Below are 72,089 nucleotides of genomic sequence, written 5' to 3'. Positions count from 1 at the left end.
TTTGGAGACATTTTTTCCCACCACCTCCCAGATGTCCCAACTCGACACAGGACATGGGTTTGTCTAGTTGTCTGTCTGCCCTGTCTCTCTCAGCCCTGCTCACCCTGGCCTTGATGTTTACACCTTAGCTACCTGTCTGACCAAAAGTTTTCACTGATAAAGTTAACTAGCAAACAACTACCAGATGAGACACCAATACACCTGTCAGTAAGACCTGGTTTAGAGGAAGATCCAGCAACAAAACAAGCTCTGTGAGAGGGAGACAGTGAACCTCCAGAGGGGTAGCGCCCATCCAGCCACAGATTGCTGTGGGAAGTCCCCCATCCAGCCAGCTCCAGTGGTCCCAGAGAGGCAGAGTGTAGGAGGGTAGCCCTGGAGAGACGCTTTGACTGTGCCCGGGACCGAGTTCTGAGCCAGATAAAGTGTCAGGGGAGAGGGTGCTGCTATGCCCCCCTACCACAAGGCCTCTCTGGAGGACCCCCCCCTGGTGCTTCTATCCCCTGTCCTACAGCGGCTACAGGATGGGGCCCCTCACCCCCACTTCCAGGGGCCAGGCTGCCACCCTTACTCGGCCCACTCCCTCCTACCTGCCCCGGGATATCTCTACGCTCCGGTTGGAGATCCTGGATGAAACAGAAGGCCGACTGCACCTCACTGTGAGTCTCTGTGGCTGTATAACCACTCGTATATTTACTACCGAGATACAGGGTTTGGTTGCCATTGTCTTTCTCTATAACATTGCTTTTAAAAGTGTTGCCTCTGAAAAGGGCGTACAGTATTTGCTACATTTTTTATCTCATTACTTTTGTAATGATACGTTTGTAATAGAGGTCGACCGATTATGATTTTTCAATGCCGATACCGATTACTGGAGGCCCCAAAAAAGCCAATACCGATTAATCAGACAATGTTTTTTATTTATTTATTTATTTGTAATAATGACAATTACAACAATACTGAATGAACACTTATTTTAACTTAATATAATACATCAATAAAATCTATTTAGCCTCAAATAAATAATGAAACATGTTTAATTCGGTTTAAATAATGCAAAAACAATGTGTTGGAGAAGAAAGTAAAAGTGCAATATGTGCCATGTAAGAAAGCTAACGTTTAAGTTCCTTGCTCAGAACATGAGAACATATGAAAGCTGGTGATTCCTTTTAACATGAGTCTTCAATATTCCCAGGTAAGAAGTTTTAGGTTGTAGTTATTATAGGAATTATAGGACTATTTCTCTCTATACGATTTGTATTTCATATACCTTTGACTATTGGATGTTCTTATAGGCACTTTAGTATTGCCAGTGTAACAGTATAGCTTCCGTCCCTCTCCTCGCTCCTACCTGGACTCGAACCAGGAACACATCGACAACAGCCACCCTCGAAGCAGCGTTACCCATGCAGAGCAAGGGGAACAACTACTCCAAGTCTCAGAGCGAGTGACGTTTGAAACGCTATTAGCGCGCACCCGCTAACTAGCTAGCCATTTCACATCGGTTACACCAGCCTGATCTTGGGAGTTGATAGGCTTGAAGTGATAAACAGCGCAATGCTTGAAGCACAGCGAAGAGCTGCTGGCAAAACGCACGAAAGTGCTGTTTGAATGAATGCTTACGAGCCTGCTGGTGCCTACCACTGCTCAGTCAGACTGCTCTATCAAATCTTAGACTTAATTATAACATAATAACACACAGAAATACGAGCCTTTGGTCATTAATATGGTCGAATCCGGAAACTATCATCTCGAAAACAAAACGTTTTTCTTTTCAGTGAAATACGGAACCGTTCCGTATTTTATCTAACGGGTGGCATCCCTAAGTCTAAATATTCCTGTTACATTGCACAACCTTCAATGTTATGTCATAATTACGTAAAATTCTGGCAAATTAGTTCGCGACGAGCTAGGCGGCCCAAACTGTTGCATATACCCTGACTCTGCGTGCAATGAACGCAAGAGAAATGACAATTTCACCTGGTTAATATTGCCTGCTAACCTGGATTTCTTTTAGCTAAATATGCAGGTTTAAAAATATATACTTCTGTGTATTGATTTTAAGAAAGGCATTGATGTTTATGGTTAGGTACAGTCGTGCAACGATTGTGATTTTTTCGCAAATGCACTTTTCTTAAATCATCCCCCGTTTGGCGAAGTCGGCCGTCTTTGTTAGGAAGAAATAGTCTTCACAGTTCGCAACGAGCCAGGCGGCCCAAACTGCTGCATATACCCTGACTCTGTTGCAAGAGAAGTGACACATTTTCCCTAGTTAAAAGAAATTCATGTTAGCAGGCAATATTAACTAAATATGCAGGTTTAAATATACACTGCTCCAAAAAATAAAGGGAACACTAAAATAACACATCCTAGATCTGAATGAATGAAATAATCTTATTAAATACTTTTTTCTTTACATAGTTGAATGTGCTGACAACAAAATCACACAAAAATAATCAATGGAAATCCAATTTATCAACCCATGGAGGTCTGGATTTGGAGTCACACTCAAAATTAAAGTGGAAAACCACACTACAGGCTGATCCAACTTTGATGTAATGTCCTTAAAACAAGTCAAAATGAGGCTCGGTAGTGTGTGTGGCCTCCACGTGCCTGTATGACCTCCCTACAACGCCTGCGCATGCTCCTGATGAGGTGGCGGATGGTCTCCTGAGGGATCTCCTCCCAGACCTGGACTAAAGCATCCGCCAACTCCTGGACAGTCTGTGGTGCAACGTGGCGTTGGTGGATGGAGCGAGACATGATGTCCCAGATGTGCTCAATTGGATTCAGGTCTGGGGAACGGGCAGGCCAGTCCATAGCATCAATGCCTTCCTCTTGCAGGAACTGCTGACACACTCCAGCCACATGAGGTCTAGCATTGTCTTGCATTAGGAGGAACCCAGGGCCAACCGCACCAGCATATGGTCTCACAAGGGGTCTGAGGATCTCATCTCGGTACCTAATGGCAGTCAGGCTACATCTGGCGAGCACATGGAGGGCTGTGCGGCCCCCCAAAGAAATGCCACCCCACACCATGACTGACCCACCGCCAAACCGGTCATGCTGGAGGATGTTGCAGGCAGCAGAACGTTCTCCACGGCGTCTCCAGACTCTGTCACGTCTGTCACATGTGCTCAGTGTGAACCTGCTTTCATCTGTGAAGAGCACAGGGCGCCAGTGGCGAATTTGCCAATCTTGGTGTTCTCTGGCAAATGCCAAACGTCCTGCACGGTGTTGGGCTGTAAGCACAACCCCCACCTGTGGACGTCGGGCCCTCATACCACCCTCATGGAGTCTGTTTCTGACCGTTTGAGCAGACACATGCACATTTGTGGCCTGCTGGAGATCATTTTGCAGGGCTCTGGCAGTGCTCCTCCTGCTCCTCCTTGCACAAAGGCGGAGGTAGCGGTCCTGCTGCTGGGTTGTTGCCCTCCTACGGCCTCCTCCACGTCTCCTGATGTACTGGCCTGTCTCCTGGTAGCGCCTCCATGCTCTGGACACTACGCTGACAGACACAGCAAACCTTCTTGCCACAGCTCGCATTGATGTGCCATCCTGGATGAGCTGCACTACCTGAGCCACTTGTGTGGGTTGTAGACTCCGTCTCATGCTACCACTAGAGTGAAAGCACCGCCAGCATTCAAAAGTGACCAAAACATCAGCCAGGAAGCATAGGAACTGAGAAGTGGTCTGTGGTCACCACCTGCAGAACCACTCCTTTATTGGGGGTGTCTTGCTAATTGCCTATAATTTCCACCTGTTGTCTATTCCATTTGCACAACAGCATGTGAAATGTATTGTCAATCAGTGTTGCTTCCTAAGTGGACAGTTTGATTTCACAGAAGTGTGATTGACTTGGAGTTACATTGTGTTGTTTAAGTGTTCCCTTTATTTTTTTGAGCAGTGTATATACTTGTGTATTGATTTTAAGAAAGGCATTGATGTTTAAGGTTGGAGCAACGTGTACCTAAGCGATTATATGTAACGCAGGACAGGCTAGATAAACTAGTAATATCATCAACCATGTGTAGTTAACTAGTGATTATGATTGATTGATTGTTTTTTATAAGGTAAGTTTAATGCTAGCTAGCAACTTACCTTGGCTTCTTACTGCATTCACGTAACAGGCAGGCTCCTCATGTAGTGCAATGCAAAGCAGGTGGTTAGAGCGTTGGACTAGTTAACCATAAAACACCTGTGTTTTGGGTGGGTAGTCGCACTTCGCTTCGCTCCACAGGTACATTTCATTACATTACAAAGGTTTGATTTGTTTGATCTGAGCAATTTTTTCTTAGCTAGCTACATAGCCGTCTTTGTATCAAAGATAATTGTGTAGTTTAGAGTAATTATCGAGGTTAGCTAGCTAGCCAGCTGTTTTCTTCCTCCTAACTTAGTCAACACTGCTAGCTAGCCAAATAGCCAACTTCTACCGACTAGCAGCACTGTAGAAACTATTACATTACAACGGAACGACTTGATTAGTGTAGGGCTAGCTAGCTACATAGCTGTCTTTGCTGTCTTTGTATCTAAGATAATTGTGTAGTTTAGAGTAATTATCGAGGTTAGCTAGCCAGCCGCGACGCCGTTGTCCAGACTCCAGACTTAGTCAACACACCTAGTCATCATCAAACCCACTGCTAGCTAGCCAACCTTTACTGACTAGCAGCACTGTAGAAACTATTACATTACAACGGAACGACTTGATTAGTGTAGTGCTAGCTAGCTACATAGCTGTCTTTGTATCTAAGATAATTGTGTAGTTTAGAGTAATTATCGAGGTTAGCTAGCCAGCCGCGACGCGACGCCGTTGTCCAGACTCCAGACTTAGTCAACACACCTAGTTATCATCAAACCCACTGCTAGCTAGCCAACCTTTACTGACTAGCAGCACTGTAGAAACTAATACATTACAACGGAACGATTTGACTAGTGCAGTGTTAGTTGACTTTGTCATAGTTTGATAATTGTGTAGTTTGGAGTAATTATCGAGGTTAGCTAGCCAGCTATTTTCGTCCCCCGCGACGAAAATAGGTTACCTAGCCAGCTACACGTTCAAACAAAGTCAACAACGCAGCCACTGCTAGCTAGCCTACTTCACCAGCCAGCAGTACTGTATCATCTTCGTCATTTTAGTCAATAAAATTTTTGCAACGTAAGCTTAACTTTCTGAACATTCGAGAAGTGTAGCCCACTTGTCTTTCCAATCTCCTTTGCATTAGCGTAGCCTCTTCTGTAGCCTGTCAACTATGTGTCTGTCTATCCCTGTTCTCTCACCTCTGCACAGGCCGCACAAACGCTTCACACCGCGTGGCCGCTGCCACTCTAACCTGGTGGTCCCAGCGCGCACGACCCACGTGGAGTTCCAGGTCTCCGGCAGCCTCTGGAACTGCCGGTCTGCGGCCAACAAGGCAGAGTTCATCTCAGCCTATGCTACCCTCCAGCACCTCGACTTCTTGGCACTGACAGAAACATGGATTACCACAGATAACACTGCTACTCCTACTGCTCTCTCCTCGTCTGCCCACGTGTTCTCGCATACCCCGAGAGCATCTGGCCAGCGGGGTGGTGGCACTGGAATCCTCATCTCTCCCAAGTGGACATTCTCTCTTTCTCCCCTGACCCATCTGTCTATCTCCTCATTTGAATTCCATGCTGTCACAGTTACCAGCCCTTTCAAGCTTAACATCCTTATCATTTATCGCCCTCCAGGTTCCCTTGGAGAGTTCATCAATGAGCTTGACGTCTTGATAAGTTCCTTTCCTGAGGATGGCTCACCTCTCACAGTTCTGGGTGACATTAACCTCCCCACGTCTACCTTTGACTCATTCCTCTCTGCCTCCTTCTTTCCACTCCTCTCCTCTTTTGACCTCACCCTCTCACCTTCCCCCCCTACTCACAAGGCAGGCAATACGCTTGACCTCATCTTTGCTAGATGCTGTTCGTCCACTAATCTCATTGCAACTCCCCTCCAAGTCTCCGACCACTATCTTGTATCCTTTTCCCTCTCGATCTCATCCAACACTTCTCACTCTGCCCCTACTCGGATGGTATTGCGCCGTCCCAACCTTCGCTCTCTCTCTCCCGCTACTCTCTCCTCTTCCATCCTATCATCTCTTCCCTCTGCTCAAACCTTCTCCAACCTATCCCCTGATTCTGCCTCCTCAACCCTCCTCTCCTCCCTTTCTGCATCCTTTGATTCTCTATGTCCCCTATCCTCCAGGCCGGCTCGGTCCTCCCCTCCTGCTCCGTGGCTCGACGACTCATTGCGAGCTCACAGAACAGGGCTCCGGGCAGCCGAGCGGAAATGGAGGAAAACTCGCCTCCCTGCGGACCTGGCGTCCTTTCACTCCCTCCTCTCTACATTTTCCTCTTCTGTCTCTGCTGATAAAGCCACTTTCTACCACTCTAAATTCCAAGCATCTGCCTCTAACCCTAGGAAGCTCTTTGCCACCTTCTCCTCCCTCCTGAATCCTCCTCCCCCTCCCCCCCCCCCCCCTCCTCCCTCTCTGCGGACGACTTCGTCAACCATTTTGAAAAGAAGGTTGACGACATCCGATCCTCGTTTGCTAAGTCAAACGACACCGCTGGTCCTGCTCACACTGCCCTACCCTGTGCTTTGACCTCTTTCTCCCCTCTCTCTCCAGATGAAATCTCACGTCTTGTGACGGCCGGCCGCCCAACAACCTGCCCGCTTGACCCTATCCCCTCCTCTCTTCTCCAGACCATTTCCGTAGACCTTCTCCCTTACCTCACCTTGCTCATCAACTCATCCTTGACCGCTGGCTACGTCCCTTCCGTCTTCAAGAGAGCGAGAGTTGCACCCCTTCTGAAAAAACCTACACTCGATCCCTCCGAAGTCAACAACTACAGACCAGTATCCCTTCTTTCTTTTCTCTCCAAAACTCTTGAACGTGCCGTCCTTGGCCAGCTCTCCTGCTATCTCTCTCAGAATTACCTTCTTGATCCAAATCAGTCAGGTTTCAAGACTGGTCATTCAACTGAGACTGCTCTTCTCTGTGTCACGGAGGCTCTCCGCACTGCTAAAGCTAACTCTCTCTCCTCTGCTCTCATCCTCCTAGACCTAACTGCTGCCTTTGATACGGTGAACCATCAGATCCTCCTCTCCACCCTCTCCGAGTTGGGCATCTCCGGCGCGGCCCACGCTTGGATTGCGTCCTACCTGACAGGTCGCTCCTACCAGGTGGCGTGGCGAGAATCTGTCTCCGCACCACGTGCTCTCACCACTGGTGTCCCCCAGGGCTCTGTTCTAGGCCCTCTCCTATTCTCGCTATACACCAAGTCACTTGGCTCTGTCATATCCTCACATGGTCTCTCCTATCATTGCTATGCAGATGACACACAATTAATCTTCTCCTTTCCCCTTTCTGATAACCAGGTGGCGAATCGCATCTCTGCATGTCTGGCAGACATATCAGTGTGGATGACGGATCACCACCTCAAGCTGAACCCCGGCAAGACGGAGCTGCTCTTCCTCCCGGGGAAGGACTGCCCGTTCCATGATCTCGCCATCACGGTTGACAACTCCATTGTGTCCTCCTCCCAGAGTGCTAAGAACCTTGGCGTGACCCTGGACAACACCCTGTCGTTCTCTACTAACATCAAGGCGGTGACCCGATCCTGTAGGTTCATGCTCTACAACATTCGCAGAGTACGACCCTGCCTCACACAGGAAGCGGCGCATGTCCTAATCCAGGCACTTGTCATCTCCCGTCTGGATTACTGCAACTCGCTGTTGGCTGGGCTCCCTGCCTGTGCCATTAAACCCCTACAACTCATCCAGAACGCCGCAGCCCATCTGGTGTTCAACCTTCCCAAGTTCTCTCACGTCACCCCGCTCCTCCGCTCTCTCCACTGGCTTCCTGTTGAAGCTCGCATCCGCTACAAGACCATGGTGCTTGCCTACGGAGCTGTGAGGGGAACGGCACCTCCGTACCTTCAGGCTCTGATCAGGCCCTACACCCAAACAAGGGCACTGTGCTCATCCACCTCTGGCCTGCTCGCCTCCCTACCTCTGAGGAAGCACAGTTCCCGCTCAGCCCAGTCAAAACTGTTCGCTGCTCTGGCACCCCAATGGTGGAACAAGCTCCCTCACGACGCCAGGACAGCGGAGTCAATCACCACCTTCCGGAGACACCTGAAACCCCACCTCTTTAAGGAATACCTAGGATAGGATAAAGTAATCCTTCTAACCCCCCCCCCCCTTAAAAGATTTAGATGCACTATTGTAAAGTGGTTGGTCCACTGGATATCATAAGGTGAATCCACCAATTTGTAAGTCGCTCTGGATAAGAGCGTCTGCTAAATGACTTAAATGTAAAATGTAAATGTAAATAAGGTTGCAAGATTGAATCCCCGAGCTGACAAGGTAAAAATCTGTAATTCTGCCCCTGAACAAGGGAGTTAACCCACCGTTCCTAGGCCGTCATTGAAAATAAGAATGTGTTCTTAACTGACTTGCCTAGTTAAATAAAGGTCTAAAAAAAACAACAACAACAAAAAAATCTGTCCAAAAATACCGATTTCCAATTGTTATGAAAACTTGAAATCGGCCCTAATTAATCGGCCATTCCGATTAATCGGTCGACCTCTAGTTTGTAATGTATCATGCTACTTAGCAGCTCTGGCCAGAATGTCGCCAGTCAATCTTTTTTTGTGTTCACATGGCGCAGTACTTCAACTGTATCAAGATACAGGTTTACGTGATTGAGCTGAGTTTGACCTCTCCTTCTCTCTGTAGAGGTGGTGCTGCAGCCTAGCCCTGCTCTGACCTGGGTGGCTGTGGGAGGAATCCTGGACCTGTACATCTTCCTGGGCCTGACCCTCAGAGTGTTGTCAGACAGTACCTCCTGAATATCCTTTTATTGTGTCCTATCCCAATGTTGCTATGGTGGGTCAGGCCACTGGTGGGTCACAACTAATTCATTTTGGGTAATAGCTAAGGAAAAGATATTGGCTGTCTGTGTCCCAATGTCCTAGTAGTCTGAACTTGCTGCCTCATCTCCTTTCCTTCATCTCCTTTCACTTATGTGAAAGAACTAGACTGGTGAAAGCAAATACATTTTCTACCATTAGGCACCATCCACCATATAGGCATTATCCACCATAATATGGTGTGGCTTGTTTGGTGTCTGCTGTGAAGTAATACCACAACAAGTCAACTACTTGATTGATGAAGGCATGTCATCCAGCAAAGACAGCAGCACAGTCATCAACTACATGCACCATTTCTTCACCAACTACGGAGTTGGGGAAACACGTGTGGACCTGAATTGTGATAACTGCAGTGGCCAAAAGAAGAACAAGTTTGTGCTCTGGTATTGTGCCTGGTGGACCATACACAAGCTCCACCACAGTCTGGACCTTCACTTCCTGATCACATGCCACAACAAGTTTTCCCGTGACTGGTGCTTCGGCCTCATCAAGCAGCGCTTCAGAAAGACCAGATTGAACACTTTGAGATTGCTGGTGTTGTGAAGGACAGCGCTGTGACAGGGGTCAACATCCCACAGCTGGTTGGACTGGCCAGCAACAACACCTGACTCCGTACTTCAGGCCGCTGCCACAGTTCAAGCAGTACCAGCACTTCAGGTGAATATCATTTCATTGCATTGTATGAGGTTATTCTTCTTATCTAAACTTGGGAGGTGAATTGATGTTTTCTACGTTTTTTGGGTTATTTTTTTACAGCTTCAATGCTCTGGAGTCTGGTGTTGTTGTAGCCAAGGAGCATTCAGACTCTGCTGCCGCGCAATGCTGACATCCTTCCTCCCATGGATGGTCTGCCTGTACAAGCACCACCTGGACACAGCTAGACAAACATATGTTTTTGAGAAGATCAGGGATTTTTGCTGACGAATAGGTTATGGGCATCACATGCTCTGCACCAAAGTCAAGGGCAGGACAGAAACAGGCTCTCCAAATAAATATAGATTCCCTTGTTCTTGTGTGGTTCAGACAGACCATCAGCACTATCTGCAGTGCCTCTATTCAAATGACTCTCCTGCTACTATTATTATTTTATCCTGCTGCTCAGCCTCTTTCCCCCTGATTGTATGCATATAACTACCTCATCTATCACTGATATTGTTATTCATATTGTTCTTGTACATACTGTATATTATTTTATTTATTTCGACACTTTCTGATATTGCTACTATGCAGGTAACCATTTGGCTGTACCGTTTACACCTTCTGTAGAGACCCATCCACTTGGCAAGATGTGGCTAGCGTTATAGCATTTCTTTCACATGACCCATCAATTAAGTGTGTCTGGGTAAGAGTCAATTCATATTTATAAAATATTTTTTATCTGGACACTTTCTGTTTACCTGGAATTGTTCATTATTGTAGGCTACTACTTTTACCACAAATCTGAATCTTTCGTTAAAGAGATGGATGGGGCTGGCTAAGAGGGGGCAAGCGAGGGGAACGGCTCTCCAGTAGGTACCAAACCATTCAAAGACCATTTTCTCAAAAGTGAGTTCACAAGTTTATCAACTTTCATAGCAGAATTACTTTCCCATTGTTCCTCAAACATGCAGTGTATGATATACCATGTTGTAGCTGTGAGTCTCTACTTTTATCCAATGTAAAAAAAAAAAACACAATTTCAAATTTTGCAACTTATGTCCAATTTGAGCAGGTTGGTTTGCGCTCACCTTTTGTGAATCTTCCGTCATAGCTAATGTTTACCCCGTCTTCCTCCCCCAGGGTACCCTATGATGCCTCCTTATTGCTCACTGGGGTTCCACCTGTGTTGCTGGGGTTACTGGTCCACCAACGCAACCCGAGAGGTGGTGCGACGCATGCACAACGCCAACTTCCCCCTGGTAAAGATGCTGGCGAAAACACTTATATTGTAGTACAGTATTATCACTTGGGTTGACAACTATTGGGTAATGCTAACATTGAATGAGCATCAACATTGGATTAGCAGATTAACATGGAGAAAACCCATTATAGTATTATCATGCTACAATGGGTTTTCTCCATGCTTATGCTAATTGGATGTTTGCGTTCTCAAGTACAGTATTATCATGCCACTGAGGGTTCACAACTCATGGAAAACACTCACTGCATTCTTTAGTTCAACTGCTTTTGTTTTTGGTCAGGACGTGCAGTGGAATGACCTGGATTACGCAGACAAGCGTCAGGTGTTCACCTTTGACCCCCAGCGCTTTGTGGACCAGCCAGACATGCTGAAGGAGTTCCATCAGAAGGGCATGAAGTACATTCTCATCCTGGTAAGAGAGAGGCCTCAACCCTCACAACATGCGGGACACATAGGCACACTAATAACTCATATTAGATTGAAATAGTGGATCAATGTCATTTTTGATTCTAAATAACAGTCTGCGTTGTGATTAAATTGTTGAAGGAGTGCAGTATTGGAACGTACAAGTCAAGGAAACTTTCCTTCTCAATCCACAAGATGGCAGAAAAAGCATTACTGTAATTTATTTTAGAAGCATCTTTCCTGTTTGTTCTCTTTCCCAGGACCCTGGAATCAGCAGCACCGGCCCCCCTGGTACTTACCCACCCTTTGATGAGGGTCAGCGGAGAGGGGTCTTCATCAGGAACTCTACAGGACAGACACTCATAGGGAAGGTCAGACCTAAAACTCTCACTTCTCTATCTGGAGACCCACTGTAAACTGGGCTACATATACTCTGAATAGTTTGGAAAGAACATATGTTTTATCTGCTTGATAACATTGTGTATGTCCATTGTGTATTCAAGTAATGTGTCCTCTGAAAAGCAAGGTAACACTAAACAAAACCCCCTCTTGAAGCTGTCTGTGTGTGTGTGTGCATGCAGGTGTGTGTGTTGTGTGGAAAGGTATGCATGTTCGGTGGCCTGTGGATTGTGAGTGTGTAGCAGATAGAAATGTCTCGTAGAGGGCTGAAATCATCCCCTATTCTATTGTATTATATTCTATATTTGCACTAACAAGCTTGCATCATCCAGGCTGTGTCAATGCTACTCAGCATCCAGCATACTCTTTCTCTTGTCCCTCTGTTCTCAGGATATGAATGAACCAGACAGTTTTGTGCAGGGCTGTGTGGAAGGGTGTCCTGACAGTGATTTGGATAGCCCCCCCTACGTGCCACGTGAGTGTACTGCAGCTGAGTAGTTTCCTGTCTATATAAAATCAGTTGAGAAATTTAGTGAATTCATTCATTCATTTCCATTCTGTCTCCATAGACACATACAGGGGTGGTTGGAGGACAGCTGAACACTGGTACACTCTGCATGTCAGCTCAACAGAACCAGTCCACTCACTACAACCTGCATAACCTCTATGGGCTGACGGAGGCTAGCGCCACCCACAGGTCAGACACAGCACTACAGGGATCAGTGTCGCACTTATCCTGAGACTGAGCACTTTTACTTCTGCTTGTTTGAATGAAGCAGATTGTATTTATCTTGTCTACATTACACATTTGTAACTGTAGTTGGAAGATCAGTTATAGCTTTTGAACCTCTCAGTGCCCTGGTGAAGGTCTGGGGGTCGCGACCCTTCGTGCTGTCCCGCTCCTCCTTCCCTGGCATCGGCCGTTTCTCCGGAGTCTGGACGGGAGATGTGAGGAGCGACTGGGAGCAGCTCAGATACTCCATCCCTGGTGAGGGGAAAGACATCGCCAACATTCCCATCTCCGTTCCAAGCCATTCCTATTCTCAACAAGATTCCCAAAGCTATTCACAAGCCCTGTGTGTTTTAGCCATCAGAGTACTAATGGTACCGATGCACCATCCAGACAGTACATGTTGCAGTGTGCTCTTACTCAGTACTTTGTTTCTATTGTCTTTAGTTGAAAGAGTGCCTAGACAGAGTTGGAGTCTTTTTTCAGTGGTAGTTATCTATGGACTTGAATGAGGGGTTTGAATAGAAAAATGTCCAGACTTGTAATGGAACCACCTACTATTTATTTGACTGTATGTAGCTAGCAAGTACAGAGAGATGCCTCTGACTGCCTGACATCAAAGTTAAATAATGAATACAGTAATAATGAATAAATATGAATTAATATGTTCAATACCCGTCCGTCCCTCCACCCCCCAGCGGTGCTGCTGTTTGGCCTGTTCGGGATGCCCCTGGTGGGGGCGGATGTGTGTGGGTTCGGGGGGGACACCACAGAGGAGGACGCTGGACCCAGCTTGGAGCCTTCTACCCCTTCATGAGGAACCACAACGACAAGCCCAACGCTGTGAGTGTGTGTGTGTGTGTGTGTGTGTGGGTGGTTTTCTGGTCTTTACAGTTAACTCAGTTGGATAGAAATTTACCACAACTTTTTTCTGACCTGCTAATGTCTTTTCACTGTCTGTATGGAACAGTCCATCAGTCCCATGTATTATGAATGGAGGTAACTCTAGCTCTGTGTGTAGCCCCAGGAGCTCTATGTGTTTGGGCTGGAGGCCCAGGCAGCCATGCGTAGCGCGGTGATGTTATGTTACTCTCTCCTGCCGTTCCTCTACACACTCTTCTACCACGCACACACCTCCGCAGACACTGTGGCCATGCCTCTCTTCCTCCAGTACGTCCCTCTACTCCTCTCTTCTTCAGTTATCATTGTCCACTCTTCCCTTCTCTCTCTCTTCAACATTTGGATACTATTGTAACACATCTTATTTACTGTGTTGATACTGTTCTCTGGCCCTCCCTCTCTGTCCATCTCTCCCATTTTCCCCTCGGACCCTAACTGCCAGACCATAGACAGACAGTTCCTGTGGGGGAGTTCTCTGCTCGTCAGCCCAGTGTTAGAGCAGGGGGCAGTGGAGCTGGCTGCCTACCTCCCCCGGGGACTTGGTACAGTCTGCACAATGTAAACAGCTCCTATATTCAATACAGTTATACACTGAGCATACAAAACATTAAGAACACCTTCCTAATATTGAGTTGGACCCCCCTTTTGCCCTCAGAACAGGCTCAATTTGTCGGGGCATGGACTCTACAAGGTGGCGAAAGCGTTCCACAAGGATGCTGGCCCATGTTGACTCCAATGCTTCCCACAGTTGTGTCAAGTTGGCTGGATGTTCGTTGGGTAGTGGACCATTCTTGATACATACGGGAAACAATTGAAAGCCCAGAAGTGTTGCAGTTCTTGACACAAACTGGTGCGCCTGGCACCTACTACCATACCCCGTTCATAGGGATTTAAATATTTTGTCTTGCCCATTCACCCTTTGAATGGTACACATACACAATCCATGTCTCAAGGTTTAAAAATCCTTATTTAACTTGTCTCCTCCCCTTCATCTACACTGATTGAAGTGGATTTAACAAGTGACAACAAGGAATCATAGCTTTCACCTCAATCAGTCCATGGCATGGAAAGAGCAGGTGATCCTAATATTTTGTACACTCAGTGTATTACTATAGGCCTTTCATATTGTCACTGAAATTAGTTCGCAACTGATTAAAGGGATTCCTAGGAGACCAAGACCATCTTTTCTGTTGTTAACAGACATAAATTGATCAAAATCCATCTGTGTGAGTCTTTCTTAGGGTCTTGTAGGCTTACTTTAGGACCAGACAAAGATGTGTAATACTGTTGTACTGTGTATACTATAACCATATTTCAGTGGTCACCTCTTTCATCCCTTCCTCCCTAGGGCCAGCCGTTCTACAGTAAGGGTCTGTACCTGCTCCTCCCAGCCCCTCTGGACACCATCAATGTCCATGTGAGAGAGGGACACATCATCCCACAGCAGGTGTGTGTCCTCTGTACACAATAGAATTTGGTTGTCTGTTGTTTCATCGTGTGACAAAGCTTCATCTTAGGCCCATATTGTGGGTGTTATGTACTGATGGTGGAGGAGATGAATGAGCTGCCAAACTCTCATATCATGAAATCAATTCAAGTTATTTGTCATAGAACAAGAGACCCAAAATTCCTTTGTGAAACTATGTGATAAAACCTAAAATGAAATACTCTCTGCGTACTAATCTGACAATGTTGTTTTGAAGCTTGTGTGAGTTTTCTGTGTAAAACCTGTTGCCTGTTTTAATCAGTAATTATATTATATATTTCAATGAAAAATCCCCTCAAACCCCCTCTGAGATACAGGAGCCAGGCCTGACTACCTCAGCTTCTCGCAGTAACCCTTTCCTCCTGATGGTGGCGCTGTCTCCTGGGGGCTGGGCCTGGGGTGACCTGTTCTGGGATGGCGGGGACAGTCTGGACACCTTCCAGAGAGGAGACTACTCCTGTGTTATCTTCATCGCTGGACAGGTAGGAGATGTAGAGGTCACATAGGGTCCTGAGTTTTTCCTGATCACATGACCTGGCCAAGGAAAACTCTGGGCCCTAGTTATAGCCCACTTCAAGGCTATCCCTGATGCAGTGAAAAAAATGAAGTAAACTTTATGCGACATCTTTTTGAGTGCAGACCATCAAACCTTTTGTTTGTCCTTCAAGGTATTTCATGACATTTGGGTAGGAAAAACGTAGGGCCCTAAATGGACTTTAAAGAGAGGATGGAGATCAGAGAGTTATCTAGGGTGATTTGGATGTTTCTTCAGTACAGTATGTTTCTAGCAATGCTCTCAAGATTGAGATCCAGGTCCAATCCAATCAAGATAGAAGACGTACTCTTCCCCTGCCATCCTGTAAACAGTAGACCTAACTGTAATGTCTAATGTATAGTGGTACTATACATGTGTGTGTTTGCCAGTGGGGATCAATAAGGTTTTTCATTTGATCCAGTCCCAGGTGGTGAGTGACCCCCTGCGTCAGAACGGGGCGCTGGACGGGCTGGTGCTGGGAGGGCTGCGGGTGTTCGGGGTGCCTTCACCACCACGCTATGTATGGGCCAATGGAAAGAAAGTGTGGGATTTCTCTTATCTGACTGACACCAAGGTGAGCGGTAGCTGGCTGAGTTACCTCTATAGAGTTTAGAATTAAGAAATAGTAGAACGAACATTCTAATTCTGCTTGCCTACCTGTCTATTCTACAGTATAATATTATATATTGCTTATAATCCTTTCTTTTTGTGTCTGTCTGTCGGTTCTGACGGTGACCAGCCTGGCCCTGCCCATGTCAGAGGTGTTTGATGTCCTGTGGAACTTATGACCCAGTGAGCCTTATGAACCGTATGACTCAGTGGACTCTGACCCAGTAGACAGCCTCTCAGGTAGTTCTGGAACTCCTGAGCTAGCACATCTCTGACAAAAACCTCCACCCAAAGTTGCCCCTCCATCACTGCTACCCTGGGTAAGACATTGCTCTAATAGACTCCTGGGTTTTCTGAATGGATGGACTACACTGAAGTATTTTGGGAAATAAAATGTGAAAAGTACAGGAGTGTTATTGGCAATGCTAACATTTTCACACGCTCAATCAGATATCTCTCCATTTCCTTGTTGTTGCAGATGAGTGATTACATGACATTGTCTCTGGTGAGTTGCTGAGACAGTGGTGTGAGATAGAGAATTGTGGTCATTCTAGAACACGAGGCCGAAATGTATTATTGTTTTAGTATTTTAATTTGTCTCTAAGAATATATATTTTTTTATCTTTCTAACCTTTTATTTTATTTGTTAAGCACTTTTGAAATGCATCACCTGTAATAAATGTTCTCTATAAATAACATTTGATTCATTGATAAATTGTGTGCTGAGGAGGACAGCAATGGCTCTACACAATTGTTTTTATTAATTGAACATCTAAAATTGACAAGAATATGCCCATTCTGTACTCTTCCAGTATGATGGTAGGCTCTGTGTTAAGTCTCATCAAATTACTTCCAGTGATATTGCCACATTGTTACCATTAAAGGCAATTGATAGGTCTGGGTTTGTTTCTCCTAAGCTAAACATTGTTTCTCATGTTCTCCTATTAGTGAGCTGTCACCACTCAGTGTTTGAATGTGCAGTCAATTATCTCTTTCTTAATCTACTTCATAGTCCTGAGGGCGGTCTAAGGCACTGCTTCTCAGTGCTAGAGGCATCACTACAGACCATGGTTCGATTCCAGGCTGTATCACTTCCGGCCATGATTGGGAGTCCCATAGGGCAGCGCACAATTGGCCCAGCGTCGTCCGGGTTTGGCCAGGGTAGGCCGTCATTGTAAATAAGAATTTGTTCTTAACCGAATTGTCTAGTTAAATAAAAATAGTCTTCCCATCTGGAACATCTGCCTTATAACTCAGTGCAGTTAAGCTCAATACAGTTACATATTGTAAACAATTCTGAATTGTACAAAATATCATACCTCCACAGAAAACACTGCTACTCCTACTGCTCTCTCCTCGTCTGACCACGTGTTCTCGCATACCCCGAGAGCATCTAGTCAGCGGGGTGGCGGGACTGGAATCCTCATCTCTCCCAAGTGGACATTCTCTCTTTCTCCCCTGACCCATCTGTCTATCTCCTCCTTTGAATTCCATGCTGTTACAGTCACTAGCCCATTCAAGCTTAACATCCTTATCATTTATCGCCCTCCAGGTTCCCTTGGAGAGTTCATCAATGAGCTTGACGCCTTGATAAGTTCCTTTCCTGAGGATGGCTCACCCCTCACAATTCTGGGTGACTTTAACCTCCCTACGTCTACCTTTGACTCATTTCTCTCTGCCTCCTTCTTTCCACTCCTCTCCTCTTTTGGCCTCACCCTCTCACCGTCCCCCCCTACTCACAAGGCAGGCAATACGCTTGACCTCATCTTTACTAGATGCTGTTCTTCTACTAATCTCACTGCAACTGCCCTCCAAGTCTCCGACCACTACCTTGTATCCTTTTCCCTCTCGCTCTCCTCCAACACTACTCACTCTGCTCCTACTCGGATGGTATTGCGCCGTCGCAACCTTCGCTCTCTCTCTCCTGCTACTCTCTCCTTTTCCATCCTATCATCTCTTCCCTCTGCTCAATCCTTCTCGAACCAATCTCCTGATTCTGCCTCCTCAACCCTCCTCTCCTCCCTTTCGGCATCCTTTGACTCTCTATGTCCCCTATCCTCCCGGCCGGCTCGGTCCTCCCCTCCTGCTCCGTGGCTTGACGACTCATTGCGAGCTCACAGAACAGGGCTCCGAGCAGCCGAGCGGAAATGGAGGAAAACTAGCCTCCCTGCGGACCTGGCATCTTTTCACTCCCTCCTCTCCACATTTTCTTCCTCTGTTTCTGCTGCTAAAGCCACTTTCTACCACTCTAAATTCCAAGCATCTGCCTCTAACTCTAGGAAGCTCTTTGCCACCTTCTCCTCCCTCCTGAATCCTCCTCCCCCTCCCCCCTCCTCCCTCTCTGCGGACGACTTTGTCAACCATTTTGAAAAGAAGGTTGACGACATCCGATCCTCGTTTGTTAAGTCAAACGACACCGCTGGTCCTACTTACATTGCCCTACCCTATGCTTTGACCTCTTTCTCCCCTCTCTCTCCAGATGAAATCTTGTGACGGCCGGCCGCCCAACAACCTGCCCGCTTGACCCTATCCCCTCCTCTTTTCTCCAGACCATTTCCGGAGACCTTCTCCCTTACCTCACCTCGCTCATCAACTCATCCTTGACCGCTGGCTACGTCCCTTCCGTCTTCAAGAGAGCGAGAGTTGCACCCCTTCTCAAAAAACCTACACTCGATCCCTCCGATGTCATCAACTACAGACCAGTATCCCTTCTTTCTTTCCTCTCCAAAACTCTTGAACGTGCCGTCCTTGGCCAGCTCTCTTGCTATCTCTCTCAGAATGACCTTCTTGATCCAAATCAGTCAGGTTTCAAGACTGGTCATTCAACTGAGACTGCTCTTCTCTGTGTCACGGAGGCTCTCGGCACTGCTAAAGCTAACTCTCTCCTCTGCTCTCATCCTTCTAGACCTAACTGCTGCCTTTGATACTGTGAACCATCAGATCCTCCTCTCCACCCTCTCCGAGTTGGGCATCTCCGGCGCGGCTCACTCTTGGATTGCGTCCTACCTGACAGGTCGCTCCTACCAGGTGGCGTGGCGAGAATCCGTCTCCGCACCACGTGCTCTCACCACTGGTGTCCCCCAGGGCTCAGTTCCAGGCCCTCTCCTATTCTCGCTATACACCAAGTCACTTGGCTCTGTCATATCCTCACATGGTCTCTCCTATCATTGCTACGCAGACGACACACAATTAATCTTCTCCTTTCCCCCTTCTGATAACCAGGTGGCGAATCGCATCTCTGCATGTCTGGCAGACATATCAGTGTGGATGACGGATCACCACCTCAAGCTGAACCTTGGCAAGATAGAGCTGCTCTTCCTCCCGGGGAAGGACTGCCCGTTCCATGATCTCGCCATCACGTTTGACAACTCCATTGTGTCCTCCTCCCAGAGTGCTAAGAGCCTTGGCGTGACCCTGGACAACACCCTGTCGTTCTCCGCTAACATCAAGGCGGTGACCCGATCCTGTAGGTTCATGCTCTACAACATTCGCAGAGTACGACCCTGCCTCACACAGGAAGCGGCGCAGGTCCTAATCCAGGCACTTGTCATATCCCGTCTGGATTACTGCAACTCGCTGTTGGCGGGGCTCCCTGCCTGTGCCATCAAACCCCTACAACTCATCCAGAACGCCGCAGCCCGTCTGGTGTTCAACCTTCCCAAGTTCTCTCACGTCACCCCGCTCCTCCGCACACTCCACTGGCTTCCAGTTGAAGCTTGCATCTGCTACAAGACCATGGTGCTTGCCTACGGAGCTGTGAGGGGAACGGCACCTCCGTACCTTCAGGCTCTGATCAGTCCCTACACCCAAAGAAGGGCACTGCGCTCATCCACCTCTGGCCTGCTCGCCTCCCTACCTCTGAGGAAGCACAGTTCCCGCTCAGCCCAGTCAAAACTGTTCGCTGCTCTGGCACCCCAATGGTGGAATAAGCTCCCTCACGACGCCAGGACAGCGGAGTCAATCACCACCTTCCGGAAGACACCTGAAACCCCACCTCTTTAAGGAATACCTGGGATAGGATTAAGCCCTCCCACCCAAAGAAGATATAGATGTACTATTGTAAAGTGGTTGTTCCACTGGATATCATAAGGTGAATGCACCAATTTGTAAGTCGCTCTGGATAAGAGCGTCTGCTAAATGACGTAAATATAAATGTCTGTAGTATGGTTATGTTAGCTTATGTTTTAAAATCTTTTTTGTTATTGTTTAAAACATTGGCCTCGAAATACCTTGTTTTGAAATAGTCATTTTGAGATGTGCTGTTTATTGTTTAAATGATTGCTCATTGTCCTTGCTGCTAGTGGTTTACCTGCCATATATAAGAGTTCCAGCGGGACATCTTAGATACGCGTCATGATGCTCCGACTCCACTGGTCCTGATGATGCTCATGTGAGTTCAGGATCAGCCAACTGCAGTGAAGCTTTCGGCATTGACCTCTAAAACGTCATACTATGATAAAAGGTTAGCCTTACTTAGATATGTCATTGTAATGTGTTGACGATCATTTGCTTTTGCTAATAAGACAAACATACTTCCAAATGTAATGTGATCCAAATAGTTGACTGGTCCGTGCATTCACAGAAGCAGCCTTTATCCAGTCTGCCATCCCGGAAGCGGAGGAATTTGGGGGTTGGGTTAGAGAAACATAGCAGGTCCGCGTGCGGTAGAGAAAGACCGCACGGATACAAACACACACACCGCGTAACAAAATACCGAAGACGTGACCTCAAACTACACGGATACAACCACCATAAACATCGCTTCGGAATGGATAAGCGGCAAAGACAGTAGTCTCGGGTGGGACAGAGGGTGAGAAAGCAAAGACCGCATCGCCTGTGTTTTTGAGTGTGCATTTATTTATTAAGTCCTCCGCTCGCACAGGTGTACACCGATGACCGAGAAGGAACCAAACGACCTCGTTTATTATGGATAAGGTTATGGTGTTTGTAGCCTACACGACCCCTTATTTCCTAGGCTAGGCTATTCCTTTGGCGAACTATACGGGTTGGTCGGGATGTGCACTGCATGTGATGGTGAGAAATTTGAGGACATAGGCCAGCCAACTAGACTAAAATATGTATTCGTGATGGTAGGCTTAACTACAGATAAAATCCCTGCCCGGCCAAACCGATAGCAATGTCGGAGAGGCAGGAGAAGGACCGGGCCCGTGAAAAAGAATGCTGCGGCAGCGAGGATCCCGCTGTTCCATCCTCCTGTCAAATGGATGTTTCCTGTCGTTGAAACAATGTGTCAATAGTTGATGTAGCCTCGTCATCACGGACGGCACGCCACTCTTCAGGATACTCCTCTGTTACTATGTCGCGTAGGCTATTGATAGCCTAAAGCTATAATTTCCATATGGCTATCTCATTGACTTCATATCTATCTGTTTATAGCCATAACAGGGTCAAATTCTATGCCTATGCCTAAGCCAACCATTTTCAGTTCACATTCGAGTTGTCTCACCTAGGCTACTTCTATTCAAGCTCTACTTTACTAGGTCAAATGTAAACAGAATACTTATTGCTGTGTCTGTGTCTGATACATAGTCTATTGACTCTTTGCTCATAGAAGTGAGTCAGCCTGAGGGATTGCAACTCACTGAGAGTGCGTGTGGTTATTTAAAGTCTTTGCTGCCCCCCAGGCAGTGGTTTTGGTGTCACAATCCAGATGAACGGGAGAGGCAGTTAATTATGGAAGCCTCCTCTATTCAAATGTCAGCAGCCTGACAAGTTTGTTAGCGTGGCCTGGAGGTGAACTTGGACCCACTGATCTGAGGCACTGGAATCCTCTGCGTTTATAGTCATTGAGGCTGGCAGGACACAGTGGGATACTGTACTGATACACTCGCTCTGTAATCTCGTTGGGGAACGTTTAGTTGTCTCAGAAAATCCTTAGGACTGTTTTGTTTGAAGTTTTTCTGAACAAAAAAACTCCATACATGAGATGAATGGCTACAGAAAAAATGATGACCGAATGCAGACTTCACACTCACAGGAGAGTAACACGTTCTTTGGAAAGATGTCTCCATGTTGGAATGCTACAGTAGGACCAGTGTGAGGTGACAGAGGCTAAAGTGGAGGAGACAAGGCAATGTGTGAACACACACTGAGGTGATGACAGCATGGAAGAAGGAGAGAGCATTGTGCTATATCAGTCAGGCTCCCTGCTTAGTCACATGCTGAATATGGAGTCATATCACACTCTGACCTCTTCTCGCCCTGCTGCTATCATACCCACCAGAATAACCTCCGGCTATGGATACACACAGAGAACTGCTTATAGCTGTTTTACCACCAAATAACCTCTAACTTCCCTGTTTTGGTGGAGATCTCCACTGTCTATCAACTGGTTAGGGGTAGCTGTGGTCTGGGGTGACCAGAAGGAGAAAAATGCACTATGAAATGTAGCTTTAATCTGCTGAGGTATGGCTGGAAGGTCCAGGGGGGTATGGTTGACACTGAACACCTGGTATAGTGAGTTCAGCCTAGTTTACTACTGCTCATTTGCAAGTGGATTCAATGGATTGGCTTTGTTCTGTAAGCAGTTACCATGCAAATGTTCATGTGAGCAGCTCAGCGCTATGGCCAGAGTGGTTTTAGGATGGTTGTAGTACTGAAGTATAGTGTGTACATGCAGTGTTCTAAGAAAGGTAGCCTAAGAGAGAAACTTAATCATTGTAAAGTGTTACCCGGCCAAATTAGTACATTTGTTTCATTCCTAGGAACCTCACTCACTCTCCCTAGCCTGGTACCCGGTCTGTTTGTGCTGTCCTGCCAACTCCTATGATCATTGTCAGTCCAAAGACCATAGCAATTGGCAAGACGGCACAAACATATCTGGGACGAGGCTACAGTACATACTCACTGGCCTTGCCCGGATTCCGGGGTAGAAGACTTCCTGTCCGAGTCCTGATAAGCCAGTAGGGTGAAGTTACCCCTAGATGCTGATCTTGTGTCAGTTTTGCATTTACCCCACAAATGGTTAAGGTTAGGATTGGGAGAGGGGAAGCTGATCCTAAATCTTTACCGAGGGGAAACATCACCCTGGAGCCCTGTTAACAGGAAGTCGTGGGGCATAGAGTTAATCAGAGGAGGTAAACATGGCTACCTCCCAAATGGCACTCTATTCTCTATGTAGCACAGTACTTTTTACCTCTGCACATAGGGCTCTGGACTAAAGTAGTGCACCATATAGGGGATAGAGTGCCATTTGGGTCACAGATCATGACTCAGGGTTCTGAGGAAGAGGGAACATTCCACACATTCAGGAGTAGTGGGGCCCTGGGAATGTAGCCGATGTCATAGACTGTAGTGATAGGGAACTAGGCTACATTATCATAGGGTCGCACAGAGGAACTTACACAGTATGGAGTAACACTGATATGCCAGTAGCGATAGTGGCCAATTCCAGTCATAGCAGAAAGGTTGACTGGAGTGAACAGCAAAATGATTTTGTTTACAGTCCTAGTGTAGTCTCTTTCATCAGCCGCTGTGAAAGCTATGAGTCTGGCATGAGACCAGTCATAGTGTAGTCTCTTTCATCAGCTGCTGTGAAAGCTATGAGTCTGGCATGTGAGACCAGTCATAGTGTAGTCTCTTTCATCAGCCACTGTGAAAGCTATGAGTCTGGCATGTGAGACCAGTCATAGTGCACAGTTGTGTGACATGTTGAGAATAGCCATAGATGCAGACATCTGTTAGCTCTGTGTGTGTGTGTGTTTATTCAAGGTGGGGGACACACTTGCACACACACGCCTACACTAACTGAGCCAAGTGTCTGAGTCAAGATAGTGTTTTCCTATGCCACGTCAACTAACTGTGAATTTTTATTGCATGCCAGGGTTGACTTGTTGGGGTAAGAACACACTAATACTATACAAACATCACAGTGTAACTTGAGTACAAATGTCTGTCACTGCCTTTAAATGAAATCTCAAACTGTAAAAGAGTTAGCTTTGCCATGTATGATTGTATAACGATTATATACGTTGTCTTCAGAAGGTATACACACCCCTCGATTTGTTGTTATAGCCTGAAATTAAAAATGAATAAAATAATATTTTTCACACCCATCTACACACAATAATAATGACAAAGTGAGAACATGTTTTTAGAAATGTTAGGACATTTTAAGAGCTTTGCACACCTGGATTGTACAATATTTGCACATTATTCTTTAAAAAATTCTCCAAGCTCTGTCAAGTTGGTTGTTGATCATTGCTAGACAGCCATTTTCAAGTCTTGCCATAGATTTTGAAGTAGATTTGAGTCAAAACTGTAACTAGGCCACATTGAAACGTTCAATGTCATCTTGGTAAGCAACTGCAGTGTATATTTGACCTTGTGTTTTAGGTTATTGTCCTGCTGAAAAGTGAATTGTCTCCCAGTGTCTGTTGGAAAGCAGACTGAACCAGGTTTTCCTCTAGGATCTTGCCTGTGCTTAGCTCTATATGTTTCTTTTCATACAAAAAAATCAAGATTCTCTGGTCTGATGAAACCAAGATTGAACTCTTTGGCCTGAATGTCAAGCATCACGTCTGGAGGGAACCTGGCACCATCCCTACGGTGAAGCATGGTGGTGGCAGCATCATGCTGTGGGGATGTTTTTCAGTGGCAGGGACTGGGAGACTAGTTTGGAAGGAGGGGAAAGATGAACGGAGCAAAGTACACAGAGATCCTTGATGAAAACCTGCTCAGGACCTCCAACTGGGGCAAGGGTTCACCATCCAACAGGACAACGACATTAAGCGTACAGCCAAAACAACGCATGGGAGAATCTCCCCAAATATCAGTGTGTCAAGATTGTAGCGTCATACCCAATAAGAATCGAGGCTGTAATCGCTGCCAAAGGTGCTTCAACGAAGTACTTAGTAAAGAGTCTGAATACTTATGTAAATCAAATTGTATTTGTCACATACACATGTTTAGCAGATGTTATTGTGGGTGTAGCGAAATGCTTGTGTTTCTAGCTCCAACGGTGCAGTAATATCTAACAATTCACAACAATACGCACAACCTAAAAGTAAAATAATGGAATTAAGGAATATATAAATGTGATATTTCAGTTAAATTAATTAAATTAGCTAACATTTATAAAAAACTGTTTTTGCTTTGTCATTATGGGGTATTGTGCATAGATTGATGAGGGGGGAAAAAACGATTTAATACATTTTAGAATAAGGCTGTAATGTAACAAAATGGAGAAAAAGTCAAGGGGTCTGAATACTTTCCGAAGGCACTGTATATATGATTTGTTCATTTGAATAGGCAGATGTCGTACTGTAAAACACTAGTGCCCCATGTCCTCCATTCTGACCTGATTCTGTCTCTCTCCATCCCTGTCCCCCACTCTCACCTTTCCTCCTCCCCCCACTCCAGAGGATGGGCGCAGAGTCCTGGTGTCGGTGTAGATGTCTCTCGGTCGGCTCTTGCGACGCGCCTCCTCCAAGGCCTCGGACCTCCTGACCTTTAACCCAGGGTCGGCGGGGTCGCGGAACAGCTTGGACGGAGAGATCATCTTCTCCAAGAACAATGTGTGTGTGCACCCTGCCGAGCCCCTGCCGGGCCTGCCCGAACACCACCCAGGTACAGTATATAGCTGTCTAGGAGTCCCCTACATAAGGGTCCTACTCATTAGGGCACACTGTAGCGAACGTCTTTGCAACGGAGAAGAGCATTTCTTATCGGACAAGTTCAGGCAGTCCCTCCCTGTTTCAGTCCATTTTCTTGCATTTGGTGCCTAATACATACAACCCTGGGGTGTATTCAGTGAGCTGAACTATTCTGAACATCATAGACATGTAATGAATAGCACTAACACGATTCCCTATTCTACCTGACAATCATATTTGTTCTACACCATACATTTCTATCTGAATGTTCTGTAACATTACATCCTCGTGAACAGGCCCCAGCTATGACTATAGCGTTCACCTATTCCTCTGCTGTTCTTCTCTTCCCAGTGTGTCCTATAGTGTCTCTCTCTCTTTCCACCATGCACAGATGAACTCTCACCTGAGAGATATGAGACTGTATGGTTCATTATCTCTCGCCTCTGCATCTCCTTGTTTGTTCATGAGTCAGATCTCCTTATCTTCTTTTCAGGTTATTTCCTCTTTGTCTCACTTGTTTTGTGTCATACCTAGTAATGTTTCCACGTACAGTACGCCACTGCTTTGCCACCTCTTCCATCATGGTATGGTATGTTAGCTATGGACAGTATGTTTGTGTACCAACTTATTAAGGTTATAGATGTCTAATCTATTATAGTTCTCAGGCCAAAATCTTTTTCCCATGAACCAGAAGTCAGATTGACTCCAGATTTGGTATATCTATCTATCTGACTTCTGGTTCATGGGAAGAAGGTTTTGTCCTCAGGAGAACTGACTTGGTTCAGGGATCCTTTTATCTTATAGTGTGATCTTCTCAGGTGACTTCGGTGCTTGTGTTTTCTTGTGTGTGTGTCCTCTCTTTCTCAACCTGTCTCCAATCCTCTGATGATATGATCTCATATGTGTTTTGTGTTCTTGTCCACATGTCTGTGTTCCTGTGTGTTTGCGGCCATGTTTCTCCATCTCTCTCATGACTCCCTTCTCTCCTCAGGATACCTGTGTGTGCACATGGAGAAGGATGAGAGCCTGGGAACCACTCTGATCCTAACCTGGGTTCCCAACTCCCGCATCCAGAAACAGGACGAGGAGGCCCTGCGTTACATCACCCCAGAGAGCTCACCTGTCCGCAGGAACGCTCGGCGCAGGCCCCGCAGGTAGAGTGGGGAGAGGGGAACGTAATGGACTTCTGTAGGTGGTGATATTGCAATAACTGGTGTTATCGTGAAAACGGCTTGTATCGCCGTAACAGGTTTTATTGCAGTAACTAGTTTTATTGTGATAACTGCTTGTATCCTGACAACTGAGCCTGAACTTTTGTAATATAGCTGAACACTGTTTCAGGATGGTGTTTAATTTCCATCTGGTCGAATTTCATCCTCCGAAAAAACTATTTTACGGTAACACTGTAATGTTAACCCTACCTGCAGGCCCCACTCCCGACACCCTCCCGCCCAGGAGGAAGATGAGGACCGGGAGGAGGAGGAGAGGATCGGGAGCGGATCTGGGAATGGAGGGGGCCTGGGTCTGGAGGCCAGCATAGAGCCCCCTCCTCCCCAGCAGCAGCAGCCCCAGTCTGGGGGGGAGGGGGGATGAGGGGTCCTGTGAGCTGTCGGCTGACGAGGTGAGCAGGGACAGCACCATGGGCTCGGATTCGGACACCACCTTCTCCTCACCCTTCTGCCTGTCGCCCGTCAGCGAGTCCCTCTTTGAGAGCAGCGGCTCTGTGTTCCTGGACAACGAGAGCAGGTGAGCTGGGAGGGGATGGGTTTGTGTGTGTGGATAATACAGACCTTGGTTCAAATTGTAATTTTAAATCATTTCAGATACTTTATCAGGGCTTGATTGAGTTTGCATGTTGTCATTTAACCAATAGAAAAAGTCGGGCTAATGCAAATACTAAAAGTATTTTAAAGATTTCAGTATTTGAATGCAGGTCTGTTATGTGTACGTAGTTGTTTGTGACTTGTGTTAGACATAGATACGAATAGGGTGTTTTGGTGGGAAAAAATTGAAGTTATTGTCAGTTGGATTTGTGTGAATTTGTGTGAATTATCTATGCGAGGTAGCTATTGATATGCAGGGCACAAATGGAGCTGTAGTTTCCTTGGTATTTATAATTTATGTATGTATTGAATCCAGTCTCTGTCAGTTCAGACGCTGAATATTGGTGTCTTATCTTGCAGTGGAGACATATTGAAATAGTTTAAGCATATAAGCACGACAGAAATGCTTTTCCAATTATTTGGGTAGAGAAGCATCCAACTTGTTAAATACATATTTGAAACTGACTGCCTGAATGCAAACAAGAACCTGCAACCCATTTGCGTAAATATCCTATGCTTATTTTAGCTAACTGCCAATTTGATCGTTTCCCCACCACTTTATAAAAGTGTTTAAAAAAGAGAGCGAGAGAGAGTAGCAACAGTTGTCGCTGTTTAAAGGCTGTAACCTTGAATAATGTTGAACCCACACTCCAGATGCCAGTTTCTCACCTCACAAGACAGAATTTCTCACCAGATCGAGGTAGTTGTAATAGGCCAAACCTACCACATGGTGGAGCCACAGAGAAGAGGATAAGTGTACGCTTACTGTCATTGGGGAGGTTCACACTTCACACAGCATTTTTTAAATTAAACCTTTATTTAACCAGGCAAGTCTGTAAATAAGAATTTGTTCTTAACTATTACTGCCTACCAAGGCTGGATGTGTGCACTCTGTAGGGAGAGAAAGGGCTGTTAAAGCAGATAATTACAAGGTTATGGTAATATCCAGTAGATGTAGGTTCTTATTGGCAACATGGGCCAAAACACACACATTGTCCTTCGCTAAATCAATCCAATTAAAGCAGCTTAGTTAACAGTTAGGAGTTAGCACACACATTCATTATGTGGTCCATGCAGGAATTCTACCGACAGCCTTGGTGTTGCCAACACTCTGCTCCAACCAACTAAACCATCTGGACTAAACCACTATCATGTTGCTGTACTGACCTTATGGCCATTCTCCTTTATACATCCCTCAGAGGTCGTTTCCACACAGAGGTATTTGGCCAGAAACACAGCCCAGGATGAGGGAGTTTGAAGTGTGTGTGTGTGTGTGTTGTCCGTCCATTTAACACTAAGTGCAGTTAGTGTGTGACTTGGCAGCTTTCTCTTGCACTGCCTCTAACCTTTTCTTCCTCTCCCTCCCTTTCGCTTTTTTTCTTTCTTTCTTTCTTTCTTTCTTTCTTTCTTTCTTTCTTTCTTTCACTCACTCTTTCTCTCTCTTTCTCTCTCTTTATCCTTCGCCAATGTTTCTCTTTAACCCAATCTCTATTTCTTTCTCCCTGTACTTCCTCTCCCCCTCTTCACTCCCTCCCTCCCTGGGTCTGTGTGAAACGCTCTTTGATTCCTCCCTGCTCCTGGGGTTGTTGTGCTGGGCTGTGTGTCAACTGGGTGGATTAGAGGAATGGAATGGTCTGGTCCGGGCCTACAGGCAGCAGCAACCCCTCTGGAACAGCACAGCTCTCAGCTTTTATTGACACTGTTAAGGGGCCTGGGACTGGAAACATGTCACTAGGAATCATGCAGAGAGAAATAACCTGTGTGTAAGGAAGTGAGTGGGGAGAGGGAGAAAGAGAGTGTGTAAGAAAGCGAGAGAGTACATTATGTTGGTGTGTGGGAGAGACTGTGTATTGTAACTTGTGTGTGTGCATGCATACGTGTTCACAATGCTATTATTGTTATACACTTTTGAAAATCTCATCTATATGGTTAAGCTATTAGTTACTCCAGTACAGCATCTATATGGCTCCAGTACAGCATCTATATGGCTTCCGGTACAGCATCTATATGGCTTCCGGTACAGCATCTATATGGCTTCCGGTACAGCATCTATATGGCTTCCGGTACAGCATCTATATGGCTTCCGGTACAGCATCTATATGGCTTCCGGTACAGCATCTACAGTTGAAGTCAGAAGTTTACATACACTTAGGTTGGAGTCATTAAAACTCGTTTTTCAACCACTCCACACATTTCTTGTTAACAAACTATAGTTTTGCCAAGTCGGTTAGGACATCTACTTTGTGCATGACACAAGTAATTTTTCCAACAATTGTTTACAGACAGATTATTTCACTTATAATTCACTGTATCACAATTCCAGTGGGTCAGAAGTTTACATACACTAAGTTGACTGTGCCATTAAACAGCTTGGAAAATTCCAGAAAATGATGTCATGGCTTTAGAAGCTTCTGATAGGCTAATTGACATCATTTGAGTCAATTGGAGGTGTACATGTGGATGTATTTTAAGGCCTACCTTCAAACACAGTGCCTCTTTGCTTGACATCATGGGAAAATCAAAAGAAATCAGCCAAGACCTCAGAAAATAAATTGTAGACCTCCACAAGTCTGGTTCATCCTTGAGAGCAATTTCCAAATGCTTGAAGGTACCCCGTTCATCTGTACAAACAATAGTACGCAAGTATAATCACCATGGGACCACGCAGCCGTCATACCGCTCAGGAAGGAGATGCGTTCTGTCTCCTAGAGATGAAAGTACTTTGGTGCGAAAAGTGAAAATCAATCCCAGAACAACAGCAAAGGACCTTGTGAAGATGCTGGAGGAAACCGGTACAAAAATATCTATATCCACAGTAAAACGTGTCCTATATTGACATAACCTGAAAGGCCTCTCAGCAAGGAAGAAGCCACTGCTCCAAAACTGCCATAAAAAAGCCAGACTACGGTTTGCAACTGCACATGGGACAAAGATTGTACTTTTTTGAGAAATGTCCTCTGATCTGCTGAAACAAAAATAGAACTGTTTGGCCATAATGGGGAGGCTTGCAAGCCAACGAACACCATCCCAACCGTGAAGCACGGGGGTGGCAGCATCATCTTGTGGGGGTGCTTTGCTGCAGGAGGGACTGGTGCATTTAACAAAATAGATGGCATCATGAGACAGGAAAATTATGTGGATATTTTGAAGCAACAACTCAAGACATCAGTCAGGAAGTTAAAGCTTGGTCGCAAATGGGTCTTCCAAATGGACACTGACCCCAAGCATACTTCCAAAGTTGTGGCAAAATGGCTTAAGGACAACAAAGTCAAGATATTGGAGTGGCCATCACAACACCCTGACCTTTATCCCATAGAAAATGTGTGGGCAGAACTGAAAAAGTGTGTGCGAGCAAGGAGGCCGTGAAACCTGACTCAGTTACACCAGCTCTGTCAGGGGGAATGGGCCAAAATTCACTCAACTTATTGTGGGAAGCTTGTGGAAGGCTACCCGAAACAACATTTGATCCAAGTTAAACAATTTAAAAGCAATGCTACCAAATACTAATTGAGTGTATGTAAACTTCTGACCCACAGGGAATGTGATGAAATAAATAAAAGCTGAAATAAACAATTCTTTCTCCTATTATTCTGACATTTCACATTCTTAAAATAAAGTTGTGATCCTAACTGACCTAAAACAGGGATTTTTTACTAGGATTAAATGTCAGGAATTGTGAAACTGAGTTTAAATGTATTTGGCTAAGGTGTATGTAAACTTCAACGGTCTATGGCTTCTGTACAGTATTCTAAACCACTGAATGTAGTGCGTCTGTAGGACAAAATTGCAGTAATACAATGTACAGTAATACATTTATATAACATAAAACCTATTTTTAGCTCTCCTCTTCTCCATGACCTCCCCGGAGTTTTGATTAGATGTTTTTATACTAAACAAAAATATGAACGCAACATGTAAAGTGTTGGTCCCCTGTTTCATGAGCTGAAATATAAGATCTCAGAAATTTTCCATACGAACAAAAAGCGTTTTTCTCTCAAATGTTGTGCACGAATTTGTTTACATCCCTGTTAGTGAGCATTTCTCCTTTGTCAAGATAATCCATCCACCTGACAGGTGTGGCATATCAAGAAGCTGATTAAATAGCATGATCATTACACAGGTGCACCTTATGCTGGGGACATTTCTTTTCTTCACAAAACACAACTCCACAGATGTTTTGAGGGAGCATGCAATTGGCATGCTGACTGCAGGAATGTCCACCAGAGCTGTTGCTAGATAATTGAATGTGTATTTCTCTACCATAAGCCGCCTCCAACATTGTTTTAGAGAATTTGGCAGAGCCCAACCGGCTTCATAATCGCAGACCACGTGTAACCATGCCAGCCCAGGATCTCCACATCTGGCTTCTTCACCTGCGGGATCGTCTGAGACCAGCCACGCAGACAGCTGATGAAACTGTGGATTTGCACAACTGAAGAATTTCTGTACAAACTGTCAGAAACCGTCTCAGGGAAGCTCATCTGCGTGCTGGTCATCCTCACCAGGGGCTTGACCTGACTGCAGTTCACCAACTTCAAGGGGCAAATTCTCACCTTCGATGGCCACTGGCATGCTGGAGAAGTGTGCTCTTCATGGATTAATCCCAGTTTCAACTGTAACGGTCAGATGGCGTCGTGTGGGCAAGTGGTTTGCTGATGTCAATGTTGTGAACTGAGTGTCCCATGGTGGGGTTATGGTATGGGCAGACATAAGCTATGAACAAACACAATTAAATTTTAACAATGGCAATTTTGAATGCACAGAGATACCATGACGAGATCCTGAGGCCCATTGTCGTGCCATTCATCTGCCGCCATCACCTCATGTTTCAGCATGATTATTTACTGCCCCATGTCACAAGGATCTATACACAATTCCTGGAAGCTGAAAATGTTCCAGTTCTTCCATGGTCTACATACTCACCAGACATGTCACACACTGAGCATGTTTGGGATGCTCTGGATCTATGTGTTTTTACAGTGTGTTCCAATTCCTGCCAATATCCAGCAACTTCGCACAGCCATTGAGGAGTGGGACAACATTCCACAGGCCACAATCAACAGCCTGATCAACTCTATGCGAAGGAGATGTCGCACTGCGTGAAGCAAATGGTGGTCACACCAGATACTGACTGGTTTTCTGATCCACACCCCTACATTTTCTTGAAGGTATCTGTGACCAACGGATGCATTTCTGTAGTCCCAGTCATGTGAAATCCATAGATTAGAGTCTAATGAATTTGTTTCAATTGACTGATTTCCTCATATGAACTGTAATTCAGTAAAATTGTTGAAATTGTTGCGTATTTGGGTATTTAATTCAGATCCCCATTAGCTGTTGAAAAAGCGGCAGCCACACAACATAGAACATGACAACATGGAACATGACAACATGGAACACGACAACATGGAACACGACAACATGGAACACGACAACATGGAACACGACAACATGGAACACGACAACATGGAACACGACAACATGGAACACGACAACATGGAACACGACAACATGGAACACGACAACATGGAACACGACAACATGCAGAACACTAATAGATAAGAACACTAATGTAAAGCTACATTTAAAACATCTAAAGATAACTGTGTTAGTGTGTCTCTTCACAGTCCACGTTGTTCCTTGAGGTGTTTCATATTTCTTGCCTGAGTTACCATGTAGTCATTTTCCCAGCGTCTGTTCTTACTTGGGGACTGGGTTTTTGAGCTGTGATAACTGGCTGAAAAGACAATTTGGTACTTTCAACACATCAATATTTCTTACAACGATCGACAGTGATTCAGTCAATCTCTCGTCCACTCTGAGCCAGGACCGATTGATATGCATATTATTGACATTGGCCCTCCATGTACATTTGAGGGCCAGACGTGCTGCTCTGTTCTGTGCCAGCTGCAGCTTTTCTAGGTATTTTTTTGCGCACCTGACCGTACAACTGTTTGGTTGCATGTGATGTAAAAAAATCAGAGCATCTCTTAATCACAGACAGACCTCTCCCCATCTTTACAACAATGCCTTCAATATGCTTTGCCCTTGACAGTTTACAATCTAATAGAACACCAAGAAGTGTAGTCTCTTCTACTTGCTCAACAGCCACATTATTCATTGAGTTTAGGGACCATGGGGGTTGAGCCCCAGGCTCTGGTTCTCAGGGTGACGCCAGAGCTCTGTCCCTAGGGTAGAGCATCACGTAGGTGGGGAGCTTGTAGCTGTAGCTCCCCTGACGAGGGACATGCCATTAAAACAGCTTTTCCATCAAAACATGCTGTTGACATATACTGAGTGTACTAAACATTAAGAACACCTTCCTAATATTGAGTTTTATGCCCTCAGAACTACTTTTTGCCCTCAGAACAGGCTCAATTTGTTGGGGCATGGACTCTACAAGGTGTTGAAAGCATTCCACAGGGATGCTGGCCCATGTTGACTCCAGTGCTTCCCACAGTTGTCAAATTGGCTGGATGTCATTTGGGTGGTGGACCATTCTTGATGCCCACCGGAAACTGTTGTGCATGAAAAACCCAGCACCTTTGCAGTTCTTGGCACTTAAATCGTTTGTCTTGTGCATTCACCCTCTGAATGCCACACATACACAATCCATGTCTCAATTGTCTCAGAGCTTGAAAATCCTTCTTTAACCTGTCTCTTTCCGTTCATCTACAATGATTGTTGTGGATTTAACAAGTGACATCAATAAGGGGTCATAGCGTTCACCTAGGTTCAGTCTGTCATGGAAGGAGCAGGTGTTACTAATGCTTTGTCCACTCAGTGCATAGTCTGTGTATAACACTGTATTCATAGGCTATAGTGTAGTCGCTATAGAGAACAGCATCAGCTATTAGTGTGAACATTTAGCATTAGCTAGTTGAGATCCACTGATGAGGTAGATGGCATTTAAAACCTCTCTGTAAGCACCCACTGTTATGTTAGTGTAAGCTATCTTCGCTTCATTGATTAAGTAGACCCCATTTAACAGGTCCATGTTCAACACCTTCTGCTGATGCTGATTAGTTAACTGGAAAGACCAGAGACAGTTAGCTTAGCAATATCTCTGACAGTTACAGTAGTTAGCATGTAGCGCAGTTTAAATATTCCTTTGAGACAATGTTTTAATCAATCAAATGTTGTCAGGTAATACAATAGGCCTATGACTCAGACCTGGGTTCAAATACTTAAAAAAATGATTTCAAATGCTTCTGCCGGGCTTGATTGAGATTTCCTGTTGCAATGGAACTGATAGAAAAGTCCCAAATCTGCAAAGCCCACTCACCTGGCACTCCGGACAGGCTAAAGCAAAGGCTCAAAATATTTGAAAGATTTCAAATAGTATTTGAACCCAGGTTTGCTATAACTAGGTTTATATTGAGGCAGACAGAATCTCCCCACTTCTCTGTGCTGTAGTGTCCCAGAACTGGGACCTTGTTCATGATTTGAAACATGATCCAGTGAATCTGACCAATGAGGGGAGACCTTGCTGTCTCGATGGATCTCACATTATATTCCCATATACAGGTATGTGACAACCCGAGACATGATCAATTCACAACCATTGATTTAGTTTGAAACTGACCAGCTCTGGCTCCTCTCATGGGACCAATAGGCTGTTTGTATTTATTATGGACTTAGAGAAATACTGTTCCATCAGCATACAAGGAAACAGTATTTAAATGTAAATGTTTTTCCATATTTTTGACTTGTGTTTACTGGCCCCATTTGCAATTAATACATCACTGTGCTTCTCAGGTCTGGCTCTCCGAGACGTGTCTTGGGGTGTGTTTTGGTTGTTAATAGTTTGATTTACCCCCTTACCCAGGTGTGTGTGTGTGTGTGTGTGTGTGTTAACGCAGTAGAGGAACCTCCAGCTCGGGTTACAGTGCCGGGAAAAACCAGTGGCCGTGGGGGAATGACTGGGGAAATTGGAAGGCAGACGCTGTGATTTGTGTGTGTGCACAGTTTCTGTTGTATGCACTGTGTGTGTGTGACGTGCGTGGTTCCCCCCTGCACAGTAACCGCCATGCATTCTTCTCATTCTCTGTCCCATGGTCTAAGCCAGAACAATCCCAGGACATAAAACAAGGGACCACAACAGGGCAGTAAATAGACTCCTGATATTCAACACTAGTTACAGGCAGTACATAGCCCTCTGGACCCTGTTTGCCATATCTATTGCTTATGTGTTGTTAGAATTACATCTGTGTGCAATGCAATGATTCTCCAAAATCATGGTCCCATCAGTTTCCCTTAGACGCTGATCTAAGGTCTGTTTTAATTTAGCCAGTAATAGTTGTGGGTGTAAGTTAATCTGATCCTATAACCAACTTAACTTCTCCCCCCCCTAATTTTCTCAGGGAGCTGTGCGACGAGTCCATGACCCATTCTGCTAGCTCCGCCTCCAGCCTGGACAGCCACGCTCCCTCTGAGAACAACAGCCAATCACAGGGCATGCGGTGGGAGGAACAGCAGAAGGTGCTGGCGTTGGAGCAGCTGGGGGGAGTGTTCCGGGTCGACCTGGGTCACATGAGGTCGCTCCGCCTCTTCTTCAGGTCCGCCAGGGGTCATGGGGGGGCGCGGGGGGTCATGATGTCTGGATATTTTATGACCTCAGGAACTTTACTCTCATAACATCTCACCTGCGTACAGTTGTGGTGTTTGACCTGTGAGGGTAAAGGGGAGGATTATCATTGTCCAATTCAAACGATTACAAAAATGAAAAAGTTACTTCAGAAAGTGGACCTATATGTATGTGTAAAAAAAAAAAAGGACTGTATTTGACAATCCAGGAAGTGTTTCTGAAATTCTTCTCCAACTGAGAGTTTGCTGTATATGTTATAAGCCATGTTTTAGCAGTGCAGGAACATTGTGTGTATTTCTTTCAGCCAGTGTTTCTGTATGTTTGAATGGTATGTTGTGATTCCAGTGATGAGGCGTGTAACAGTGGTCAGCTGGTGATTGCCAGCAGAGAGAGCCAGTATAAGGTCCTCCACTTCCACCACGCAGGTCTGGACAAGCTGGCTGAGATCTTCCAACAGTGGAAGTGCTGCAGAGAGACCCAGCTCAAAGACCAGGTGAGACATGTTAGCATTGGGGCTAGATATCATGTTCCTACAGTGTTAGCATTGTGGCTAGATACCATCTTACTTCGGCGTTATTATTGTGGCTAGATAACATGTTATTTCAGTGTTAGCATAATGGCTAGTTCCTTTATCTCTCGCTCTCCGCCCCACACCCATCTGTCTCGCTCTCTCTCTCTGCCCCCCACCTATCGATCTTGCTCTTTCTCCTCCCTCTCTCTTCCAGGTAGTGGATGAGAAGTCATGTATGCAGTTCTCCATCCGGAGGCCCACCCTGCCGTCCGCTGAGACCCACCCAGAGGAGCGTCTGTACCGCCGCCTGGACGTCACCACCTGGCTCCGACACCTCAACCACAACGGACAGGTGGAGGAGGAGTACAAGCTACGCAAGGTGAGTGTGTAGCTGGGATAAGACCTTGGAAGACTGACAGACTTGCTTACATTTGTATACGATCATGTGTCTCTCGATTATGCATGGGAATATTTGGGAACAGATTTCTTAAATAAAAATTACATGGAGCTGATTTCCTGGTGTTTTTAGTCTTATGTCAAACAATGTAAATGCAAAAAAAGTTTTTTTATAAAATAAAATTCTGGTGGGCCAAATAAAACCACCTGCAGCACTAATTCGGCCAATGGGCCACCAGTTGGGGAACCCTGGTGTAGTTACTGTAGCTGATATTGTTGAATTCTAGACTTCTACTACCCAGGCTGATCATGTCCTATCTGTCCCCCCCTCAGGCCATCTTCTTTGGGGGCATTGACCCTTCCATCCGCGGGGAGGTGTGGCCCTTCTTACTGCACTACTACAGCTGTGACTCCTCCTCCCAGGAGAGAGAGGCCTGGAGACTGCAGAAACGCTCCGAGTACCACGACATCCAGCAGAGGAGGTAGGTGGCTGGGGGTTTACTATAACTAATGGCTCTCCATCCAGTAGAGGAGGTAGGTGGCTGGGGGTTTACTATAACTAATGGCTCTCCATCCAGTAGAGGAGGTAGGTGGCTGGGGGTTTACTATAACTAATGGCTCTCCATCCAGTAGAGGAGGTAGGTAGCTGGGGGTTTACTATAACTAATGGCTCTCCATCCAGTAGAGGAGGTAGGTGGCTGGGGGTTTACTATTACTAATGGCTCTCCATCCAGTAGAGGAGGTAGGTGGCTGGGGGTTTACTATAACTAATGGCTCTCCATCCAGTAGAGGAGGTAGGTGGCTGGGGGTTTACTATAACTAATGGCTCTCCATCCAGTAGAGGAGGTAGGTGGCTGGGGGTTTACTATAACTAATGGCTCTCCATCCAGTAGAGGAGGTAGGTGGCTGGGGGTTTACTATAACTAATGGCTCTCCATCCAGCAGAGGAGGTAGGTGGCTGGGGGTTTACTATAACTAATGGCTCTCCATCCAGTAGAGGAGGTAGGTAGCTGGGGGTTTACTATAACTAATGGCTCTCCATCCAGTAGAGGAGGTAGGTGGCTGGGGGTTTACTATAACTAATGGCTCTCCATCCAGTAGAGGAGGTAGGTAGCTGGGGGTTTACTATAACTAATGGCTCTCCATCCAGTAGAGGAGGTAGGTGGCTGGGGGTTTACTATAACTAATGGCTCTCCATCCACCAGAGGAGGTAGGTGGCTGGGGGTTTACTATAACTAATGGCTCTCCATCCACCAGAGGAGGTAGGTGGCTGGGGGTTTACTATAACTAATGGCTCTCCATCCAGTAGAGGAGGTAGGTAGCTGGGGGTTTACTATAACTAATGGCTCTCCATCCAGTAGAGGAGGTAGGTGGCTGGGGGTTTACTATAACTAATGGCTCTCCATCCAGTAGAGGAGGTAGGTGGCTGGGGGTTTACTATAACTAATGGCTCTCCATCCAGCAGAGGAGGTAGGTGGCTGGGGGTTTACTATAACTAATGGCTCTCCATCCAGTAGAGGAGGTAGGTGGCTGGGGGTTTACTATAACTAATGGCTCTCCATCCAGTAGAGGAGGTAGGTAGCTGGGGGTTTACTATAACTAATGGCTCTCCATCCAGTAGAGGAGGTAGGTGGCTGGGGGTTTACTATAACTAATGGCTCTCCATCCAGTAGAGGAGGTAGGTGGCTGGGGGTTTACTATAACTAATGGCTCTCCATCCAGTAGAGGAGGTAGGTGGCTGGGGGTTTACTATAACTAATGGCTCTCCATCCAGTAGAGGAGGTAGGTAGCTGGGGGTTTACTATAACTAATGGCTCTCCATCCAGTAGAGGAGGTAGGTGGCTGGGGGTTTACTATAACTAATGGCTCTCCATCCAGTAGAGGAGGTAGGTGGCTGGGGGTTTACTATAACTAATGGCTCTCCATCCAGTAGAGGAGGTAGGTAGCTGGGGGTTTACTATAACTAATGGCTCTCCATCCACCAGAGGAGCAGAGGAGGAATAAGGTGGCACCAAGCCATATCCTGCTAACTGTTTCACACACACACACACACACACACACCTTGTGGTTACACTTTGCAAATGGAGCAATCAATAGACACAATTACAGAATGTGTTATGGGAGTGCTGGGTGTAAATTAACAGGCCTCCTGGGTAAAAACATGTAATCACTGATCAAATCATATTCTCATATTCTATCAATATGATGACTACAGCTCGATACGCACCACGCACACACACGCACCACACACGCACCACACACGCACTAAAAGAGAGTAAAGGGTGCAACCAGTCAGTTTATTTTAACCTCCCAGCGTTACTTGTTTGTATGTCTGTCCCTAATCCTCTTTCTTTTTTCAATACATTTACATTTGAGTCATTTAGCAGACGCTTGTCCAGAGCGACTTACAGGAGCGATTAGGGTTAAGTGCCTTGATCAAGGGCACATTGGCAGATGTTTCACCTAGTCGGCTTGGATATTCGAACCAGCGACCTTTTGGTTAATGGCCGTACGCTCTTAACCGCTAGGCTTCCTAAGCTTCCACACAGTGTGCATGTGTGCGCAAGTGTGTGTGCACGAGTGCACAGAATTGATATGATAATTGGCCGGTCTTCAGCGGAATGGCATATTAACCTTTAGAATACATCAGAAGATGTAATCCAAACCAGCCAATTAGACGCTCTATTCCTCCTGTGATGTGATGAGGCTGATGGAAAAACACTTGACTGAGCCTCCAGGGGCCATTGGCTCATCATTAAGACCCTGGAACTACAATCTCTGCCTTCTAAAGGTGGTGGCACTGGTACCACTCTACTTAAAGCCTGCAGATATAATGCATTATGACGCAGGTATAATAACTGATTAGACTTGTCATGAACATGTATGACACCCTTATAATCATCTGTTTATGATCCTGACTAAAGACCAGCCACTGTTAATGAAATCATTTAGTTCTATATGGAAATATAACATTAGATTATTTATGTAAGTCACATTTTGAAGAATCAGTTATTGCTTGTTTGATTTGATGTTCTGTGCTGTAGCCAGTACTGTTGAAGATGTTAAACATGGATGATCCTGCTGGAGAGGAGAGGGATGTCAATATATACCTGTTCTGAACAAACACCGGAGGAGGAGAGAGTTGTGGAGAGTTGATTCAGTTTGCTCGTCTATTTTCTACAAGGTCTGATGTCTCTGTGGTCTTACATGTTAATGTTGAGTTACACGATTAGGGGATTCTGGTAGCAGGACCAGGTACAGCTGCTGACAGTTCTCCAGAAAGGGAAGAAGAGAGAGTGAGGCATGGAGGGAGAGAGGGGACAAGGGACTGGGACAGAGGGATCAAGGGACTGGGAGAGAGGAGTGAGGGAGGAGACGCCGAGGGAGAGGCAGACAAACACAGACCCAGAAAGTAAACAGTTGCGTGAAGTTGCATCAGGCCTAGTGTTATTGTTCCTGGCGGGGCTCAATGGAAAACAAATGGTGTTAATTAAATCCCCTCTGCTCTGCTCGTTAGGGTAGGGGTCAGGTCCTCAGTGTCCAGGTTCTCAGCCAGAGAGTGATGGGAAGGGGGTTAGGGTTAGATCATAGGTTGTTTAAGTGGTTTACAGTGCCCCAACATCCTCACCCTACCCTTTTTCTGACATCCTATCAAGGGTTAAATTAAGTAAATTTTTGAAGTTGAGTAACTGCCTTTCAGTTTGGTTGACATTAGTGCATAGCCCCAGTATTTAACCCAGTTTAAATCCCCTTCCTCCCTGTGTCTGTCCCTGCCATCCCCAGGTTGTCTATGAGTCCTGAGGAGCACAGTGACTTCTGGAGGAAGGTTCAGTTCACCGTGGATAAGGACGTGGTGAGGACAGACCGCAGCAACCACTTCTTCAGGGGAGAGAACAACCCCAATGTGGAGATCATGAGGTCAGGACAGATGGCTCTGTCTGGGCATTTCCCTCTTTTCTCTCTCTTCTCTTACCCACTCTCTTCTCTGCTGTCATTATTTTTCTTTCATTCTTACACTTTCTCTCCCCTACCGCTCCTCTTTCTCTTTCCTCTCATCTCTATCCATATCCTTTCCTCTCTGTCTTTATTCTATTTTTCACTCTCTCCTCTCTTACCACTCTTCCCCACTCTTTTCTCCCCCCTTTCTTCCTCACCTTTTCAATTTCTCATCATCTTTCCTATCCCGTAGTCCAGTGCACAGGAGGTAATATTGTACATGAATATCATATTCTGATCCCTGGGGGAAGCTAGCTAATGACTTTCATGCTTTATTGACTCCCAGTACGTTGTTAGAGGACTAGTTCTGATGCATACTTACAGCTAATAGCTTCCTAAATGAGGAGCTAAAGGCTTTCAAAACCAGGCTGTTTAAGTGACTCATGGCTGGATCTCAGTATTGGTGAAAGTAACTGGGTCAAGTATAGTAGAGGTGGGGGAGGTTAGAACTCTCATATATTATGGCCCAATATTATCTCACCACTTTCCATATTTGTCTTATTCATTCGCTTACTCTGTTTTAATGCCATAGTGTTAATTAGCTTTAAGTTCCTCTGTGTCCACATCACTAAGGTATGATCATGGTCCACACACTCCAACACAGTCGTGAAGGCACAACAACACCTCTTCCCCCTCAGGAGGCTGAATAGATTTGGCAGGGACCCTCGGATCGTTATAAAGTTCTACAGCTGCACCATTGAGAGCATCTTGACTGGCTGCATCACCTCTTGGTTTGGCAACTGCTTGGCATCCGACCGCAGGGCTCTACAGAGGGTAGTGTGTACGGCCCAGTACATCACTGGGGCTAAGCTTCCTGCCATTAAGGACCTCTATACCAGGCGGTGTCAAAGGAAGGCCCTAACAATTGTCAGACTCCAGCCACCCAAGTCATAGACTGTTCTCTCTGATACCGCACGGCAAGCTGTACCGATGCACCAAGTCTGGAACCAACAGGAGCCTCAACAGCTACTATCCCCAAGCCATTAGACTGTTAAATAGTTAGTCTGGGTGGCTATTGGTTAACTATCTGCAGTGACCCTTTTTGCCTTAACTTTTTAGACTCATCACATATGCTGCTGTTACTGTTTATTATCTATCCTGTTACCTGTCACTTTATCCCTACCTATATGTACATACACTGTTGTTACTGTTTATTATCTATCCTGTTACCTAGTCACTTTATCCCTACCTATATGTACATACACTGCTGTTACTGTTTATTATCTATCCTGTTACCTAGTCACTTTATCCCTACCTATATGTACATACACTGCTGTTACTGTTTATTATCTATCCTGTTACCTGTCACTTTATCCCTACCTATATGTACATACACTGCTGTTACTGTTTATTATCTATCCTGTTACCTAGTCACTTTATCCCTACCTATATGTACATACACTGCTGTTACTATTTATTATCTATCCTGTTACCAGTCACTTTATCCCTACCTATATGTACATACACTGCTGTTACTGTTTATTATCTATCCTGTTACCTGTCACTTTATCCCTACCTATATGTACATACACTGCTGTTACTGTTTATTATCTCTCCTGTTACCTGTCACTTTATCCCTACCTATATGTACATACACTGCTGTTACTGTTTATTATCTCTCCTGTTACCTAGTCACTTTATCCCTACCTATATGTACATACACTGCTGTTACTGTTTATTATCTATCCTGTTACCTCTTTATCCCTACCTATATGTACATACACTGCTGTTACTGTTTATTATCTATCCTGTTACCTAGTCACTTTATCCCTACCTATATGTACATACACTGCTGTTACTGTTTATTATCTATCCTGTTACCTAGTCACTTTATCCCTACCTATATGTACATACACTGCTGTTACTGTTTATTATCTATCCTGTTACCTAGTCACTTTATCCCTACCTATATGTACATACACTGCTGTTACTGTTTATTATCTATCCTGTTACCTGTCACTTTATCCCTACCTATATGTACATACACTGCTGTTACTGTTTATTATCTATCCTGTTACCAGTCACTTTATCCCTACCTATATGTACATACACTGCTGTTACTGTTTATTATCTATCCTGTTACCTGTCACTTTATCCCTACCTATATGTACATACACTGCTGTTACTGTTTATTATCTATCCTGTTACCTGTCACTTTATCCCTACCTATATGTACATACACTGCTGTTACTGTTTATTATCTATCCTGTTACCTAGTCACTTTATCCCTACCTATATGTACATACACTGCTGTTACTGTTTATTATCTATCCTGTTACCTAGTCACTTTATCCCTACCTATATGTACATACACTGCTGTTACTGTTTATTATCTCTCCTGTTACCTAGTCACTTTATCCCTACCTATATGTACATACACTGCTGTTACTGTTTATTATCTATCCTGTTACCTGTCACTTTATCCCTACCTATATGTACATACACTGCTGTTACTGTTTATTATCTCTCCTGTTACCTGTCACTTTATCCCTACCTATATGTACATACACTGCTGTTACTGTTTATTATCTATCCTGTTACCTGTCACTTTATCCCTACCTATATGTACATACACTGCTGTTACTGTTTATTATCTATCCTGTTACCTGTCACTTTATCCCTACCTATATGTACATACACTGCTGTTACTGTTTATTATCTATCCTGTTACCTAGTCACTTTATCCCTACCTATATGTACATACACTGCTGTTACTGTTTATTATCTATCCTGTTACCTAGTCACTTTATCCCTACCTATATGTACATACACTGCTGTTACTGTTTATTATCTATCCTGTTACCTAGTCACTTTATCCCTACCTATATGTACATACACTGCTGTTACTGTTTATTATCTATCCTGTTACCAAGTCACTTTATCCCTACCTATATGTACATACACTGCTGTTACTGTTTATTATCTATCCTGTTACCTAGTCACTTTATCCCTACCTATATGTACATACACTGCTGTTACTGTTTATTATCTCTCCTGTTACCTGTCACTTTATCCCTACCTATATGTACATACACTGCTGTTACTGTTTATTATCTATCCTGTTCCCTAGTCACTTTATCCCTACCTATATGTACATACACTGCTGTTACTGTTTATTATCTATCCTGTTACCTAGTCACTTTATCCCTACCTATATGTACATACACTGCTGTTACTGTTTATTATCTATCCTGTTACCTAGTCACTTTATCCCTACCTATATGTACATACACTGCTGTTACTGTTTATTATCTCTCCTGTTACCTAGTCACTTTATCCCTACCTATATGTACATACACTGCTGTTACTATTTATTATCTCTCCTGTTACCTAGTCACTTTATCCCTACCTATATGTACATACACTGCTGTTACTGTTTATTATCTATCCTGTTACCTGTCACTTTATCCCTACCTATATGTACATACACTGCTGTTACTGTTTATTATCTATCCTGTTACCTGTCACTTTATCCCTACCTATATGTACATACACTGCTGTTACTGTTTATTATCTCTCCTGTTACCTAGTCACTTTATCCCTACCTATATGTACATACACTGCTGTTACTGTTTATTATCTATCCTGTTACCTAGTCACTTTATCCCTACCTATATGTACATACACTGCTGTTACTGTTTATTATCTATCCTGTTACCTGTCACTTTATCCCTACCTATATGTACATACACTGCTGTTACTGTTTATTATCTATCCTGTTACCTAGTCACTTTATCCCTACCTATATGTACATACACTGCTGTTACTGTTTATTATCTATCCTGTTACCTAGTCACTTTATCCCTACCTATATGTACATACACTGCTGTTACTGTTTATTATCTATCCTGTTACCTAGTCACCTTATCCCTACCTATATGTACATACACTGCTGTTACTGTTTATTATCTCTCCTGTTACCTAGTCACTTTATCCCTACCTATATGTACATACACTGCTGTTACTATTTATTATCTATCCTGTTACCTAGTCACTTTATCCCTACCTATATGTACATACACTGCTGTTACTGTTTATTATCTCTCCTGTTACCTGTCACTTTATCCCTACCTATATGTACATACACTGCTGTTACTGTTTATTATCTCTCCTGTTACCTAGTCACTTTATCCCTACCTATATGTACATACACTGCTGTTACTGTTTATTATCTATCCTGTTACCTAGTCACTTTATCCCTACCTATATGTACATGTACATACACTGCTGTTACTGTTTATTATCTATCCTGTTACCTGTCACTTTATCCCTACCTATATGTACATACACTGCTGTTACTGTTTATATCTCTCCTGTTACCTGTCACTTTATCCCTACCTATATGTACATACACTGCTGTTACTGTTTATTTATCTCTCCTGTTACCTAGTCACTTTATCCCTACCTATATGTACATACACTGCTGTTACTGTTTATTATCTATCCTGTTACCAAGTCACTTTATCCCTACCTATATGTACATACACTGCTGTTACTGTTTATTATCTATCCTGTTACCTAGTCACTTTATCCCTACCTATATGTACATACACTGCTGTTACTGTTTATTATCTATCCTGTTACCTAGTCACTTTATCCCTACCTATACGTACATACACTGCTGTTACTGTTTATTATCTATCCTGTTACCTAGTCACTTTATCCCTACCTATATGTACATACACTGCTGTTACTGTTTATTATCTATCCTGTTACCTGTCACTTTATCCCTACCTATATGTACATACACTGCTGTTACTGTTTATTATCTATCCTGTTACCTAGTCACTTTATCCCTACCTATATGTACATACACTGCTGTTACTATTTATTATCTATCCTGTTACCTAGTCACTTTATCCCTACCTATATGTACATATCTACCTCAATGACCTCGTACCCCTGTACATGCACTCTGTACTGGTACCTCGTGTGTGTGTGTATATAGCCAAGCTATCATTACTCATTGTGTATTTATTCCTAGGTTATTATTTTTCTATTTCCACATTTACCTCTCTGAATAGTTGGGATGAGAAGTAAGCATTTCACTGTTGGTCTACACCTGTTTACAAAGCATGTGAAAAATACAATTTCATTTAATCTAAATTGATTGTTTTAACGACAGTGTCTAAACATCTATGTGACCTGTTGGTTAGTGTGATGGGTCAGTATGACTTTGTATGTATGACTTAGTATGAGGTAATATGTGTAACTTTAGTATGAGATAATGTGTAACTTTAGTATGAGGTAATATGTGTAACTTAGTATGAGGTAATGTGTCAGGGGGGCCTTAGTATGAGGTAATATGTGTCACTTAGTATGAGGTAATATGTGTCACTTAGTATGAGGTAATATGTGTCCAGGGGGGCCTTAGTATGGGGGCCGGAGGTAATATGTGTCACTTAGTATGAGGTAATATGTGTCACTTAGTATGAGGTAATATGTGTAACTTAGTATGAGGTAATATGTGTAACTTAGTATGAGGTAATATGTGTAACTTAGTATGAGGTAATATGTGTAACTTAGTATGAGGTAATATGTGTAACTTAGTATGAGGTAATATGTGTAACTTAGTTTGAGGTAATATGTATAACTTAGTTTGAGGTAATATGTATAACTTAGTTTGAGGCGACTATGATCTCTTGATATTGTCTGTGGTGGTGTTCCTCCATTCCTCCAGGTGTGTGCTGCTGAATTACGCGGTGTTCAACCCAGAGATGGGCTACTGCCAGGGCATGTCTGACCTGGTGGCCCCCCTGCTGACCGAGGTGCAGGACGAGAGTGACACGTTCTGGTGCTTCGTAGGCCTGATGGAGAACACCATCTTCATCAGCTCTCCCCGCGACGAGGACATGGAGAGACAACTGGTAAGGGGACAGAGGGAGAGAAAGTGTCTCTTTCTCTCTCTTTTTATTACACACACTTTTCTCTCTTCTCTCTCGCTATCTGAGATTCTCGTGTTTGTGTGTGTGGCGTTACATTCATATCCACATCAGTGCCCTAACCATCTCTCTCCCCCGTTCCAGATGTACCTGAGGGAGCTGTTGCGTCTGATGCTGCCCCGGTTCCACCAGCACCTGACCCAGCTGGGGGAGGACGGGCTCCAGCTGCTCTTCTGTCACCGCTGGATCCTGCTCTGCTTCAAACGGGAGTTCCCCGACACAGAGGCCCTGCGTATGTGGGAGGCCTGCTGGGCACACTACCAGGTACGCAACTTTACATCAGCATACGCACAGCAACATGTTGTACATGGCATTGGTGTACACAGAGCAATATCAAACACACAACATTGGCATACATACACCAATATCAAACAATGTGTGTATTAACAACTGTGTGACAATGTTAGGAGTTTCTAGCCTGGTATAGGTATAACCATCATTCATACTACACACTAGTTATGGAGATTAGAGTTGGATGTAGACACAACCACACACACACAAACTGTACTGTAGGCAGGCTCTCCACAGTCCAGTATAAATGTACTTTGTCAATAACACGCTGTCGCTCCCTCAGACGGACTACTTCCATCTGTTTGCGTGTGTGGCCATCATCGTGCTGTACGGTGATGACGTGACGGAGCAGCAGTTAGCCACCGACCAGATGTTGCTCCACTTCAGCAACCTCTCCATGCACATGAACGGGGAGCTGGTGCTGCGCAAGGTAACGCCAGCAGTTAGCCTTAGCATGACGATGCGCTACTCCATCCAAGGCTGGGCCACTTTACCTCATGCTATGCTAGGCTATACTAGCATTTTATGCAACGCTAGCATTTTACCCTCTAGTTAGCATACTATGGTGGTTGTTTAATTGTTAACTCATCCCCTCAGTGTACACTCATCGACTGCGCCGAATGGATTTAAAGGAATGGCGTTTGTAATATAACAAAGCATAATAGTCCTTGTTGCTCCCCAACCCTCAAGGAGTGTTGAAATACTTGCTGTGATCCTGCCATGTTGAGGATTTCTGAGTCATGGCCTGTAGTGTGTCTGTCTTCTCCTCATATTTATGGATGCCATGTTAGTACTGCTGCTGCAGCAACAGCACATTTTAGCATGCAGGTGTTAGGACTGTTATAGAACTCCTATCAGATTTGATATCTCTGTGTCTGTGAACAGCTCAGCCCTATTTAGTTTAAATTAGATCACGTTAATTGATTTTGGCTGCGTTAGATCATGTTCTTCCACGTCTGAAGGAGCTATTGATTTAGTCAAATGTTATTCAAATCTCCATGATACTAAGTGTGATACTGTTAGCTGTTTTGCAAGTCTTGAGGTTTAGCTGCCTTCTATTTCCTCCTCTCTACATGTTTTCCTCATGTTTAACCTTTCTCTCATACACTGCCACTCCTCTCCTCCAGTCCCTTGTTCTCTCACACGCTCTTTCTTTCTCTCCATTTCTTCTCTCCATTTCTTGACCCTCTCTTACGTTCTCTCTCTTCCTCTCTCTCTCCCACCCTTCCTACTATTAGGCCCGTAGTCTACTCTACCAGTTCCGTCTGTTACCCAGAATCCCGTGCAGCCTCCATGACCTGTGTAAGCTGTGCGGTCCAGGGATGTGGGACAGTCGCTACATCCCGGCCGTGGAGTGTTCCGGGGAGCACCCCGACTCCCAGAGCTGCCCCTATGGAGGCACAGCCACCCCCCAGCCCTCCCCGTCGCCCTCCCCCTCACCCAACCCCACCCCACTCCCCGAGGGCAAGAGAGGCTGCAAGACCAGAGACATCTTCATGTTTCGGAAGCAGTCCTGAGTTGAAATAGGGGGAGGGAGACAACGGTGCTAACTGTAACTGTTGAGTCGATCAGGAGCTGCAGTACCACTTTTCTGCCACTAGGATTCCCAACATACTGTATGTGCTTCTCTCTGATACTTCTCTTCACACTCTCCCCCTTTTCACAATCTCCATCTTATTAAAGGGATTTTCCACCTGATCCTTTTGTCCGGTGTGACATGGAACACTGCCTTATAAGAATGTATATTTATTTGGAACATTCAGTACCACAGACACTTGGCACTACGGTTCCCATGAAGAAGAAGAAGCTGCTCTGCTATTGGAGGAGATTGGACAATCATCACTCTGTGTTGGACTGTAACCGTTCAGGGTCCACACTGTGGTCTAAGGTTGCTGGACTGGATTCAAGGTGACTCCAACGGTCAGATACTGACTTGAGGTGTGTTGTCGTACTTTGAACTCCATCAAAAGGTTTTCATATGCTGACAATGGAATGTTTGTGTGAATAATGGAATTATATATTATCTCAGCATATTGCAATCAGGCTGAAGCCTTTTAACACTACACACTTATAAACCTCCATCAACCAAGAGGCAAGTTGTCATTTCAACTGTCAGTAAGTTGAAATATTGTTACTTTTCAAATCATATATTTTTTCCGTTCCCTTCAAAGAGGGAGTGTGTGCATCTGTGGGTTTGCGATTTACAATATTTAGCAATATAGTACGATTATATCCTTGCATGAGCAACCCTTTAAGTATAGAGGGCACAACCTGTTTAGCGAATAACACAAAGCCCAAAACAGAGGTATGTAGGAAACTGTTTCCACAACAAGTTTTCTACAAACATCCTAATCAGATTCTTGTTCAGAAACCTGTTCATGTTTTCTCACATTATCAGATGACACTGCCTGTCAGGCAGAAGGAAGGTGGGATTTCATTTATCTTTGATAAGAGGGGATATGAATAAATATGGCATCTATCAAAGCAATGGGGATTAAAAAAATCAAAATTAGACTAGATGTAGAGTTTCAAAAATATGCGTTGATGGTTGTGGATATCACACCATTACCAGTACAGTTTGGTCAGCTAGCTACATATCGAATACGAGGCAGGATATTAGACAATGTGTTTGTAAGTTTACTTTTAAGTTTGTTTTTGTTAAATAATGTGAGACAGGGCGGTTGTGTATACGCTCAACAGTGTTTTTGTTTTTTCATATCTAGAAACACATTGACCTCCACCTTGACCTCCAAGTGAATGAACACCACCATTGTTGTCACTGCACTAAACAATATTATAATCATTTGATTTGTACAGCACAGCTTCAATCAAATACAATGAAATCTCAAGGTTCTTCACCTGCACCAACCAAGTGAATGTGTCCATATGAATGTATACACTTTGTTGCTTTCTGTTCTCTTGACTGTTTATTTCACGTGTGTGTGTGTGTGTGTGTGTGTGTGTGTGTGTGTGCGTGTGTGTGTGGTGTGTGTGTAAACGGCAGTGACCTCCCAACATCTGGTAATGAGTTGGGGAGCAGCCACCAATAGGCCTCCACTGACTGATCTCAATTACACAACACATCACAGAGAGAGAGAGAGAAAGGGGGAGAGCGGGCGAAAGAGAACCCGACCTGGTCCAAATACTATTTGAGCTAATTTTCAATGGTTTATTTGTGGTTGAGTGAGCTTGCCTGGTTGAATAATGGGCCAATAGACTAGTCCAAAAAGGCAGGCAGACGACACCAAAAGCTTAAAGTATCTGAAAGATTTTAATGATTTCATTTGTATTTATTTCCCAGAGAACTGTCAAGGCCTATCAAGTGAAGTGTTGAGATCTGCATGTTTCCTGTAATCTGTGAGTTCTCACGGTGGCGAGGGTTCTGGGGGTGGGTGTTAGAGTGCCACTCCTGGGGGAAAAACATCTTCAAATTGCCACTAAAAGGTAACATTAGGATCTTCAAGCTGCTTCCCCTCTCTCTCCTGCTCAACATGCAGTCTCTGCAAATGACATGCATTACTGGCCCCTGCGTCCATTAGTCATCTGTGGCTGCTGCTCGCTGAAAAAGCCTGGAGATTTAGAAGATTGTACCAACCACTTTATAAAGGGCTAACCGATGGATGGTAACGTGATTTGGAAAGTAATTGGGTGGCAAGGCGGCGGGGCTGTGTGTGTGTGTGTGTGTGTGTGTGTGTGTGTGTGTGTGTGTGTGTGTGTGTTATTTACTTGCTTATCTCGATTCTTCACCTCTTTCCATGGACTGCTTATCTCACATGTTGAAACAGTTTCTGCACGTGAGTGACTGTAACATGTCTTTGGGTTTAGCTCTATTTAAAAACTGTTTGTGACTGAGTTATCACTGAATGTACAGTTCTATAAGGTTCTATAATAATACACAGGCCACTGAGGGCCTACTGTGGTCCTATACTGTAGTATAGCCAACACATACAAGACTGGCTTTCACATGCTGGAGGGCCGTGGTGAAGGCAGAAACGTCGGTGATTTGAAATAAATGGTGTAAATTGAACTTTTTTATTTTTCATACTTTTCTCTCTGCATTCTGACCTTGAACTTAAGCATGAGGAAATGCATGTGCCAGCCAGCTATTCATTTGGGTGGAGATCACATAAATGACGGTCTGGCAGAGGTGTGTCTACAGATTCTCTACATGTATTCAGAACTTTCTGACCTTCCCTAATAACTTCAACACCTTTATGCTATTTTTCCATGAAGTAGGATTCGTGATTATTCCCTAAACATGAATGTGTGTAAAATCACTGTTTTTAAATCTAATGGTGGGTTCTGAAATGGAGACAATTATCCACTGATTGTACAAAACATTAGGAACATGACTCAATTCGTTGGGGCATGGACTACAAGGTGTCAAGCCTTCCACAGGGATCCTGGCCTATGTTGACTCCAATGCTTACCACAGTTGTGTCAAGTTGGCTGGGTGTCCTTTGGGTGGTGGACCATTCTCGATACACACAAGAAGAGGTTGAGTGTGAAAAACATAGCAGTGTTGCAGTTCTTGACACACTCGAACGGTTGCCCTGGCAGCTACTACCATACCCTGTTCAAAGGCACTTAAATATTTTTTCTTGCCCATTCACCCCTCTGAATGGCACACATGTCCATGTCTCAATTGTCTCGCTGGCTTAAACATCCTTATTTAACCTGTCTCCTCCCCTTCATCTACACTGATTGAAATGAAAATAACAGGTGACATTAATAAGGGATCATAGACTGACCAGGCCAATCCTGGTGAAAGCTGTCATTGAAAGAGCATGCTTTGTACACTGTGTATATGTTTTCATGGCTATCTTTCCATATTGTGAACACATTCTCCATAGTCTACAATTCTAGTCTGGTGCTGACCAAATTCAAACTAAAGGTACACAGTATTAAAGGGATTATTTTAGATAAAAGAACAAAAACAAATTGAACAACTCCCTCATCAAATTGGTAGGCTACCCAGCGGGTGTGTATTCTGGGGTGGAATTATATTTATTGAGTGTGCGCAAGGGAGCCACACCCGCAAACCTTGTTACACACCTTCATACGGTAAAAGCCGATTTCTGGTCAATTGGACATCTGCAGAAGCAGTACAGCATTTACAGCAATGGGGCCTCTGCAGAAGTCAGAGCACTCAGACTTCTTGTGCATCAGGGAGCTGTCATATGCATCCAATAAATTGTTCTGCACCGCACCACTCGTAGTGATTCAGGACTAATCTCTATAGGCATCCAGCTAATTACGAGCAACTGGCTAAACGGAAAGACTAATCCTTACCGCTTCTGAGATGTTGGAGTCCGTTTCCCGGTGGTTGATATAAGAGCACAGCCAAGATGGCATGAAGTAAAAAGGCTGCACTGTTTTCACACCTGCATCTCCATCCTGAATCTCCTCACTGCCCCCCAGCAAAATCAGCCTACATTTAGGCTACTGTTTATATGTGTATTTGACAGTATGTTGAGGTAAACATTGGAGTATAATGCTGGTATGGATGTCAACCCCAATACATGTCCTTGTCATTGTTACCAATCAACTGCATTACAGTTAAAAACGACTGTCTACCACCACCCATTTCTCTATGCTAGCTATGCTAATCATCTTATACAAACGGGAGTTAGCGTTTAGCAGTCACCTCTTCTAAACCTGAAAAGGGACTACTTCTAAATGAGCAGTCACTTCTAAATGTTATGCAGTGAAACAATAAGATTTTAGTAGCCATATTGTGGGCATGTTGAAACACCTCAATCATGATGAATTTGACAAATATCCGCTTTGTTAGAATCCGATTTGTTGAATGTGCGCCTATCCACTGTCCTTCTATCCCAAACGGTCTGAATTCCATTAACTTTCTTTACCGCGTCTATCCCCATTACATCTATCCCCATTACATCCATCTATCCTCATTCCATCCATCTATCCCCATTACATACATCTATCCCCATTACATCCCTGATCTCTTTCCAGGAGTTCAAACACATTTTGGTGTCTTTTGAAATCCCAACACAAGGTATCATAAATATGTATTTTATGTTATAATAGCCTTTCGTCAAAGATTCTCCGTGTGTGTTGTCAAGGAAGTGAGTTTGTGTTTATACAGGATGTACCGCCCCCACCTACTGTCAACCAATCATGTCAATGTGGAGCTATGCGGAGCCCACCACATTGTTACAACATTTAGGAGGTGCATGACAACGCAGTACAGAGCTCGATTTGGCCTCTGCAAGCTTCCGGAGGCTCTTCAATTGTGTCACACGTCCATACGGAGCCTCCAGACCACATTCCTAGATCAACCATAAATTGTTTTTTAAGTTTGAATAGCAACTACTGAGAAGTGAGTAGGAAAAGGCATACAATTCCTATGTCTGAATCGGCCCCCAAATGAAAGAGAACTCAAAAACAGCGAGGGACTACTTGGACTTGTCCAATAAAAAACAATCTGTTTTCCCGTTGAAACTGTTTTAAATTGATGTTGCTCTGTTGCTAATGAACAAGAACCAGATAGAATCGGTGTCTGCCAGTAAAGGGTTGTTAACCTCTCTGGGACGCTAGCGTCCCACCCGCGGTACACACTATCATCAGCCAGTGAAATAGCAGGTCGGCAAATTCAAAACAACAAAAATCTCATAATTCAAATTTCTCAAACATACAAGTATTATACAACATTTTAAAGATAAGATTCTCCTTAATCTAACCACATTGTCCGATTTCAAAAAGGCTTTACGGTGAAAGCAAAACATTAGATTATGTTAGGACATCACCTTGACAAGAAAAACCACACAGCCATTTTCCAAGCAAGGAGAGGTGTCACAAAAAAACAGAAATGCAGCTAAAATGAATCACTAACCTTTGATGATCTTCATCAGATGACACTCCCAGGACTCAATGTTACAAAATACATGCATGTTTTGTTCGATAAAGTTCCATAAACCCCATTTTACATTGGCGCGTGATGTTCAGAAAATGTATTCCCATCAAAACTTGAATGAGCACATCAATTTACAAAAATACTCATCATAAACAAGGATAAACTTTACAACAGTTATTGAAAGAATTATAGATATACTACACCTTAACCTCTTACATCTAGACGTTCCGCTAGCGGAACACCTGCTCCAATATCCAATGATAGGCGTGGCGCGAATTACAAATTCCTCAAAAATACAAAAACTTCAATTTTTCAAACATATGACTATTTTACAGCATTTCAAAGACAAGACTCTCCTTTATCTAACCACACTGTCCGATTTCAAAAAGGCTTTACAGCGAAAGCAAAACATTAGATTGTCAGCAGAGTACCCAGCCAGAAATAATCAGACACCCATTTTTCAAGCTAGCATATAATGTCACAAAAAACAAAACCACAGCTAAATGCAGCACTAACCTTTGATCTTCATCAGATGACACGCCTAGGACATTGTTATACAATACATGCATGTTTTGTTCAATCAAGTTCATATTTATATCAAAAATCAGCTTTTTACATTAGCATGTGACGTTCAGAACTAGCATTCCCACCGAACACTTCCGGTGAATTTACTAAATTACTCACGATAAACGTTCACAAAAAACATAACAATTATTTTAAGAATTATAGATACAGAACTCCTTTGTGCAATCGAGGTGTCCGATTTTAAAATAGCTTTTCGGTGAAAGCACATTTTGCAATATTCTGAGTAGATAGCCCAGCCATCACGGCTAGCTATTTTGACACCCACCAAGTTTAGCCCTGACCAAACTCCGATTTACTATTAGAAAAGTTTGATTACCTTTGGTGTTCTTCATCAGAATGCACTCCCAGGACTGCTACTTCAATAACAAATGTTGGTTTGGTTCAAAATAATCCATAGTTATATCCAAATAACGGCGTTTTGTTTGAAGTGTAAATAAGGGTCACGCGCACGACGCATTGCGTGACAAAAAAATTTGAAATATTCCATTACCGTACTTCGAAGCATGTCAATCGCTGTTTAAAATCAATTTTTATGCCATTTTTCTCGTAAAAAAAAGATAATATTCCGACCGGGAAAGCGTGTATACGTACAAAGAGAGAGAAAATAAAAGCATGGGATCCCCTCGTGCACGAGCCTGAGTTTCATAGTACCGTGACCGGCCACTATCCAAACGCGCTACTTTTTTTCAGCCAGAGCCTGCAAAGCCACGATTCAGCTTTTTGCCGCCTTCTGAGAGCCCATGGGAGCCGTAGGAAGTGTCACGTAACAGCAGAGATCCCCTGTAATGGATAGAGATAATCAAGAAGGCCAAGAAATGGTCAGACAGGGTACTTCCTGTACAGAATCTTCTCAGGTTTTGGCCTGCCAAATGAGTTCTGTTATACTCACAGACACCATTCAAACAGTTTTAGAAACTTTGGGGTGTTTTCTATCCAAAGCTAATAATTATATGCATATTCTAGTTTCTGGGCAGGAGTAATAATCAGATTAAATCGGGTACGTTTTTTTATCCGGCCGTGAAAATACTGCCCCCTAGCCATAACAGGTTAATGCAACCGCTGTGTCAGATTGTAAAATAGCTTTTCGGCGAAAGCACATTTTTCAATATTCTGAGTACAGAGCTCAGCCATCAGAGCAAGCTATACAGTTACCCGCCAAGTTCTGGAGTCAACTAAACTCAGAATTAGTATTATAAATCTTCCCTTACCTTTGCTGATCTTCGTCGGAATGCACTCCCAGGACTCCCACTTCCACAAGAAATGTTCTTTTTGTTCGAAATACTCCATATTTATGTCCAAATACCGCCGTTTTGTTCGCGTTCAGATCACTATCCAAAGGAATAACGCGTGAGCATAAAACAAGAGACAAAAAGTCAAATAGTTCCATTACCGTTCGTAGAAACATATCAAATGATGTTTACAATCAATCCTTAGGGTCTTTTGAACATAAAACGTTGATAATATTCCAACCGGACAATAGCGTATTCATTACAGAAGAAAAAGAAGGAGCAGCACGCCAACGTGCCCGCGCAGTAAACAACTTACTGCTCCCAGTCCATTGATTGACTGAGCTCCTATTCTCTGCCCAGTAACAGTAGACGGATGAAACAAGTTCCTAAAGGCTGTTGACAGCCAATGGAAGCCTTAGGAAGTGCAAAATGACCCCACAGACACCCCTGTAGTTTGAACAGGGATTAGATAGGAAAAACTACAAATCATGGATTTTTTCTCAGGTTTTTGCCTGCCATATGAGTTCTGTTATACTCAGACATCATTCAAACAGTTTTAGAAACTTCAGAGTGTTTTCTATCCAAATCTACTAATAATATGCATATCCTACCTTCTGGGCCCAAGAAGCAGGCAGATTAATTTGGGCACGCCTTTCATCCGGACGTCAAAATACTGCCCCCTATCCTAGAGAAGTTAACATGGTGACAGTACAGGTGTTTTTCCTCGAGTTCCACCCTGAAAACTAGGCTATTTAGTGCACAATCTAATCTGGAATGATAAGTTTGCTGTAGCTTCTTGTTATGGTTGGAGGATGGATTCTTAAACTGCCTGTCATCAACATCTGTTAAGATGGCATCAGAATGATTGCAGGTGGCCTTGTCTTGGAGAGCAACAGGAACACTCAAACCAGGGTTGTCAGATATGTCTAAAATCCCCCGGTCTCTGCTCTTTACTCATGTTGGATCAATTGAAGCCTTATAAGAAGATGGTTTCTGTCTATTTAGTTTAAGATATCACAGCAACTCTGACATATTTATCGTAGTTCATCGTTTGAAAAGGGGGAGGTCGCTGAAACTAGCCAACAAGAATTTGATAGCAATGTTCTATGACATTTAGAAATGTAAAATAAATTGGACATGATTTCAAAATGTGATAATGTTCATTGTAGTTCACTGGCTGATGCTGCAGGCCTATTGGCCGGTTTCATCCTGAATGACGCTACTGCCTCTCAGATTTGAACCAAAGAAATACCATGACTAGAACTGACATCCCCATTCAAGTCAATGATCTTTAATTGGTGGATCGGCAGCCATATTGAGTGTACCCATTTAGAATGCACGTTTTATTTCCGTTCTAATAACTATATTTCTATGCTTGGAACTGACTGCAATTACACAACCCATTAGCAGCTGATTGATAGCCCCTGTCAGGCTTAATGCTTTTCAAGAGCAGTGAACCAGATAAAGGGAAAATGACAATAAATACATAAATGAATAAAACGCCACTTCTCATTACTTCTATCTACAGTCTCCTTTGAGTAACTCCTGTGAGGTTCATCTACACAACAACATTACTGTTGAATGATGATGGAAGCTGACTGAGGAAATGCACATGTGAAGGAAGAGCACTTTAAGATCTGTGGGGGCCCGTATTCATGAAGCGTCTTAGAGTAGGAGTGCTGAACTAGGATCAGGTTTCCCCCTGAACATATAATCTTATTCATTATGATCTAAAGGATAAACTGATCTGTGTGCAGCAGCATTGCAGGAAAAGCAGATGTCATCTTCTGCCTTCATGTTCATGTAAAGTGTTCATCTGAGAGGCGCTCATCGTCATGTGCTGCTTTGCCTAAACCTACAGTGGCGAGGTGGATTAAACAGCTGTCATCACAGCTCTGTGTGATTGATAAGATCTGAGGTGTAACTGTAAGTGCTCTATCTATCTCAGACTTGGGTGGAAGCCCAACCAACCAACCAGCACCGTCTGCAACCTCACACTGCTGCCACCATAGACATACAGACACGTTCCAGTCAGTACCTCTGCCACTGTGCCACACCTACAGCACTAACACTGTGTGGTGTGTGTGTGTGTGTGTGTCAGTCTCTGTGTTTTCCAGTAGAATTTGTATGCTGCAGATCAGTGTGGGTGTGTGATTCATCTGTGTGGTCCTCCTTTATCACATCTATCTGTTTCTCAGCATTGTGTGTGTGCGTAAGGGCATGCCTGCCTGCCTAAGTTCATACCTGCGTTCATGCCTGCCTATGTGCAAGCCCTACCTGCCTGTTTGTGTGTTTGTCTCTCCAAGCTTCCCTTACTGAATTGCAGCCAACAACCTACCCCCCATCTCTCTCCCTCTCTCTTTTCTTTGAGTGACAGTGTGGGGCCTGGCCCCTCCCTCTCCCTCCCCTGCTGTGGGTCTGCATTGACCACTGGGCTATTGCCCCTTAATTATCAATTACAGGGCCACACTTCCACACCTGGAGACAGGCTGGGCTGAGAATGAGTTTGGCCCATTAGGGTGGACCCCGGCTGGGCTGTTTATCGAGGGGGCTGGGCGGTGTGGTGCGGAGGTGTTAATGGACCTGCCACTGCCACAGTCAGTCACCACCATAAAACAGTAGTGAATGGAGAGTGCTTGGTGCTTGTGGAGGCTACTATGTTCTCTGTGTTCATTGGCTCATTTCCTGATATTGTTCGGTTGGATTTTATGTTTGTTTTGGTTCATTGTGTTGGAATTTATTATTTATTATTATTTTTTAAATTACTGACGTTTTCCTGTTAATTTGTTCAAACTGAAGATATGATATGTTGTGTTCTTTCAGTACAGTAACAGTAGTCCAGAATAAATACTGGTCTTATGGTGATGTAAACAGTAGTATACAAGTAGTGTTATATGGAGAAGTACTGGATACAACAATGACTCTGAAACATAATTTCACAAAGACCCACAGGCTTAGTTTAGCTTTCAATGCGATTATGGAGCTTAGATATTTTATGATCAATGATACAGGCACAGTTTCGCTCTCCTAAATTGGCCACTCTATCTATGCTATTATCATTGCATGGGAGTGGGATGATGGGGATGGGGATGGAGTGGGAGGGAGAGAGAGAGCGAGAGAGAGAGAGCGAGAGAGAGAAAGAGATGACTTATTGAATATACTCAGATGACTGCCTTATTGATAGAAGTATAAAAACCTTTTCTCCCTCTGTCTGAATTTGTGATGTCATTATGAAAGAATTATGGGCCATAAATTATGGCTGATCATTCTCAATTACTTCTAGATTGGGTCAGGCCAAAGTTTGTATCAAGACAAAATCTTATAAATAAGGAATTTTCCTTGCATAATGCTTATTCTTAGCTAGAGCAAAAAGAGTCATGGCATTGAAATAAAATACATCTGTATTTCATACATTGTAATCATATTCCTAAGTGTATTGCATGTTATTTCATTAGACATCTGATAATTATTTTCCTTTATACACTGAATGTACAAAACATTAGGAACACCTGCTCTTTCTATGACAGACTGACCAGGTGAATTCAGATGAAAGCTATGATCCCTTATTGATGTCACTTGTTAAATCCACTTCAATCAGTGTAGATGAAGGGGGGAGACAGGTTAAAGAAGGATTTCTAAGCTTAGACAATTGAGACATGGATTGTGTATGTGTGCCATTCAGAGGGTGAATGGGCAAGACAACATATTTGAGTGCCTTTGAACAAGGTATGGTAGTAGGTGCTAGGTGCACCGGTTTGAGTGTGCCAAGAACTGTAACACTGTTGGGATTTTCCACACACAACAGTTTCCCATGTGTATCAAGAATGGTCCACCACCCAAAGGACATCCAGCCTATTTGACACAACTGTGGGAAGCATTGGAGTCAACATGGGTCAGCATCCCTGTGGAACGCTTTCAACACCTTGTAGAGTCCATGCCCCGATGAATTGAGGTTGTTCTGAGGGCAAAAGGGGGTGCAACTCAATATTAGTAAGGTGTTCCTAATGTTTTGTACACTCAGTGTATGTCGCCTCTGCTCTGTCACTTTGGGAGCGGCCATCTTGCTTGTACTCTGTGTTCTCTGTCCATGTAAGGATCAGGGCAAAAATAGATTCATGTTCACGCTCTAATGCAAATGGCTTAACTTGTCTTGGCCTCTCACCATAATGTCAAAACTGAACTCTGCCACAATGGTACTATTCTAACATTGGTGGCATGTTGGTGAAAAGTAAGACTTATTACAGAAATATAGTGGTTCACAAAATAACAACATATTATGCTTGGTCGTCTGTGCAAAACAGTAGTAACTTTGAAATGGGCACTTTGTGTCAAATTGTGTGTACAGTTGAAGTCGGAAGTTTACATACACTTAGGTTGGAGTCATTAAAACTCATTTTTCAACCACTCCACAAATTTCTTATTAACAAACCATAGTTTTGGCAAGTCAGTTAAGACAACTACTTTGTGCATGACACAAGTCATTTTTCCAACAATTGTTTACAGACAGATTATTTCACTTATAATTCACTGTATCACAATTCCAGTGGGTCAGAAGTTTACATACACTAAGTTGACTGTGCCATTAAACAGCTTGGAAAATTCCAGAAAATGATGTCATGGCTTTAGAAGCTTCTGATAGGCTAATTGACATCATTTGAGTCAATTGGAGGTGTACCTGTGGATGTATTTCAAGGCCTACCTTCAAACTCAGTGCCTCTGCTTGACATCATGGGAAAATCAAAAGAAATCAGCCAAGACCTCAGAAAATAAATTGTAGACCTCCACAAGTCCGGTTCATCCTTGGGAGCAATTTCCAAATGCCTGAAGGTACCACGTTCATCTGTACAAACAATAGTACGCAAGTAGAAACACCATGGGACAACGCAGCCGTCATACCGCTCAGGAAGGAGACGCGTACTGTCTCCTAGAGATGTATGTACTTTGGTGCGAAAAGGGCAAATCAATCCCAGAACAACAGCAACGGACCCTGTGAAGATGCTGGAGGAAACAGGTACAAAAGTATCTATGTCTACAGTAAAACGAGTCCTATATCGAAATAACCTGAAAGGCCACTCAGCAAGGAAGAAGCCACTGCTCCAAAACTGCCATAAAAAAAGCCAGACTACAGTTTGCAACTGCACATGGGGACAAAGATCATACTTTTTGGAGAAATGTCCTCTGGTCTGATGAAACAAAAATAGAACTGTTTGGCCATAATGACCATCATTATATTTGGAGGAAAAAGGGGGAGGCTTGCAAGCCAAAGAACATCATCCCAACCGTGAAGAACGGGGTGGCAGCATAATGTTGTAAGCGGTGCTTTGCTGCAGGAGGGACTGGTGCACTTCACAAAATATATGGCATCATGAGGAAGGAAAATTGTGTGGATATATTGAAGCAACAACTCAAGACATCAGTCAGGAAGTTAAAGCTTGGTCGCAAATGGGTCTTCCAAATGGACAATGACCCCAAGCATACTTCCAAAGTTGTGGCAAAATGGCTTAAGGACAACAAAGTCAAGATATTGGAGTGGCCATCACAAAGCCCTGACCTCAATCCCATAGAAAGTTTGTAGGCAGAACTGAAAAAGCGTGTGCGAGCAAGGAGGCCTACAAACCTCACTCAGCTACACCAGCCCTGTCAGGAGGAATGGGGCAAAATTCACCCAACTTATTGTGGGAAGCTTGTGAAAGGCTACCCGAAACGTTTGACCCAAGTTAAACAATTTAAAGTCAATGTTACCAAATACTAATTGAGTGTATGTAAACTTCTGACCAACTGGGAATGTGATGAAAGAAATTAAAGCTGAAATAAATCATTCTCTTTACTATTATTCTGACATTTCACATTCTTAAAATAAAGTTGTGATCCTAACTGACCTAAAACAGGGAATTGTTACTAGGATTAAAACCTCTCTGGGGTATGTGGGACGCTAGCGGGACACACTATTCAACAGCCAGTGAAGTAGCAGGGCGGCAAATTCAAAACAACAAAAAATCTCATAATTCAAATTTCTCAAACATGCAACTATTATATCCCATTTTAAAGATACACTTCTCGTTAATCCAACCACATTGTTCGATTTCAAAAAGGCTTTACGGCGAAAGCATAACATTAGATTATGTTAGGACAGCACCGAGACAAGAAAAACCACACAGCCATTTTCCAAGCAAGGAGAGGCGTCACAAAAAACAGAAATACAGCTAAAATGAATCACTAACCTTTGATGATCTTCATCAGATGGCACTCATAGGACTTCATGTTACACAATACCTGTATGTTTTGCTCAATAAAGTTCATATTTATATCCAAAAAAACCATTTTACATTGGCGTGTAATGTTCAAAAATGTTTTGCCTTTCCAAAAGTTCCGGTGAATGAGCACATCAATTTACAGAAATACTCATCATAAACATTGATAAAATATTCAACACTTATTCAAAGAATTATAGATACACTTGTCCTTAATGCAACTGCTGTCGAAAGCAAATTTTGCAATAATCTGAGTACTGCGCTCAGATATCAAAACAAGCCATACAGATACTCGCCATTTTGGAGTCAACAGAAATGACAATAATTACATCGTAAATATTCACTTACCTTTGATGATCTTCATCAGAATGCACTCCCAGGAATCCCAGTTCCACAATAAATGTTTGTTTTGTTCGATAAAGTCCATAATTTATTTCCAAATACCTCCTTTTTGTTCGCGCGTTTAGTCCACTACTCCAAATGCAGGAAGCCGCAAAAATGTCACGACGAAAAGTCTAAAAAAGTTCTATTCACATTCGTAGAAACATGTCAAACGATGTATAGCATCAATCTTTATGATGTTTTTATCATAAATCTTCAGTAATATTCCAACCGGACAATTCCAATGTCTTCAAAAAAGAAAAGGAACACAGCTAACTCTCATGTGAACGCGCGCCACTGAGCTCATGTCATTTTCTCACTCATCTACTTCCAGGAGCTCTTATTCTCTCCCTATTCACAGTAGAAGCATGAAACAATGTTCTAAAGACTGTTGACATCTAGTGGAAGCCTTAGGAAGTGCAAAATGGACCCTAAGTTACTGTATACTGTATAGGCAATCACTTGAAAAACTGCAAACCTCAGATTTCCACACTTCCTGGTTGGATTTTTCTCAGGTTTTTGCCTGCCATATGAGTACTGTTATACTCACAGACATCATTCAAACAGTTTTAGAAACTTCAAAGTGTTTTCTATCCACATCTACTAATAATATGCATATCCTACCTTCTGAGCCTGAGTAGCAGGCAGTTTACTACGGGCACGCCTTTCATCCAGACGTCAAAATACTGCCCCCTACCCTAGAGAAGTTAAATGTCAGGAATTGTGAAACTGAATTTAAATGTATTTGGCTAAGGTGTATGTAAACTTCCGACTTCAACTGTATGTGCATGCTTGTGGATATGTGTCAACTACTGTAATGAACATCCAGAGAGAGAGAAAATGAATAACTAAGAGAGCTGCGTATTTATTTTTCTAAAATTGTAATCATAATGGTTCTGGAATTGAGTGGAGATGGAAAATATTTGGATACTATGGAACAGTTGGGCTCTCTGACTTATAATGGCAAAGTCAGGGTGAGGAAAACTGATGTTAGATCAGCTGTTCAGGTGCAGCCCTCACTTTGTAACTCAGCTTTCAGGTTTAATGTAGACCACATGGAATGAAGCATGGAAAATGTGTTGCCATGGTGATGGATTTACTGTAGCCTCTATGTCATATCACCTCATCAGACTAAACGTCACTGTTTCTGTGCCACAGTCGTTCAATGGCTCACACAAAAGATTGTTGACTGCTTTTGATACATTAGGTTGAACCTCTGTTTTTTAAATATTGCATCGTTCTTAAAATAAAATGTATGTAAGAAACTATATAAGATATTAGTATTTTTCTCAACGTAAGACTCTCAGAATAGAATAAAATACAATAGACTAGAATAACAACTGCTCTGTGAAGATGATGAAACTCTTGCTTGGGGTAACGTGACTCATGTACTGTATAATGTGAATGATGTAACATGGTCACAGTGGTGCTGTTAAAGGCCCAGTGCAGTCAAACTAGATTTTCCTGTGTGCTATATATATTTCCACACCATAAGGTTGGAATAATACTGTGAAAACTATGATAATGCATTTTTAGTGTAACATCTGTTTTGAAAAGACCGCCTGAAATTTCTGCCTGTTTTGGTGGGGTGGAGTTTTGGCCTTCCATGGTGACATCACCAGGCGGTAAATTAGTTGATAGACTAATAGAAAGAGAGTTTCAAGCCCCTCTGCCAATAACTGCTAGTTTTCTCCCTCCCCACTCAGACCAATCCCAGACAGTCCTAGATAAAAAAAAAAAAAGATATTGCTTGAGAAATTGCTCTTTGCTAAGAAGCTATTTTTGTTTCTTTTTGACAATTTTATTTGAAAACAATCACATTAAGGTACTTAATTGTTACCGAGAAATGATTTGATATTGTGATAAAAACAGCTGCATTGGACCTTTTAAGGGGTGTTAAGGGTTAAAACATTAGCTCCAGTCTCTCCCCTGACATGCTCCACCGGAGCCATGGGATACGGGTGATGACGCAAGTTAAAACCCCACACGACACGAGCCAGCAAGTAAATAAGCAGTCAGGTTAGCAGAGCTCAGCGGTTGAAGGCACAGTAACACCGATGATAAACAGTGAGCCATGTTGATCAAAACAAAATATATGATGAATTTTCACTGGAAGGCTATCCTTTTATTTTATACACTGATTTGATTGACTTATTGTAATTTACAATGTAGGTTATATTTTAGTATCATAGTGCAGTAGTTATCAGGTTGATATTTTGTAAGTGACATACAATATCTCCAGTCCATTTTCCCAGGGCTTTACACTGTGTCATCTATATTCAGCAACGTGGTTTATATTTCTGTTTGAGTTTTAACCATCACAATGAAATGTAAGCATCTGAAAACTGATTTACCATTGATTGAATACCATCTTACTATCAGTTCTTGTTTTGACAAATTAAACGCCAAAGGAAATGATAAAGGTTCTGGCTATCATCCGTTAACCATCCATTCTTCAAGCCGAACTCAAACAGTACAGAGGAGAGTCACTGGATCTGCTGTTAACTAGCGGTCCCTATGATGTGCTCTCTCTGAGAGGGCAGTGCTGGGGTCATTCCTAGCAGGCTGGTGGTGTTGACACACCTGTTGATGTTGCTTAGAGCATGGTGACTCTCTCACGTCTAGGAGGACCAACATTAAAGGGGTGATTTGTCACTCTCTAATGTCCTGTAAAACCCCCTTGTGCTTTTAGAAAGGATGGTGAGGTCCCTCTTTTGTGGTCCCTACCTCTGGTTGTCCCCTCAGGCAACTCTGGCTTTGTTCCATATCTGTGGTTCACGCTTTCATTCTTTCATTCTCTCGTTCATGCCTTTTTCTATTCTCTCGGTCTCTTGTATCTCTCTCTCTCTCTCTCTCTCTCTCTCTCTCTCCCCCTTCCTCCTTTCCTCCCTCCCACCATTCAGGGCGTTCACCCGACACGTCTACTTTGTTATTTTGTTTTACTCATGACGTGAATATGTGATAATAAATTCCAGTGGTCCCAGTCAATGCCATGAAACATTCATACCAAAAATCTTTGGCGTATATCTACTTGAGATTGTTTCAGGCCTTACCCTAATGGCTGCCGAGCCTGTGAACTATGATGACTGTCAAAACATCCCTTTACCAGACAGAAGACACCTGGAAGGGCTCTCTGTATGTCAGCATACAGGATTATTCCTGTACAGCAGCCTCGCCCAATGCTTTTACACGTGTACAGAAGTCATGTTTGTTTCATGTTTCATTGCCTCTTCAAATAAAATTAGATATTTTACAGAGTGTGTGAGTGTGTTATGTGTGGTGAGCGGCTGAGCGTTCAATGACAAAATGGCCGCCGTGGGCTATGGAGATGATTTAGTCTAGCGCTGCACCATAACCACACATCGTTGGTGGCTCTCTTCTAACAATCTCACCACCAACCTCTTAGATCGTAAATTACATTCTGTTGAATACAAATATCATCCACTATTATCCCTCTTTATCAACCCTCATCATTCAATATCATTAATCTTCCCCTGCTTTTCTCTCATAACTGGTTGAATCAATGCAATGCCCCTGAGGCGACTGCCTGCCTTGGCTGGGGTAGGGTTTGATGCCATTTTGTCTAATAAGCTTGTGTTTGTCTGTGTTATTGGATTGGATGGATTGTCTCCTCTCCGTTCCTCTGTGAGTGACTGTGAGGGGGTAAAGCCGGTGCCTGAGGCGCAGCTGTGTACGATCAGCCCCCTTTGGAGTCCCCGGTCGCTCCGTAGGGAGCAGCTCCTAAATCCAGGATTATTCTGGCAGGGCCCACAGCCCGGGATTAGGATGGGAAAGGGCACAGTCAGCACACTCTTCTTTAGCAGCTCAAGGGATTACCCAACACAGACGAGGCACGACGAGGTCTTGGTTTCTGTGAGGGGTCGCTTGCTCCTTTTGCAGCCAGGTCACTATGTGGAGACGGGAGAAGGTGTCAGAGAACACTCACACTGGAGAGGTGTTGGTACTTTAGGTCCTTGTTTCTTGAATACAGTGTCAACTATACAAGGGGTGATAAGGAAGATGAGTGCTGGATGTTTGAGTGGTGATGTTGTATATTATTTTAAATGTTACTCAAACATTCCTTTTACACTTTAAAAATGCTACAGTTCAGGTATTCCACATTAGACAGCATGCCTCTTCAGCGTCTCATCCCGTCAGCGGGATCAAAATCCAGCGAAAAATCATATCGCCAATTAGCATTAAAAAAAAATCATAATTTAAAAAAAAATATATATATTTTTTTTTTATAGATACACCTCTCCTGAATCGACCCACGTCGTCCGATTTCAAAAAGGTTTTACAGGAAAAGCAAATCATTAGATTATGTTAGATGAGTCCATCGTAAAAAGCAGCTTCATAGCCATTTTCCGACCAACCACTTGCATCACATATAATCAAAAAACAGCTAAATGCAGCACTAACCTTTTACAAACTTCATCAGATGGCACCCCTAGGACATCATGTTATACAATGCATGCATTCTTTTGTTCAATAAAGGTCATATTTATATATAAAAACAGCATTTTACATCGGCGCGTAACGTTGACTAAATAATTTCCCCTCAAATGCGTCCCGGTAAACAATGCTACATTTCCCTAAATTACTATCCGATAACGATTTTTTAAATTTATATTGTCAATCTAACATTTATAGATGAATATCTCTTGAGAACACCTGTCATACCAGATTTTAAATTAACTTTACTGGGTAATCACACTTTGCGATAAAAGGAGATGCGATACTCAGAAAATGAGCTAATATACAGAGCTCGGCGCCATCTTGGAAACAATCGCATGTCACATCTCATCTTGTATAATATTGTCAATAATCGCCTACCTTTAGTTGTCTTCATCAGAAAGCATCCCAGGTCCACAACAGATGTATTTTCGGTCAAAAAGTCCATACTTCACGTTCCATTAGCCTGCTGTTGGTAGCGCGTCCTATGGCTCTCTCCAAGCGCAGGGCTGAAGTTCCGGATAAAATGAGATTCTCCCGCCTGTAGGTTCGTTCAAACATGTCAAACGTTGTAAAACATTAATCTTCAGGGCCTGTAACACCAAGAGAGCCAATAAGATTCGAGGGGGATGATTTCATTGCCTTTAAAACCGTTTCCAAAGGTGGGGGTAGACATGGCCGCCGGCATCATAATGGTGATGGCCCATCCCCTGTGACCAATTTCCAATGCGTGTCATTCACTGAGTTTCGACTGTATAAGGCTCAAACCACTGTGAAAAGACTGGCGACATCTAGTGGAAGCAATAGGAAGTGCTCACTGAACCATTGTTAACAGTGTGATTAATAGGGAAAGATGAGAAGTCGAGTCCACAATTCAGAATTCCACTTCCTGTTTCAATCGGTCTCGGGGTTTTGACTGCCATTTGAGTTCTGTTATACTCACAGACACCATTCAAACAGTTTTAGAAACTTTAGGGTGTTTTCTATCCATATATAGTAAGTATATGCATGCCCTAGCTTCTGAGTTTGATTAGTAGGCCGTTGAAAATGGGAACGATTTTTTTTCAAAATGCGCTGTGGCGCCCCCTATCCTAGGGTATCCTCAAGAGGCAAATAGTTTTTCGCCCTCGTCTGGATACGAGTCTAAAAATCCTCACGTTCACAGATTCAGTGTGACACCATGCCAGTTTTCTTCATGGCATTACTCCATGCCAGTTGGCACAATGGCAGTTGTACGGCCACCTCACCTATTTTGCAGGTACTGCCTGTGTGGGCTATAACTGTGTGGCACATAACTGTGTGGGCTATAACTGTGTGGCACATAACTGTGTGGGCTATAACTGTGTGGGCTATAACTGTGTGGCACATAACTGTGTGGGCTATAACTGTGTGGCACATAACTGTGTGGGCTATAACTGTGTGACACATAACTGTGTGGGCTATAACTGTGTGACATAACTGTGTGGCCTTAAACTGTGTGGCACATAACTGTGTGGGCTATAACTGTGTGGCACATAACTGTGTGGGCTATAACTGTGTGACACATAACTGTGTGGGCTATAACTGTGTGACACATAACTGTGTGGGCTATAACTGTGTGACATAACTGTGTGGGCTAAAACTGTGTGGCACATAACGGTGTGGGCTATAACTGTGTGGCACATAACTGTGTGGGCTATAACTGTGTGGCACATAACTGTGTGGGCTATAACTGTGTGACACATAACTGTGTGGGCTATAACTGTGTGGCACATAACTGTGTGGCACAACTGTGTGGGCTATAACTGTGTGGCACAACTGTGTGGGCTATAACTGTGTGGCACAACTGTGTGGGCTATAACTGTGTTGCACATAACTGTGTGGGCTATAACTGTGTGGCACATAACTGTGTGGGCTATAACTGTGTGGCACATAACTGTGTGGGCTATAACTGTGTGACACATAACTGTGTGGGCTAAGACTGTGTGGCACATAACTGTGTGGGCTATAACTGTGTGGCACATAACTGTGTGGGCTATAACTGTGTGACACATAACTGTGTGGGCTATAACTGTGTGACACAACTGTGTGGGCTATAACTGTGTGGCACATAACTGTGTGGGCTATAACTGTGTGGCACATAACTGTGTGGGCTATAACTGTGTGGCACATAACTGTGTGGGCTTAAACTGTGTGGCACATAACTGTGTGGGCTATAACTGTGTGGCACATAACTGTGTGACACAACTGTGTGGGCTATAACTGTGTGGCACATAACTGTGTGGGCTATAACTGTGTGGCACATAACTGTGTGGCACATAACGGTGTGGGCTATAACTGTGTGGCACATAACGGTGTGGGCTATAACTGTGTGGGCTATAACTGTGTTGGCTATAACTGTGTGGCACATAACTGTGTGGCACATAACTATGTGGCACATAACTATGTGGCACATAACTGTGTGGCACATAACTGTGTGGCACATAACTGTGTGGGCTATAACTGTGTGGGCTATAACTGTGTGGCACATAACTGTGTGGCACATAACTATGTGGGCTATAACTGTGTGACACATAATAGTGTGGCACATAACTGTGTGGGCTATAACTGTGTGGGCTATAACTGTGTGGCACATAACTGTGTGGGCTATAACTGTGTGACAAATAACTGTGTGGCACATAACTGTGTGGGCTATAACTGTGTGGCACATAACTGTGTGACACATAACTGTGTGACACATAACTGTGTGGCACATAACTGTGTGGGCTATACCTGTGTGGCACATAACTGTGTGGGCTATAACTGTGTAGCACATAACTGTGTGGGCTATAACTGTATGGCCAGTACAGCCAAAAGAGTATTACACTCAAAGCCTCAAATATTGGTGTGTGTGTGCGCGCCCGGTCAGTCCACCCCCATAATCAGGTGGTATTGATTGACTAGATCTCAATGTGAGAGGACAGTTTGAATTCTCCCTATATGAAGCGGTGGACCCGTGATCAATAATTCATACAATCAAAATATTAGGCCTACATTTCTAAGGATGTGAATGAAATACCAGACTTCATCTAATTTCCCTGCAATGAACCCACCTATATCTTCTCTATGACTGAATCTGAATCACATCCCATTGATTATGATCCCAGGAAACGATATCATAACGAACCATACTGAAAAAGACAGGTGCCTTAATTTGGTCTTTGTCACAGATAATTGAAAGCAGCCTCCTCCCTCCCCCACTCTGGCAGAGAGAGTCTTGCCTTATAAGGTTGCAGTGGCTTCAAGTGCTGTCTCATTCCCAGCAGTAGATCCCTGGCAGCCAGACGAGAGCGTAAAGCCCACCATCTCAAACCCATCTGAAAGAGGAAGTCTCCCAGGCTTTGATTTGATAGCTCCAGCTGTCTACTTCTGCTGCTTGGTTGTGGATGGGAGGAGGAGGATGATGATGATGGTGGAGTGTGGTTATGTCATAGTGGTGTTATTGACTCCAGTCCTGAATCACGTCCACCATCTTCTTTCTCTGCAAGGGGGTTATTTTTTATTTTTGTGTGTGTGTGTGTGTGTGTGTGTGTGTGTGTGTGTGTGTGTGTGTGTGTGTGTGTGTGTGTGTGTGTGTGTGTGTGTGTGTGTGTGTGTGTGTGTGTGTGAACTCGTTTTCCTATCTTATAAGGACCACAATGTCCTAATAAGTCACCAGAATGTCCTGACAAGGTATGAAAACAAGAGCATTTTTGAAAAGTCAGGTCTTTTCCCACGTCCTGAATTTATTAAAATGCTGTTTTGGGGTTAAGGCAAGGGTTAGGGGTTAGGGAAAATAGGATTTTGAATGGGCACACATTTTTACTCCACAAAACCTCCAAAACAAAGGTAGGTGTGTGTGTGTGTGTGTGTGTGTGTGTGTGTGTGTGTGTAGATGCTGAGTCAGGTGGGGGATGTTGTAGATGTGGATAATGTTTCCATGGTGAAGAGAAGCAGGTGTGGACTTGGACTCATCATTCCAACATGGATTTTCTCACTGCACAGGAAAAATGCTAATATCCACCTATCCAGGCAGGTGGTTCATGGATTTCATTCAATCCCAAGTCTCTGGATATCTTTCATATTCCTTCCATTAGTCTTCCATCCCGTCCTACCATCTCTCCTTCCCTTCCCCTTACTTTCATTTCTCCTTCCCCCGTTCCTCTCTTTTCCTTTACCTCTGTATCTTTCCTATTCTCTCCCATTCTTCCTCCTTCTCGCTCTCCCTTTCTCATTCTCCCTTCTATTTCTCTCCCTCGCTATCCCTTGCTCTTCCTACCCCCTCCCTCCTCCTTCGTCTCTCCGTCTCCCTCTCTCTGTCTCTGTTCCCCTCCCCCAGACTGGGGCTGTGTGGTGTGTATCTCTCAGTCGGGGGCAGCAGCAGGGAGGGATGTTATTTGGGGAAATGGAGGACAGCGTGCAGTCTGCTCGTTTGGAGGACGATCTGCCTCCTGCTGTCTCTCTCTCTCCTTCTCTCTCTCCTCTCTCTCCTTCTCTCTCTCTTTCCTTCTCCTCTCACTCTCTCTCTCTTTCTCCTCTCTCTGTCTCTTTTATTGAGACTGTAACTCTTTCTTTTCTGTAATTGCTCTCCCTCTCTCTCACCATTTAACCCTGTCTCTCCTTTCAACATGTCTCTATCCATCCCTCTAGCACTCTCTTGCTCTCTCCTTCTACCCATGTATGCATCTCTGTCTTTCCCCCCCTCTCTCTCTCCCTCTGTGCAGATGCCCTCCTGGTTGTGTGGTTATCTGGTAATGTTGTCTATCTCCCTCTGCTTGGTGCCAGCTCTAACAGTGGGGGCATTCTTCTGTCATTAGAGACCCTTCACAGGGAGTCCACTCAGCACGCCGACCCGCGTCTTCAAAGCCAACGCCGTCGTTTGTCTCTTCTCCTCCTCTCCCCTCCTCTCCCCTCATCTTTCTAAACCCCCGATCCAACGGCTTTCTATGATCTTATAGTGTTTACTGTCCACCGCTCCGTGGCCACTTGGAAACAGCTTTGGGCAAATATTTTCCTTTCATGAATATGTGGTCATTAAGCAGTGACCTCATAGGTGTGACCTCATAGGTGTGGGAACACTGTCGAAATGTTAATTGGCGCGCTATGAGGGCCTCTCCTCGTTGCATTCCTCCCTCTCTGGAATCTGGCAGGAGGAACACAAACAGACATAGTGGAGAGAGACTGTCTGCATCTCAAATGGCATCTTATTCCCTATGTAGTGCACTACTTACCCTA

At 44.0% G+C, this 72,089-nt stretch overlaps 1 protein-coding gene and 1 pseudogene across 2 annotated transcripts; both read left to right on the top strand.

Annotated features, from left to right (window-relative positions):
* Positions 1–521: 521 nt before the first annotated feature.
* Positions 522–17,154, top strand: LOC106606679 (lysosomal alpha-glucosidase-like; annotated as a pseudogene). The gene is made up of 16 exons (XR_014392523.1): positions 522–684; positions 8,759–8,860; positions 10,432–10,497; positions 10,732–10,850; positions 11,133–11,264; positions 11,518–11,628; positions 12,047–12,124; positions 12,226–12,353; positions 12,511–12,644; positions 13,085–13,229; positions 13,408–13,557; positions 13,705–13,844; positions 14,635–14,733; positions 15,090–15,254; positions 15,729–15,881; positions 16,047–17,154. The product of XR_014392523.1 is annotated as a lysosomal alpha-glucosidase-like (transcript).
* Positions 17,155–20,367: 3,213 nt separating this feature from the next.
* Positions 20,368–51,103, top strand: LOC106606686 (TBC1 domain family member 16-like). Its single transcript, XM_082976398.1, has 14 exons — positions 20,368–20,726; positions 25,298–25,504; positions 26,522–26,684; positions 26,958–27,013; positions 27,090–27,276; positions 35,717–35,911; positions 36,286–36,433; positions 36,666–36,830; positions 37,181–37,329; positions 40,631–40,765; positions 46,524–46,710; positions 46,870–47,049; positions 47,360–47,506; positions 48,315–51,103. The coding sequence occupies exons 2-14, from the start codon at positions 25,330–25,332 to the stop codon at positions 48,591–48,593; spliced, it is 2,166 nt and encodes a 721-aa protein (XP_082832524.1). The 5' UTR covers positions 20,368–20,726; positions 25,298–25,329; the 3' UTR covers positions 48,594–51,103.
* The last annotated feature ends 20,986 nt before the right edge of the window (positions 51,104–72,089 follow it).

Source organism: Salmo salar, chromosome 06 (assembly GCF_965601325.2).
Source record: "Salmo salar chromosome 06, fSalSal1, whole genome shotgun sequence".
In the NCBI taxonomy this organism is placed as follows: domain Eukaryota; kingdom Metazoa; phylum Chordata; class Actinopteri; order Salmoniformes; family Salmonidae; genus Salmo; species Salmo salar.
The sequence above is the reverse complement of the archived record's forward strand: the minus strand, read 5'-3'. Positions and strand labels throughout refer to the sequence as shown.

Excerpts from the sequence above, each read along its gene's own strand:
- LOC106606686 (XM_082976398.1), top strand. The coding sequence starts at position 25,330 with ATGTCTCTCGGTCGGCTCTTGCGACGCGCCTCCTCCAAGGCCTCGGAC. Across the intron at positions 25,505-26,521 it reads CCTGCCCGAACACCACCCAG|GATACCTGTGTGTGCACATG; the intron begins GTACAGTATATA and ends TTCTCTCCTCAG. Across the intron at positions 36,831-37,180 it reads AGGAGTACAAGCTACGCAAG|GCCATCTTCTTTGGGGGCAT; the intron begins GTGAGTGTGTAG and ends TCCCCCCCTCAG.